Raw genomic sequence first — 72089 nt, 5'->3', positions numbered from 1 at the left:
TAATTATTTCTGTTGAGATGTTAGATACGGTTCATGGTTCATTATCTAATTAATATTATTGTGTGGTTTTTGGTCAATTTTCATTCATCAATTTTGTGGGGAGTTCACGTATGGTTCCATTTTGCATTATTACTAAACATTATTTTTGTTGGGAGGTTACGCTTGGCACCATTTTTATGTTTTTCGTCAAAATAATTGTTGGGAGAGGATACAGTGGCGGTTTACAGTACCTTTCAGTTTGAACAGCACGCCGTCAGACCAGATAACCATCCCTGCAAACCGCTCACGCTGGTGAAGCATGCCTTCAAACCACTCGCGGTACTCCGTCCTTCGATGCGGGTCATCCTCGTTCATACTGTGCAGCGATCTCGGAATGTTCACTTCCCACTTCGCAGCTTCGAGATTTCGTCGTACACTTGATTGGCTTATCCCGCTTTTAACTGCATCCTATTTCACAAATTTCTGAGGTGACATAGTAAAATTTTGTAGCACAGTAACGCTGGAAGCTGGACTTGATGTTTTTCGTTGGTCACACCTTTCCTTAGTCACATCGTAGACAGTAACATCGACTTAAAATTCATCCCGAATACGATACATTGTTGTAAGCGTCGGTGGCTGAGTTCCGTAGACTTTACGCCACTGCCGTTGTACCTTTTAATATACTATTGTTATTATTGGTTAGGTAATTAAAAATATTCTTTATTTATTTATTATTATAAATAAATATTCTTATATGTGCTTGTATTTGAATGATTGGTTTTGTTATTCGTTTTAGTTGGTTTAGCTTAGTTCCTTATTTCCTTTTATCTTTACTCTCCTGAAAACCAGGAACAATAAATATTTTGTTTTAAATACCACAGGAAAGCAAGAGGTGTATTCCGCAGCGGCGATTTCGCGGAAATACCTCGTCGTTATCTGCTCCACCTGAAATCTTTAAAACCTTTCGTTCGGCACAATTGTGTGCTATGTTTTTTGATGAGTCTGGATGATATGTCCCACAATTTAGCAAGTTAAAGTTTATTAATTCGGTGATAATCTGTTCACGAATTCAGACCGTGCAAAATGTAGCTTCGCACTATCGTCCCAAACTTCACCTCCGAGCAATCTACGTTCATATGGTTCAAATGGCTCTGAGCACTACGCGACTTAAATTCTGAGGTCATCAGTCCCATAGAACTTAGAACTACTTAAACCTAACTAACCTAAGGACATCACACACATCGATGCCCGAGGCGGCATTCGAACCTGCGACCGTAGCGGTCGCGCGGTTCCAGACTGAAGCGCCTAGAACCGCTCGGCCACACGGGCCGGCAGCAATCTACGTCTCGTAATATCTGTACCGCGATAATTAACTAATTTCGGTATGGAGATATACACACATTGATGTTAATTATTGGATTTCATTTCGTACAAAAACTATTTGAATATTTACTATATACCGTAATGGCATGTCACAATAATACAATCTCTCTCCTCCTCTCACGTGTCCCCATTTTCTTCACAAAGAGTACCTACAACAAAATCTTTTGTTCGGTAAGACATAGAGATGCGGTCGTAGCACGGAACGTCCGGTTCTCGCAGTCTTTAGATGCCGGTAATTACAGTACCAATTCGTCGCACGCATTTGCAGTGCGGTGTTGCGTTTCTAAATGGATAATGTTACGTCATTCACTTCTTTGATCACGTTGAACATAGCGTCTCAAATCCGTAGCTTTCAGAAGTGATTCTTCCTTTGCGTGTTCTACATCTGAGACCCTCGGAACATAGGTGCCTATCTTGATCAATCGACCTCTCAAAGCATAACTGTCTTTGACAAACTCAGTAAGAGTATGATGTAAGGAAACACTGACGAGTAGTTACGGCGACCAATCCGGAGCCGGTGCACCATGTGAATCACTGAGTACCATACAGTTTAAACACACAAAAGGAGTTTTAGTTCGACAGTCTCCGTCTAGGGGTTCCATTCAACATGTGTTGGTGTGCAGAGACGCTGCTATGGTTGAGCAATATATTAAGTCGAATTGAAATTAGTTTCTGTTGTTCAATGTTAGATCTTGTTTTATAAACATTTTCTGACGATCCAGCTTCTACTGTAAGCCTTGGTGTAGTCGTATTTACAGAATCTACACATCTCTAATGATCCCTTATCTACGTTCAAACGAAATATTAATAGTTGTTTAGTGTCCATTGTTAGATCTTGTTTTATTAACATTTTCTGACGTTCGGCTTGTACTGCAAGCCTTGGTGTAGTCGTATTTACAGCATCAGCACATCTCCAATGAGCCCTTCTCTATGTTCAAAAGAAAAATTAGTAGTTGTTTGGTGAGATGGTCAGTTTTCGAAGCACAGTACGCAGTTAGGTTTACATCGTTCGATCCGAATAGTACCGGTACGGCAGTCGGATTCACCACATCCTCTCTTAGTGGATCTTTTCCAAACCCTCGTGATGGATATCGAATACTTTTTGCTCTGTGGTGGTTTATTATACCACGTGTTCCACACTCTGATTTTGTGTGCCATTGTGGGCATAATTAGGCGTTAAATAGAATTGTTTTTTCTTCATCAATGATTGTGAGGTTTATTCCTGATCCCCTGTCTATGATTTAAGATTCTAACGTCTCTATGATTAAGTATGCACTTTCGAATCTTGCTGTTTCGTAATTATAATGTTGTAGTTTTTCTGTATTCAGCAAGGATACTAATTTTCCTTCGCGTACTTATTTCCCTGTTTTCCAAGCCAGAAGGTAAGCCAGTAGTTGGAGCTGCAGAAAGAGATGGCAGTGCACTACGTTGTATGTGAAGTAATTTCTTTGTCTTCAAATTTCAGATTTCGAAATACAAAAGATGACGTTAACAAATGGTTCAAAAGGCTCTGAGCACTATAGGACTTAACTTCTGAGGTCATCAGTCCCCTAGAACTTAGAACTACTTAAACCTAACTAACCTAAGGACATACACACATCCATGCCCAAGGCAGGATTCGAACCTACGACCGTAGCAGTCGCGGGGTTACGGACTGAAGCGCCTAGAACAGCACGGCCACCGCGGCCGGCTGACGTTAACAGATTGAGTAAAGCATGATAGTGAGGTTATAATATCTGTTACTTACGTATTGTCGATGCCAGGCAATAAGCTTATCATAAAATAGTCCACTCGTAGAATTGAGTCAAGGGTTCATTTATACCCATTATTGTTACGTTGTACAAAGTAAACTATTCCTGTCTTTCTCTTGTTCTTCAATTAAGTAATTGATAGTCGAATAGCGTTATCATATTATTTAGTGAGTCTAAACTGTATATTGGCATATTCAGTGCACGCTTAGGTATACATATTTGCACGTAATCAGAATTTTTAAAAGAGTGTAGGAGAGTGACCGCATTCAGATTGTATACCGATAGCATTTTCCTACTGTCCCGTTAGTTACTCGAAGTCTGACACCCACGAATGACTACATGTGAACACTTCATTTCATGTCCCCACAAATTATCGTAGCCGCGCGGAATTAGCAGAGAGGTCTAGGGCGCTGCAGTCATGGACTGTGCGGCTGGTCACGGCGGAGGTTCGAGTCCTCCCTCAGGCATGGGTGTGTGTGTGTTTGTCCTTGGGATAATTTAGGTTAAGTAGTGTGTAAACTTAGGGACTGATGACCTTAGTAGTTAAATCCCTAAGATTCCACACACATAAATTATCGTACTGAGGTTGTAACTTTACCGATGCATTTTGTGCCCCATAAATGTCGCAAACTTTCATATTCGCCTGTCTGCTATCAAGGATTATGAGGTGTCTTAAACAGTCGATAATAATACTGCAGAGTGCGCTTCAACACACTATGGTCAGCTTATTTCCACTTGTAACGCCGGAAATGCATATCCTCCTATTTCCATCTATTGTACTATAATTTTTTTCCTTATTTTGTTACCTGAAGATATGACACTTCTGTGTCTTTGTATATTGTAATTGTTTTACTATTTGTATATATATATATATTTATGCATTTATGTCGATGTATAAGTGGTTTGTTTTGTAAATACTATTTGTATTGTTACGCTGGGTCTTGCCTAGGGAAAACTATGCTATCGAACGAATACATCGATAGGACGTGTGGAGAACCAAAGTGTTTAGGATCTTTGGTAGGGAACTCTGTCGCGTGGAGCGCGGACAGAGCAGAGAGAGTATGGCTGGGGTAGGACGGTGGAGCAGGTGTGTTGTGTGACGCCCCCGCGAGTTGCCGCGCTTTCGGGGTTTGGCAGCATGTAATTGCGCTCTACTTGCTATGATAGTTTCTGACACGGTGTCGCGGACGGGAAACATTAGCTGGCGCACATCAAGAGCTCGTTTCGCCTGGTGAACGTGTCGAGAAGAAGGCGCGCCAACATCCAGCTTCTGCAACAGCGACGGCCGACAATGAGTGACTGTCGCCACCTCCTCGATCGACGACTGCAAACCATCAATCAACCAACAAGGAAGACTAAAAGCACGTAAAGGTTTAGAACTGTATGGCAGACCTCAGCTTTTCAAACTATTCCATTAGCAAAATACAGCAACTTAGCATGAACCTTTGCTGCTCATTGTTCCAATTGCATTACCAAGCTGGGCCCCTTCCTTTTCCGGAATGAACCCGAGTGTCGTTGAAATTCAAACGCCAGCATTAAAGTAATATCATTCCATTTCACAGCTTTAATTTGAAAGTTCGGTTAAAGTATTCATAGCTGGCTACAATATTTAGATTACACAAGCACAGATTAAGAGTGCGAGTTTTTTTACCATATTTTAGGTTGCCTGTGACTGCAGCTCAGCTTGGTACGTACTAAATTTTACTATTGTTAATTGTTCAGAGTCATTTAATTCAAGTTCAAAGTTAAATCTCTTATTTCTAAATTGCGTAGATTCAAGTAGCTTCTGAGATGATTGTTGAGGTAGCCCAAGAATAACCTTATTTTATTGAATTTCGTAGTGCTTTAGAAACAAAGGTCACTATTAATTTCAGTCACTAAATTAAATTTCAATTTTCTGGTTATATTAATTCTTTTGCTAAATTAAGTCAGTGTGTAGCGAAATTTATTACTTCTGGCAAACATTCAGTTTTCACACAACACGTGTCAAACTTCAGTTGCCACGCTTTTAGTGCTAATTATATGTGCATTAATCTTTCATGTTCAGTTATTATAGTAGTTGTCCATAGGACTGGCGACCGTAATTTTCCACGAATCTCAAATATCTAATTAACACCAGTTAATTGTTAACGTAACGACCGCACATTTACTTTCTTTATTAACTTTACCCTTTTTCTAAATTAATTTCCACCAATTTCATTTGCATTTTTCCTTTCATTTAGATGTAACCCTTTCCTCCCTCTTTATCGACAAATTACCTTCGGCGAAGATTGCCTTTCCCAATTTCTCATTAGGTGCAAGCGGTTTAATTTTTCACTGCCATTAAGGTCGATAAGTGAGGGGGGATTACACACTATATTATACGAATTTGACTACATAAATCTGTAGGCTACGCAGATGAAGACTAATCTAAGAAAAGTTGACAGGTGGTCTTTTATAACGACAGAGTCACTGACTAGACGGCAAGTTCATGATGTCAGACTCTACGCAAACAGAAGTAAGTTACTCTGACAAACAGGTTCACTGTTCTCTGTGGGTACTGACTACTGACGACTGGCTTTGTGTGCGACGGTTATTTAAAGATTCGCTTAGGGTATAAATTACAATCCATTAAAATATAAGGCTACTACATTTTTCTATTTACATAAAAGACAGAAAAGGAATAGAACATAAATTCACGTTAGGTACAGGCATTATTGTAGTTAACAAATGGATGAATGTCCTGAGGTGGGAATTTAAGGAGATGGGACCTGGATAAACTGACTAAACCAGAGGTTGTACAGAGTTTCAGGGAGAGCGTAAGGGAATAAATGGCAGGAATGGGGGAAAGAAATACAGTAGAAGAAGAATGGGTAGCTTTGAGGGATGAAGTAGTGATAGCAGCAGAGGATCAAGTAGGTAAAAGGACAAGGGCTAGTAGAAATCCTTGGGTAACAGAAGACATATTGAATTTAATTGATGAAAGGAGAAAATATAAAAATGCAGAAAAATGAAGCAGGCAAAAAGGAAGTGCAAAATGGATAAGCAGGGATGGCTAGAGGATATATGTAAGGATGTAGAGGCTTATCTCACTAGGGGTAAGATAGATACTGCCTACAGGAAAATTAAAGAGACCTTTGGAGAAAAGAGAACCACTTGTATGAATATCAAGAGCTCAGATGGAAACCCAGTTCTAAGCAAAGAAGGGAAGGCGGAAAGGTGGAAGGAGTATATACAGGGTCTATACAAGGACGATGTACTTGAGGACAATTTTATGGAAATGGAAGAGGATGTAGATAAAGATGAAATGGGAAATATGATACTGCGTGAAGAGTTTGGGTCAAATGGTTCAAATGGCTCTGAGGTCATTAGTCCCCTAGAACTTAGAACTAGTTAAACCTAACTAACCTAAGGACATCACAAACATCCATGTCCGAGGTAGGATTCGAACCTGCGACCGTAGCGGTCTTGCGGTTCCAGACTGCAGCGCCTTTAACCGCACGGCCACTTCGGCCGGCCGTGAAGAGTTTGACAGAGCACTGAAAGACCTGAGTCTAAACAAGGCCCCGGGAGTAGACAACATTCCATTAGAACTACTGATGGCCTTGGGAGAGCCAGTCATGACAAAACTCTACCATCTGGTGAGCAAGATGTATGAGACAGGCGAAATACCCTCAGACGTCAAGTAGAATATAATAATTCCAATTCCAAACAAAGCAGGTGTTGACAAGTGTGAAAATTACCGAACTATAAGTTTAATAAGTCACGGCTGCAAAATACTAACGCGAATTCTGTACAGACGAATGGAAAAACTAGTAGAAGCCAATCTTGGGGAAGATCAGTTTGGATTCCGTAGAAATATTGGAACACGTGAGGCAATACTGACCCTACGACTTATCTTAGAAGCTGGATTTAGGAAAGGCAAACCTACGTTTCTAGCATTTGTAGACTTAGAGAAAGCTTTTGACAATGTTGACTGGAATACTCTCTTTCAAAATCTGAAGGTGGCAGGGGTAAAATACAGAGTTGAGGGGCATGAAAGGGAAGCCGAGGTTGTGAAGGGCGTGAGACAGGTTCGTAGCCTCTCCCCTATGTCATTAAATCTGTTTATTGAGCAAGCAGTAAAGGAAACAAAAGAAAAATTTGGAGTAGGTATTAAAATCCATGAAGAAGAAATAAAAACTTAGAGGTTCGTCGATGACGTTGTAATTCTGTCAGACACAGCAAAGGACTTGGAAGAGCAGTTGAACGGAATGGATAGTGTCTCGAAAGGAGAATATAAGATGAACATCAACAAAAGCAAAACGAGAATAATGGAATGTAGTTGAATTAAGTCGGGTGATGCTGAGGGTATTAGATTAGGAAATGAGACACTTAAAGTAGTAAAGGAGTTTTGCTATTTGGAGAACAAAATAACCGATGATAGTCGAAGTAGAGAGGATATAAAATGTAGACTGGCAATGGGAAGGAAAGCGTTTCTGAAGAAGAGAAAGTTGTTAACATCGAGTATAGATTTAAGTGTCAGGAAGTAGTTTCTGAAAGTATTTGTATGGAGTGTAGCCATGTATGTAAGTGAAACATGGACGATAAATAGTTTGGACAAGAAGAGAATAGAAGCTTTAGAAATGTGGTGATAGAGAAGAATGCTGAAGATTGGATGGGTAGATCACATAACTAATGAAGAGGTGTTGAATAGGATTGGGGAGAAGAGAAGTTTGTGGCACAACTTGACTAGAAGAAGGGATCGGTTGGTAGGACATGTACTGAGGCATCAAGGGATCACCAATTTAGTATTGGAGGGCTGCGTAGAGGGTAAAAATCGTAGAGGGAGACCGAGAGATGAATACACCAAGCAGATTCAGAAGGATGTAGGTTGCAGTAGGTACTGGGAGATGAAGAAGCTTGCACTGGATAGAGTAGCATTGAGAGCTGCATGAAACCAGACTGAAGACCACAACAACAACAATGAATGTCCTGAAATTGATGAAAAGACGATTGCGTTTTATGGGACGGAAGTTATACGACACACTTAGACCTACAAAAGTCCACAAACAGTTTTCTGATATCTTAAATTTTCTGAATTATTTCGTTATTCCGGAATAAGTACACATTTCTGAATCAGAAAAATTTGGGCTCTAAAACTTAACCTTGGATTTTGGAAATTGTTACTTTTTAACACTAGAACATTCCAGTAATCGACAGTTTTGAATAGGAATAACTTTTGAAATAACGTTTTTGGAAAAAAGTAGAACGTTTAGTCGAAAGAGGAGAATGAGGACTTTCAAATAATGTGTGATAATCTTTTCTTTAAAAAAAGAATTAGTGAGGTCGAATCTAGTGCTTGGGTTTTACATGGTTCTAAAAATGTTAATATTTTATTAAATAAAGTGTTCCAGTATAAATTAATTTTACTGCTGACAGTAGTCTGAAAACTATAGCGTGAATAATAAAGATTAATGAAATACAGCATGGACAAGGATTTAGCAATTTCAAGTTTTTGTAGTGTGTGCCTAACGAATGAAAACAGATCAGGAAAAAGAAGAAAATAATATTTTCAACACAAGTGGTACAAGAACAAGTTTTAATTTGTTTATTCATTTGGTTTTAGATGTTATCCATCACGTCACTAGCTACATTTTGTTTATACGTCTACATAAGATTCCGTTTTAACGTTACATGTTACATAAACATAAATATGCATCGTTACATACAGATACTCAAACATTCGAAATAAAAAGGACATTAAAATTTGATGTCTGAGTGTCTTAAGTAGATTATCATGATGTGATAAACACACGAGGGCGTGCTGAAGACTAATGCTTCCGTATTTATTATTTGTTCTCAATCTCGGTTGAGGTATTATATCACATAAATTACTCGTTCGACTTAACCGCTCCGTCCTCTTATGGGTCCTCATCCTCCATCAGCTCCTTTCCCGGTTCCCCCCTTCGCTTTTACTCTCCTTTCCCCCCTTTTTTGTTTTCCCATCATCTGTCCAGTTTCCCCCCACCTGCTCTCGGCTGTGGTATGTCACATTTGCCAACTTTTTAGTGCAGTGTTCCAGTGACTATTCAGTGTTGTTCGTCTTTCTCGTGTTGCGAACAGAAACCATGCTGTCGCTAGGTGTGAATTTTATGTCTTTTGCGAACAGAATCCAGACTGTCGCCGTATTTTTAATTGGCTGTCTATTGTTTTACCTGTCTGCTTCGTATATATTTTATTAGCATCATCATCCCTCTGTTCTTTGTTTTAAGTTCCACGATTTCTTTTCGCCATGTTACTCTTTAAGTCTCCGATTTTATCGCCTGTTTTTATTATTTATTCTCTTCATCTTTCTCACAAAGTCTGTAGGCTGAAGAGCGGCATACTAAGCTGCTGCCAGCCCGCCCCCTTCGGGGGGAATTGAAATTCAATAAAGAAAAAAAATAACCTTTCCGTTGGTGCAAGTTTCTGCTCTCTTCCGCTAGAGGGCTCCGAACTGTTGCGTGGAACGTGGTGGCGTCTAAAGCAGGGGTCTCCAAACGTTTTAGTCTGCGGGCCACATTGATTCCTCCACGAAGTCATAAGGGCCAAGATTCAACTAGTGGGATTAAAGAACCCTAGCACTCCATGATCACCGTAATGTAAGGCTAAAGGAAAGATGAAATTGCTAAAATCTAAGGTTGTGCGAATAGCTATCACTGAAACGAACTACGATTTTTATTTAATTACATAATTTTGATTGGTGGACGTAACTGACCAAATTTCTGGTATATTTTATTCTGGCGAATTCCACCGACAAAAAAGTATGTCACTGCACATTATTCACGAAAGCGTCCTGCAAAGTTAACGAAATCTCAAAATCATTGTTAGCAACACTATTACTACAAAACGTAACAGAGGTAGAGTATGTCAACGCATTGTTATTTCAAGCAGCGTAACAATAAGTTTAGTTATGTAGTCTTGTAGCGAGTAGCAGAGCCAGTTCTGTTGCGTGATTGTGTCTATGTTGATAGTGTCTCACGAGTTTTTTTAGTGTTTTATGCGCTGTACTAATAGGTGTGGGACAATTCAAAGTTTGAATTCGAAGAGACAAGGAAAATCTGAAAATCGAAATGCGTAAAGAAAGTGAAACCTTGCTTAAGAAGCATCTTCCATAATGACTGATTACTAAGGCTAGTCGCCGAAATGGCGTCCATTTGAGACTTGCACCAGACTCGTGAGTAGAATAAAATGCAAAGAATTTTTTTACTTAAAATGTTTTCGCCAAACTAGTGTCTTAACCGATTTTTTTTCACTATCGCACGGAGAATGGTCTGTCTGTTTATTGTGGATACCACAAGTTTAACCATGACATTCCGCTTTGTAAAGATAGAGCTCCGACAATGTCGCGGTGTATTGCTCACGATAGGCCTCGAAACTCAAGTATTGGCAGTATAGGCACCACCTCAAATATTTGGCGGGCCGGTTACCAGGGATATCCGGCCAGCTAATGCTGGCCGGTTTGCCGCCCTCGCGGGGCGGTTTCGGCCCGCGGGCCGTAGTTTGGAGACCCCTGGTCTAAAGTAACAATGTCGGTGCGTGAGAGACCTTCACAAAACTGAAAGAGCTAATTCGAAGAGTTCGTCCACATATGGAGCATACCGCCCTTCAGCATGAAAATGGCGGATATCACAGGGTACGTTGAGAAATAAGTGTGTAGACATGAAGAATACAGATGTGGAATGTTAATAAAGTTCGTTTTATTTAAAAAGCTTTAAGAGCTTTCACACAAAATTTGTAGATATAACGTTTCAGCTCTCCCTCATATGTACAGGGGTACATATACAGATGTAAACGGAACAAAATTACATCTACATGGATACTCTGCAAATCACATTTAAGTGCCTGGCAGAGGGTTCATCGAACCACCTTCACAATTCTCTATTATTCCAATCTCGTATAGCGCGCGGAAAGAATGAATACCTATATCTTTCCGTACGAGCTCGGATTTCCCTTATTTTATCTTGGTTCAAATGGCTCTGAGCACTATGGGACTTAACATCTTAGGTCATCAGCCCCCTAGAACTACTTAAACCTAACTAACCTAAGGAAATCACACACATCCATGCCCGAGGCAGGATTCGAACCTGCGACCGTATCAGTCCCGCGGTTCCGGACTGCAGCGCCTAGAACCGCACGGCCACCGCGGCCGGCTTTTTTATCTTGGTGATCGATCGTTCCTCCCTATGTAAGTCGGTGTCAACAAAATATTTTCGCATTCGGAGGAGAAAGTTGGTGATTGGAGTTTCCTGAGAAAATTCCGTCGCAACGAAACAAGCCTTTATATCAATGATCCTGTATCATTTCTGTGACACTCTCCCCCATATTTCGCGATAATACCAAACGTGCTGCCTTTCTTTGAACTTTTTCGATGTACTCCGTCAGCCCTATGTGGTAAGGATCCCACACCGCGCAGCAGTATTCTAAAAGAGGACGCACAAGCGAAGTTTAAACAGTCTCCTTATTAGGTCTTTCATTTTCTAAGTGCCCTGCCAATAAAACGCAGTCTTTGGTTAGCCTTCCCCACAACATTTTCTATGTGTTCCTTATAATTTAAGTTGTTCGCAATTGTAATAACTAGGTATTTAGTTGAATTTACGGCTTTTAGATTAGACTGATTTATCGTGTAACCGAAATTTAAATTAAATAGTAGTGTCTGAGTCTTTTAGGTAGAAACCTAGTATGTCATAGGTACTTCCACCATTTGCGCTTAAGAGGACAGTAATGTATGTACTAATGGAACCTTCAGCTGCTACAGTTTACGGTATAATTTAGTTTACAGTGTTCGGCATTAGTGTACACTAATGCTATGTGATTTTAATCGGCTTCTTACTCGCTGTCCTGATTGCACTTTGGGGATTATATGACTTTAATTTTATAAGTAGGATGATCCCACATTGATCTGTTACAAAATGTTTGCATGAATTCATTATTCAGCTGCTAAAGAGTGACGAGAATGTCAAATTTTTAAACGAATTATCTTTTTAAGCTGAATTATAACGCCATGACCATATAATTCGTCTGAAATTTTTATGCCATCTCCAGTGTCCTACGAGCTAGTGGTCACTCGGCTGCCGAATCTGACGACCGCAGCGCACGGCGGTCGAAACGCCCGCTGCTAACAGGAAAACTCTGTTTGACAGGTGAATAATGCCCCACAATGGCGCGCCATTATGGCTGGGAAGCGTATTTCGTTAAGAACGGCCTGCAGCTGATGGTTCGTTACGTCAACTTCACCGCCAATAAGCAGGATTGGAAAGCGCGTGGAGCTAAAGCGGCAGCTATGTGTGGGAGCGCAGTGCACAGTGCTTGTTACGGGCAGCTGGACAACTCGCCAACACGTGACCGCACGACACGTGAGCGCACGTGCACGCGGACACGAGGCAAGTGGGGGCGGGGGGCGCGTTCACACCTGCTGCTGGCAAAACAATGCTCTCTCTCGACAGCAGACTCCCGCTGATAGCTGCAAGTGGTGTTTTGTTCACGGCGTGGGGCCAGTCCGTGAGATCGAAATTATCAACTAGCCACTCTTTCCTCGTGAGTCACTTACATTTGCTTATATCAGTTTACTGAAACGGTGTTATCGCAAATACAATTCGAAAGAGCCTTTTGACATTTAAAGTTATTTACGCTCTTGGATCTACTCAACTATTTATTCAAAGCAGCCACATAACTACACTGGTTCCAAAAATTAAAGCCACAAACGGAAGTTTTGCACGGTAGCATTTATTTTGCCACAAAAAAGTATAAACAGGTGATACTAAAGCACAAACAATGTAAAGAACACAGAACGTAAACAGCTGCAACATGCATGGCGGTAGACTAGAATATTCTTCCTTATTTCCAACAACGCATTTGCACACACATTACGACGACTAGTTAATGTGTTCAGTATGGGGTGCAGCCACCCCTGGCAGCAGTACAGGCCTGAATGACGTCATCAACCTCATGTTGACGCAATAACGCCCATTCTTCCTGCAGAGTTGCCTTGGAGACTGGTAGCGGGATGCTGATGTGATGTAAGCCGTCTCCCTACTGCATCCCAGACATTACGTATGGGATTCAAAACGGAAGAGAGAGGATGCCACTCCATGCGTGCAGTATCCCCTGTTTCCAAGACAACGTCAACCATCCGTGCTGTATAAGGTCGAGCATTATCGTCCATCAGTACGAAATCTGGGCCACAGCACCTCGCAACAACCGCAGATGAGGTCCCAAGATCTCGTAAAGATACCTGACAGCAAGTAAAAATTTCCGATTCAGCCGTACAGTTTCACGAATCGAAACGTATTATCAGGGATCTTTTCGAGCGGTCAACGTAATCCCTGCCCACGCCATCAGGGATCCTCCTCGATATCGGTCTCTTTCATAACGTTCGCTTGTCCAAATCATGTTCGACGTTCCCTCCAGATATGAATCCGTTGAGAATCACTCTGCAGACCAGATCGGGACTCATTTGTGAAACGAATATTGGTCCAATGTTCGATCGTCCAGGTGGCATATTGATTACTCTAGACGTTCCATCTGTGAAGATGCGTCAGAGGTAGATATACAGCTGGTCTCCGACAGTAAAGGCGACTCTGCGGAAGACTTGTGTATACCATTTGCCTCGATACAACGTCCAGTGGATGCTACGACGTCAGAGGCCACAGTTTCTAAGGCGGTACCTTTGTGCCCTGATTTCACACGTAGTCGGCCATGTCCTTGTCTTTGGGATACAGTCTCGGTCTCTATAAACTGTCGCCACATTCGAGAAACAACAGAACGATTCACGTTGAGCCATGGGGCCACATCAGGTTGAGACTGCCCTGCTTCCATTCTTCCTGTGGCTCTCTACTGCAGAGAGCCTGGTAGGCGTCTTCTCTGTGCCATACTACACCGTCTGTGGCTGTGTACACAGCGACTATGGATGTGAAACTACCGGCAAACACTACCCCGTTTGATAGGTGCCCTGACGTCATCGTCGTCGTGGTTGTCTGTTCATCAGAATGCCATCTCTCCGTGCAGAACACGACTGTGCAGACATCTGGTTGACAGTTTGTATGATTATATCGTTAATTAAACACAAGATGTGGAAATAGCGGTTTGTTCCTTTAATTTTGGACACCAGTGTGAATTGAAACTGAATCTGTGCACTAATGGATTCGAGGTTTTGGTTGTTAAAATCAATGTTAAAATGTATGCCAGCATTTACTAAAATAGTTTCGTTTTCGTGCACTACTGTCAAGCAGAGTCCCGAACTGCCCAGGGTGTTGTATGGAGGAAAAGGAAGGAAGGTTTTAATGTCCCATCGACATCGAGCTCATAGCGGGTGGAACACAAACTAGAACTGTTTCAATGATACAGAAGGAAATCGGGCATGCCCTATCAAAGAGACCATCCCAGCATTACCTGGGAGTGATTAAGGAAATCACAGAAAATCTAAATCTGGTTGGCCGGACGCAGACCTGAGCCGTCGTCCTCCCGAATGAGAGTCCATTGTGCTAACCACCGTACCACCTCGCTCGGTGGTCGGAGTTAGATGAACTCGTGTACACGATCCAAAAGGAGGGATGTTGTTCAGAACTCGTCACATCTCATGTTAGGGGTTAGTCTGGAGGCAAAGTTCGACAAACTGTTGATTTCGTGGGTTCATTGAGCCCTTTATGTTCCATGCAGTTTTCCTGAAACGTGTGGACGATTTGCCCGACATGTACTTTTCCATACTACTGTAGGACATCCAATTTCAAAGTCGTCGAACACTGTCACCCAGTCGAGGAGAAAAAGACTGTCGACATTTCTGTTAAGGGAACAACAGAATCGATGAATAATACATGAAAAAACTTGCAAGATACTAAGATCTGAAAACCCAAGTTCCATGGTTTTCCTATAGACCAGTGATGTTTAGCGCACTAGAAGCAGTGTCGAAAGTTCAGTGAGCACATGAAAACGATTGGCATCGGTAAAGTATCCGTCAGCTACTTACAAAACGACACTTTAGTTCGACATATGCACTGATGAGCCAAAACATGGTGACCACCGGCTAAATACCTTGCTTGTTCGTCTCTGGAGCGAAATACATTACCGATTCTGAGTATCAGAGATGCGACAGGTTTTGGCAGGTTTGTGGAGATAAGGGGCATTCGATGTCTACGCACAGGTCTTGTAATTCGCATAAATAACGGGCCGCTTATCTGCGTAGGCGGCGATGCACTCTATAGTGACCCACATGGGTTCCATAGGATTTATGTCAGCCGAATCAGGTGGGCGAGGCATCAACGTAAGTTCACTACAATACTCGTCAGACCACTGTAGCACGGCGCTGGCTCCGAGACACAGATAATTACACTGCTAAAAGATGACATATCCGCCAGGAAAGACATCAAGAATGAAGGGATGTTCGCAGCTGTCAGCATGTCTTCGATTACTGCAACGGTCCCCATGCAAGTGCAGGAGAATATCTCCCATAACATAATACTGCTCCCACCAGCCAGCGTCCGCGGCGCGCTGCACTTTTCGAGCAGCCGTTCACTTCAGTGACGGCGTTTGTGGAGACGACCATCGATCTAGTGTAGCAAAAATGTGATACACCCGAAGCGCCAATGCGTTTCCATTGATAGGTGGTCGATTACCGATGGTCCGGTGCCCACTGCAATCGCAACTAACGATGTCGTTGGGTCAAGATGTAAACACGTAGGGATTGTCTGCTGCGGAGCTCCATGTTCAAGATGTACGTTGAATGGTGGGTTCCGAAATACTTGTGCGTGCACCAGCATTGCGCTCTTTCGTCAAAGATCTATCTATCTATCTATCTATCTATCCTACTTTAGAGAGCAGGAAAGCCTCCGAAACGCACCTTCTGTGAACACTTGTAGACGTCCAACCATTTAGCGTGTAGTGGTAGTTTCAGTGTCGTTCTTCCTCTTTCCGCAGAAACTCACGACAGTCGCATGTGAACATTCGACCAGCTTCGCCGTTTTCGAGATACTCGTTCACAGGCTTTACTTTATAATAATCTGCCCTTTGTCTAAGCTCCTTATCTCAATGGATTTTCCTATTTGCATCCCATACTTTCGCTAGAGTGATCCCAGACTGTGTCTGCACCGCTTACATGCTTATCTTGCCAGGTCACGTGCCTTCAGCGCCACCAGGCGGCATCCTACGTCATGGTGGGGGGTTGTCATAATGGTTTTCGTTATAAGTGTATATATACAGGCTGAAGCCCCGAATGAAAATTCGTACCAAGGTCGGGATTCGAACCCGGCTCTCCCGCTGACTAGGCAGATGCCCTGACTTTTGTATACCGCCTGGAAGGCGGCGCGTGGGTCTGCTCCTGTGAACTGAAATATAGGCCGAATGAAGGAAGCGAGCAGTAGCAGGTGAGGTAAAGCACATCGGTACTGCAAGTAAAGAGGTTTACTATAGTCCAAAACAAAGTACACAACTGAATACGAAACTTGGTACAGATGAGCACGTAGGTGCAACGCCTTAGACCCGTCGTAACTGATACAAAGTCTCTATAGCAATCTAAATTGAAGCGATGTTTCCCGGTAGTCTGCATTTGATCCGCTGGGCAGAAAGTAGTCCGCTCTCGTAGTGCCAACCTATGAGCTTGCACCTATGCTGTGGCATCGGAACTATCGATACCACACTGACCACTACGCCACCGTGCCACATTGGCTTTGTATTACTACATGGAATACTCCAATACACCTCCCTCCTCAGTCCAAATTCCAATTCACGGCTCAACCTGCCTGGTATTTCCCTCAACTCGAAACGCATTGCTGAGGCTCTCCAACTCTACTGGAATAGTAAGTCAGCATCAAACGAACTAGGGGTCGTGTCTAGCGAGCAGGTGGCCCGGGTTCGAATCCCAGCCTTGGTAGAAATTTTCATTCGTCACTTCAGTCTGCACATATATGTCACAGATGTTTCATGGTTGGAAAGTTCTCTACAATCGTCTACTTTCATTTGTCTTTAAAAAGGATACTTACACATTATCTGCAGAGACGTGATGCATTTCGGGGTTGCGAACATTCCGGCTGGTGATAAACGAAAATCCTCCTCGTTTGTTGTGTCTTACGTCGTCTTTTAAGTCAAGAATGTGTTATGTCAATAACCAAATCAGCACACGCTCCGCTGCAGAGTGAAAATTTATTTTGGCAACATCCCCCAGGCTGTGTGTAAGCCACGTCTCCGTAATATCGTTTTCCTAGGAGTTCTCGTAATGCAACGCATGCATGAGAACTTTTGTGAAGTTTGAAATGTAGAAGATGAACAAGCAGTGGAAGTACAGCTGCTAGAGCGGATCGAGACGCGTGACTTGGATAGCTCAGCAGGCAGAGCCCACTCTGCTGCAGAGTGAAAATTCGTTCTGGAATAACAATAATAATAATACTGATAGTAATATAGGTAAATTATTTCAAGTTTCTCTGCGCGGCCATCATCTGCAGCAAGCACAGAAATATTTTTTTTTGTAAGTAAAAAACGCCATGTTCTTGCTGGGATGTATTTTATTCGTTCCAGATGCGTTTGGCCTTTTACTTTAAAGCATCTTCAGTGGAATCTACAATAACAGAGTTTTGTTTTCTGGTGCAATATTCGTACGTTATAAAAGATTTCGCGTCTTATTTTTTACTAAACAAAGGATAAATTGCAGTTATTCGAGTTTTTGGCTGGCACAGATTTTCCTGTCATTAGCTCGCTTGCTGGAGGTCGAGCTATAACCAGATGCCAGCCAAAACTTGAATAGCTGTAAGTTGTCATTTACGTAGTAAAAAATAAGACACGAACTATTTTATAACCTGTGAAAATAGCACCAGAAAACAAAACTGTACCATTCTAGATTTCACTGAAGATTTATTACAGTAAAAGGCGAAACGCGTCTGGAACAAATAAAATTCATTGCAGCAATAAAATGACTATTTTTATTTACAAAACGTATGTAAATTACACGGGTTGGATAAAAAGTACTGATAAAAAAAATAAACTCCGTCCGAACAGGCCATGAAGGCCCAAAGATACCGATCGGCCGCCTTCTCATTCTCAGCCCACAGGCGTCACTGGATGCGGATATGGAGACATGTGTGACAGCACACCGCTCTCCCGGCTGTATGTCAGTATACGTGACCGGAGCCGCTACTTCTCAATCAAGTAGCTCCTCAGTTTGTTCACAACTGCCAAAAGCCGCTTGCCAACAGCGCTCGGCAGACTCGATGGTCACCCATCCAAGTGCTAGCCCACCCCAAAGGTGTTTAACTTCGGTGATCTGACGGGATTGGGTGTTACCACTGCGACAAGGCCGTTGGCCAAAAAAGTAGTGATAACACTGGCGTAACATGAACTATGTGCGTCACATGGCATGTCCGCTATCTGCAGCTGACAGCAGAAAGTCAGCTGCAGTAGTGCAGTGAGCGGTGAAGGCTGTGTTCCAATCAGACGCAGTGTTTATTGACCGAAAGTGTGGGAGGCCAGTTCTAGTGCCGTACGTAACAGTATGTTTAGGGAACGTGAAGAGCGTGCGTGGATCAAGACTGAAGAGGCACGTGGCCGGAGCACACAACAATGTTTCCTTCTGCCACTGGACCCTCACCCTGGATGACAAAATGCGGTTCCACTTGGCGAGCCCCGCTCAGGAGACCCTGCGTACCTGAGGGTGGGACACACCGTATTCCCTCTATATGAGTCCGTGCGACTACGAGCAATTCGCTAAAATGGAGAAACCTCTTCGTGGAAAGCGCGACAACACTAGAAAAAAGACAGTCCGTGCCACAGGGCGGTCCTTGACAGACATCGACAGAGATGTACGCGCCGACTGTGTGCGACGCGTTCCATTTGTGCGGGGGAAGGTGGTCGAGATGCGAAGCCATTATACTGAGGGTATGTAACACGGTGAACGTCTGTCAACAAAGTCTGGTATGAATTCTAATCGTGATGTCACTTCTTTTTATCCAATCATTGTGTTTCTGTTCTTGTGAATCTATGATTGCCTTTGAAATACTCTCTGTATTTGGAAAACCCCGAGAATATCCCTCTAATTGTGCTTCACATAACATCAAGTACAGGGCTATTACAAATGATTGAAGCGATTTCATAAATTCACTGTAGCTCCATTCATTGACATATGGTCACGACACACTACAGATACGTAGAAAAACTCATAAAGTTTTGTTCGGCTGAAGCCGCACTTCAGATTTCTGCCGCCAGAGCGCTCGAGAGCGCAGTGAGACAAAATGGCGACAGGAGCCGAGAAAGCGTATGTCGTGCTTGAAATGCACTCACATCAGTCAGTCATAACAGTGCAACGACACTTCAGGACGAAGTTCAACAAAGATCCACCAACTGCTAACTTCATTCGGCGACGGTATGCGCAGTTTAAAGCTTCTGGATGCCTCTGTAAGGGGAAATCAACAGGTCGGCCTGCAGTGAGCGAAAACCGGTTGAACGCGTGCGGGCAAGTTTCACGCGTAGCCCGCGGAAGCCGACGAATAAAGCAAGCAGGGAGCTAAACGTACCACAGCCGACGGTTTGGAAAATCTTACGGAAAAGGCTAAAGCAGAAGCCTTACCGTTTACAATTGCTGCAAGCCCTGACACCCGATGACAAAGTCAAACGCTTTGAATTTTCGGCGCGGTTGCAACAGCTCATGGAAGAGGAAGCGTTCAGTGCGAAACTTGTTTTCAGTGATGAAGCAACATTTTTTCTTAATGGTGAAGTGAACAGACACAATGTGCGAATCTGGACGGTAGAGAATCCTCACGCATTCGTGCAGCAAATTCGCAATTCACCAAAAGTTAACGTGTTTTGTGCAATCTCACGGTTTAAAGTTTACGGCCCCTTTTTCTTCTGCGAAAAGAAGTTATAGGACACGTGTATCCGGACATGCTGGAAAATTGGCTCATGCCACAACTGGAGACCGACAGCGCCGACTTCATCTTTCAACAGGATGGTGCTCCACCGCACTTCCATCATGATGTTCGGCATTTCTTAAACAGGAGATTGGAAAACCGATGGATCGGTCGTGGTGGAGATCATGATCAGCAATTCATGTCATGGCCTCCACGCTCTCCCGACTTAACCCCATGCGATTTCTTTCTGTGGGGTTATGTGAAAGATTCAGTGTTTAAACCTCCTCTACCAAGAAACGTGCCAGAACTGCGAGCTCGCATCAACGATGCTTTCGAACTCATTGATGGGGACATGCTGCGCCGAGTGTGGGAGGAACTTGATTATCGGCTTGATGTCTGCCGAATCACTAAAGGGGCACATATCGAACATTTGTGAATGCCTAAAAACACTTTTTGAGTTTTTGTATGTGTGTGCAAAGCATTGTGAAAATATCTCAAATAATAAAGTTATTGTAGAACTGTGAAATCGCTTCAATCTTTTGTAATAACCCTGTATATTTAAGCATGGATATAGTAGTGTTATGTGGAAGATTAATGAAGGTGAAACCCGGTTGTGCGTCTGTTAGCTTCAAGACATTAAACATCATGAACCGTCAATTTACTTTCAAAACCTTTTCTTAAGAATTTATTTTATTAACTAGCGATTCATCAAGAGCATTAACACATTTAATCACACTATGTGAGCGTGGAAGTAGTTGCCAGTGGGTAACTGATGAAAACAAATCAAATTTCTTTCAACAAATGGAAATTTTATTCCTAAAAATCCCTTTTTTTTAAAATACAGATTTAAAATTATAAAGCATCCTCTAAATATTCAGAAAATTATTCAGAGGCAGAAAGAACAAATTTTTGACAGTATGAGCTTTCGGACTGAGAACCTTGCCGCTCCCTTTTGACACACGGCCATAGTCACGAGCGCTCACAACATCTGGACTACACTGGTGCAAATCTGCAGCACACCAGATTACTTTAAACAAAAAATTTTAACAACTCACACAAGCACATAAACTATGCACCCCGTAGGAGGGATGCAAATGGTACAAAACACTAACATTAAAAGATTAACTTGCCACCGAAGGTGCAACTTGATTTAAAGAAAAATAAAAATGAAAAAAAAAAAACTCTTACGGTGGAAGGGTGGCAACTTTATATACTAGAATAACCATTTAAATAAAAACCCATGAAATGCCGTCTTACATAAAATATACAAGGTTAGCCAACCATGCTCTACATTAAACATATACCGCCTCTCAAGATGATAGGCAAGATAAAAACATATTTCAGGAATTCGGCCGTTACACTTCAAGCAATAAATTCCTTAACACCGAATCCGACAAACATGACAGAGGCAGCTATTAACGAATGGAAGATTGGCAGGGACGTTACTGAACAAACCTAACCACAGGGCTCTAACCCGCCCCTACTCCACAAGGGAAAAACGCACCACCCAATTCATAAGTAACCACCTTCCCGCGGGTGGGCAAACGGAGAAGAATGGTGTGACGACCCCAAAACAAAGCGGCTGGTGACCTCACCAAGAAAACAAGTAGAATTTAACAAGAGTAAATCAAACAACATATCACCAATCACTTAACTTCTAATAAACTGCGATTTCTGGAGAAGACCTGGCGCAGCACCCCCAAATCGTTCTCCCGAACCGTCCGCTGCCAGCCGCTTCAATGGACGCAGGAAGGCGCGCCGATCTCCCGTCTCACGGCGTCGCAGCTCGCACCGGCCAGACCGATGTCGTGGATTGACTCCTGTTGCTCACGTGTCGGCCGCGAAGCCACTATCCCTCGCTTTACGGCGTGGCCCACTGGACTCACGTGGCGACCTCACATGCACCGACGCTCAAGGCGGACAAGTCATCTTGTGTCAGTGCGCGACCGACCAACCGATCGATCCAACCGCCAATGACCGTTGCCCGAGCAACTCGAGCAGACTGGCGTCCTAACGTGCAGACTCAGATGCAGGAACTCAGTCTCGAACGGGCGACCACTAGCTGAGTTCTGTTACCGGCGGAGTGACTAGACTTTCATTTTGCCGGCTTCAGAGTTTGATCCAAACGACAGACATACTAGCACTCCGAACGATAGACGGACACTAACTGCCGCACAAATGCGAACGAGAGACAGATCAGCAACTGGTGACGAGTGACTGACCCAGACTCACTCCGACTGACCAACTGCCCCTTTTCCCCCAGAGGGAGACACCAAAGCTGCGACTGCCACAGCGGCACCACCGCCAGAAACGATGGGCGACTGCTTCACACAACGCGCTGTGGCGCGCTCTTCAAAACAGCAATTTTTTTCATGGCTCACATCATACACTGGACGTCAAATTTAGATGCCACCTACAGGGCTACAGTTGAGGGGCAGCTTGTGGTCGTTACCACAGGCTATCACATAGCAGCGTCGCCTGCTGCACCTCACTGTTCAAAATGGCTCTGAGCACTATGGGACTTAACTTCTGAGGTCATCAGTCCCCTAGAACATAGAACTACTTAAACCTAACTAACCTAAGGCCATCACACACATCCATGCCCGAAGCAGGATTCGAACCTGCGACCGTAGCAGTCGCGCGGTTCCGGACTGCGCGCCTAGAACCGCTAGACAACCGCGGCCGGCGCACCTCACTGTATGTTACGACAATGGAGCGCAGTGGAGTCGATGAAGTTGATGGTCATGAGAGTAAGGCGGTTCGCAGCCGTAACATGGGGTGGACGTGCTCTGCGTTCTGGGCAGTGGTCCATGGAAGTGTTTTTGTTTACTCATTAGCGGTGCTATGTCGCTATATTCCTTCAATTTCTGACGTGCTATGGCGTTACCTTAACGCCTGCGACTATAAAGATCACCTTCAAAGTGGAATACATACGACCTCGAAGCAGAACACTTTATAAAAGATGAAATGCATCTCGCACCTGTAGCTGCTGTAGAAATTCACTTCTTCATCACAAGCAGCGTTGTGTGGATCAAACTCAGGGCTGAAGAACTTTGCACTGATGTTGTGCAACATTTCACTCAGGGACTGAAATTCAAACACCGTGATGGCCACATCGGAGCTATTTCGGTTGATGACACAGGGTTCAGTTTCCAGACCTGTGTATTATAATATTTTCTTTTGAGGTATTCCAAGACATGGTCGTGACTGTCTTTCGACCTTACGGAAATGTCGTCAGCCACGTCGTGGAAAATGGCAGACGTTCGAGACATACCACGTCTTAAATGGCATGTGTCGGATAAAAATTGAACAGACGAAGCACATGCCTTCTTATTTGATAACTGGTGGCGTGAGGGCGGTCGTGATGAACGATGGTCAACCACAAACTTGGGTGGGTTTTAGGCAGGAGAGCCATGGTAGGTCGGACTGCTTATGCAGATGGCTGATTCAGACACCAGCAGAGGATGTCACATCATCCGTGACACATACTATGCCGCTGTTGAGAAAATCTAGGATGCACCGGCCAAGATTCATTCCGATCTGCCATCGTTACCAGACTCTGATGGGGATTCAAGTCTTTAGATTCCCTCTCCATCACCCCCAGCAAACACGACGCCCTGGGTTGCCCATCAGAACCAGAGACGCGGCATTACAGTAGCGATCGACAACGACTAGGGCGTCGTACCAACCTCCTCTTTCCTTCCAGTTGGGCGGCGTCGGATGATAGCAGCTCCCACTCTTAAAAGAAACAACACATTAATAGGCAGAAGTCATTGAGGAAGCCAAGAAACATCTGATGTCTCCTCAGGATGGGTATCTGGGGCAAAAACCCGACACTGAAGAACGCATCTATCTCAGAAGGCCAGCTGTTGAGCTTGCCTCCTCCCCTACCCACCTTAGCCGTTTCTCCTTGACAGCCTGTGATGCCTTCCACACTGCTGCCTAGACCATCTGCTGACAAGCCGTCTCCAGAGGTCGCCGACATAGCATCCTGATGATTCTACTCCTGACAACACACTGGTTCTGCCTCTCGGATGACACAGAGAAGGAATCAGGATGGCCTGTCAATACCGTAGGTGGGCGCGTTCCACCGGTTGTGTCCCGTGCTACCTCATCACAGTGAACGCCACGGCTTCGACTGTCTCGTGCAGTCTGCCCCAGCCAAATACCACTGGTAGATCCCACATCCCGACAGCAGGCGCGCCAGAACAGAGGTACTGCCTAGCTACAATCAATGTCTCCACTATCCATGTCCCACATACACTGGGGATGTACTATGATGCTCTTCGTGTGGCGGACTTACAAGAAGTGCATTTCGATAATTTTCTTAACCTGTTTGGGTAAATCCCTTGCGTCTCTCACACGTCGGATACCAGCAACCATGTGACGATCCTCATCCATGAAGGGGTACCCATAGACAACGATCAGTATCTACCAGATGCTAGAGGCGTGGACCTCACAATCTTTGGTGACGGATTTATTAACGTTTATACTCCTTCAGAATCGAGTGAAGGGAAAGCTCTGCCTTCATTGTGGAGGTGTTCTTACATATTTTCGTGGGAAGGCAAGATGCGTTAGTGCTGGGTGGTGTTTTTTATTCCACCGTCCACTGCATAGATCAGCTGCCGCGTTTTTCACCTTGTGCAGAGTTTGCCCACAATCGTCGACCGTCTCCACCTTGTGCATAATTAGGAACAAGTTCGAGACGACACCACAGTTTCGGGCACTAGACTGCACATTCTTCCAGCCGCCTTAAACGCTTATATACCTCACAATTGCTGTTGGGAGGAGCACGACTAGCTGAGATCGGGCATGTCGCTTTTCCTGGCCATGCTGTGTATGTCTACACCCTCACGCTCAATCGCCAGAGAGTGTGGAGTGGAAGCATTGTTTGGAAGCTGAATGTGGCCATACTGGCGTTCCCTGACCGTCGTAAGCTTCTAAAAGTGACGTGGGATCCATGCCGCCGTCGCCGTGACACCCATCTATGTTGTCTTGGTGGCTGTTCTGTGCAAAACCTGCCCTCTATTGGGCTACGATGGCATATGACAGAGACTCGGCAGCTCGGAGGAGGCAATGCCTGAACTTTTATTACCAAATGTTGGAGGACTACTCTAAGATGCCATTTATGCACGAATACTGTGCAAAGCACAGATCACAGCCCTCATGTGGCACCAACGCCACCTTGAAGTAAGGTGGTGAGGGACCGCACTTGTGGCCGTATGTTTCTGGAAGCTCCATCAATTTACAACCGTGTAGCAAGTAGGCAGCGACAGTGTCGGTCCCTGACTCGAACCATCACTGATGACAGAGGCAGGCAACATGAAACCCAATGCAGCACTGGACGCACCCTTCACAGCCATTATGCTAAATAGTATGCCCACCACTCCCAGTCACCAGCTGTCTCTGAAAAAGTCTCTCAGCTCCCGTTTAGGACAATAACAGAGGATACAGAATGGGAATGGTAGACACCAGTAACAGAATACGATGACCTCGATGCTGTCCAAGCATAAGCTGCTAACAAATCAGAGGGCCTTGATGTCAGCCTCCTTGAATTTTATCGCTCTTTCCGACCTCTCTTAGCGCCCACGTTGATTTTTATCTGTGGAAATGTCCCCCCACGGTGAGGGTCTCTGATGCCTTTGTAGAGGGCTCATTGTCCCGATTCACAAACCCCACGGGAGTCCACACAACAGTGATTGTCGCCCATTCACTATTGTAAATGGCGATATGAAGACAACATATGGACAGCGCTCTGACGCTACAGACAACTGATTGCCTGCGCTAGAGCTCTACATTTTTCCATGGCTTTGATGTCCTTAGACTTCAGCCAGACGTTTGATCTGCTCTATTATTCTTTCCTTATGGCTGTCCTCCATCATATGGGATACTACGAGACTATTGTCGAGGTGACGATACGTTTTCTGAGTGGCACGACATAATGGGTGCTGTTGAGTGGTAGTCTCACACAATCGATACTGATCAGGCGCTTTGTCTCACAGGGATGGCTCCTGTCACCGCTACTGTTCGCCTAGAACAGTGGTTCCCAACTTTCCTTAGACCATCACTCCTGAGTACAATCAGGCATTACCTGATACACCCGCCCTCCCCCCCCCCCCCTCACCCCCCTACCAACTGTTGCTCCGCCCTCCCCCCACATTATGAGAAACTTTAGCACCTAACTAAACAGTAGAACGAGAGACTTTTCGTGGAAAAATTTTATTTTTAAAAGGATTTAAGATGAATGATATTCAATTTGTGTGTATGTGTGTGTGTGTGTGTGTGTGTGTGTGTGTGTGTGTTAGAATGAAAGACAGGGGAATATGTGATGCATCGCAAGTGCTACCTACATGTCCTCAGATAAGAAAGCTAACTATCCACTGTAAGCGTAGACACTTGTCACAAAACATACTTCCCTGCATCGTTCCTCTTCATTGCGGCACTTGCTTGACCTGCACACTGCAACCCCATTTAAAATCAACCAAGTTAAAATATACTTACTGTTCGTATATCACTTGATTGATGTACTCCTTACATCTGAACTGGCAGAAATTGGAAGACTTCAGACTGTTAATGCCTTGTGTCTGACCAGTCTGAAATAATAATAATAATGATAATAATGTTTTCAGCACAACAGTATTCCTCTCTGTGTCATGCCGATAATTAGTTCATTTATCTGTTTCGAAGCAGTCTCTGCACTGCTGCAGGTACTATCTACAACTTGGAGAAGACATTTTCGTGAAATATTCAGCGTTTGTTACGTATATGTCTCACTTTTATCGTCAGCAATGTACGGGACAAAGCACAATATATCTGTGTAATGGGTGGACTATGTGAGGGTTATGCAACCTCCATCGTATTAATGCTATTAATTGAGAAAAAGTAATTATTGACGATTATATAATCAGTATTAGAGTCTTATAAAATTGTGATACTAGCAATGATATTTTGAAAACAGTTTAGTTTTGTGACTGAAACAGAATCGAATCTTTTAGCTTTCACAACTCAGAAAATTTTAATTTACCCTTCAGGGGGTAATTAACACCAGGTTGGGAACCACTGGCCTAGAACATCGTTGCGTGGCGTGCGACAACGACTGACGGGGATGTGGCAGGGTGGACACCGGTTTTGCTCCACAATCTATGCAGACGATTTGGTCCTCTGCCCTCGAAGTGCCTACGGTACCTGGGCGTTGCTTGCGTGGGTGCGTCAGGCAGGTAACTTAATGTACGTAAATCGCCCTTTGACCAGCAGTAGGAAACCACCGTTTTATTCATATGTGCGTGGTATTTTGAGTGCTGCATGTTCAGGCTGACTCTAAGATGTAACCAAAGGATAATTTGGTGTCTAAAATGTATAGTACACTGTGAAACATAAATTTTCAGATACAAACTTTTTTCTTCTTTTGAATTTTACAGCAGAAATTCCAGAGTCTTTCATCAATCATCATTAAAAAAAAAAAAAAAAAAAAAAGCTCCGTCTTTAGGCCACAAGTGGCCCTTCCGGGACCGTCCGGCCGCCGTGTCATCTTCCGAGGAGGATGCGGAGAAGGAGGGGCGTGTGGTCAGCACACCGCACTCCCGACCGTTAGGACGGTATTCTTTGACCGAAGCCGCTACTAATCGGTCGAGTAGCTCCTCAATTGGCATCACGAGGCTGAGTGCACCCCGAAAAATGGCAACAGCACATGGCGGCAGGATGGTGACCCATCCAAGCGCCGGCCACGCCCGACAGCGCTTAACTTCGGTGATCTCACGGGAACCGGTGTAGCCACTGCGGCAAGGCCGTTGCCTTCAATCATCATTAAAACAAGTAAGTAAAACAATATTACAATGTCTTTCTTTATAAAAAGGATGAAACACAATCAAAACATATTGCGTATGTGCGCACTAACAGTATTTTTACTTTTACAGGCAAATTAAGTACCAAGTATTTGTTAAAAATTCTAAAACACAGTAGGTGACTAAAATGATGTGCGTGTTTTCTTTTTTATTTTAATTGAGGAACTAAAACATAAGACCAAAAGACATCAGTGTATAATTATAAATATTTTGAAATATATAGGAACATTGACATCACAGCTGTCTAATCTGGGATGTGCTCACAGTTCAGACATTCGACAAGTGTTTTTGCTTGGCAGCTTTTGCACACATATTAGTTGCACTTTGGGAGCTAACATCACAAGGTGTTCGGGCTCACATGCGGTTCCTCTTCATAAAAATGTCTTGGCTCAAACTCGTCTAGGGGTTGAACCACACGTGTCACATTACACGCCCTAATTAGACACTAGTGACCCTTTGGTTAAATTGTCTGTCTGATGGCAAGTTTACGCAATGAAACATGCAACGTTAATATAACATATAATAATAGTAATAATAATATCGGGAAGTAAATTAACGACCCATAAATAATGTAGGGCACAGAGTTGCGATTTGGTTAGAATAATGTTTATTCAGAAAGCAAACTAATAGCGACAGTGCTCGTATTTAGAGTTAATGTTAAACTCGACCGCATCCATTTGCCACAGTTCGATCATGCACAAATTCATAGCGAAAACACAAGCCCAATACTCCACTTCGGCTGGCCGTTGTGACCGAGCAGTTGTAAGCGCTTCAGTCTGGAACTGCGTGACCACTACGGTAGCAGGTTCGAATCATGCCTCGGACATGGATGTGTATGATGTCCTTAGGTTAGGTAGGTTTAAGTAGTTCTAAGTTCTAGGGGACTGCTGACCTCAGATGTTAAGTCCCATAGTGCTCAGAGCCATTTGAACCATTTGAACTCCACCTCGATATTTACACGAAAAGTTAAGAGTTCACACCAGGCGCGCAGTTGCTTACCGCTCACAGACTAAGTTCCGCGATACAACGTGAAATTTTCGAAGTCGTTTCCTAGCTGCCTAAAGACCGACCGTCCACTTTCGCGTCTCCACCAGCACTGGCCCTCTGTCCGTCCCCGGCCGCGTTCCCCACGCGCCGAACCTCCTCCCTCTCCCGACTAGTCAGTTCCCTTTCCTGAAGCCGTCCATCTGATTGGCTACAGCTTATTCTACATTATTTTACATTTTAACGTATTTAAATAGCCAATGCTTGACCATATTCAAATTCTAAATAAAGTAAAATAACATCCATTACATAATATACCTTAAATTCTTTTACATAAAAGCAATAAAATTTCCTCCTTAGATTTGAATGCGACGGCCAGTAGCCTTGTAAAAATGTGCTTTTTGATAAATAAATAAAGAACAAAAGTAACTATTATGCACTAAACTTTACAACAAATATTCTGTTACCTAATGATTCAAAAGGTGCCATGCTGTCATCGTTCAAGTGTTTTGTGTGGAGGAAATGATGATATGATGCTTAACTGAAAATACCGATAGTTTAAATTTACTATGTCTTTTAAATAAATAAAATTACAGACGCGATATTTACAACATCTGGTATTCTAATGATGCGCCCCTATACGAACTGTCGATCGTCAGGATCAACGAAATCGTACAGATTTTAGTATTCAGGTCATTGTTACAAAACTTGTTAATTTCACTTTAACATCAAATCCTAAACTATTATAGATATGATCAATATTCATATATTATTGGGATCGCCATGAAAATTTATGAAGTGTGGTAGGTTAAAATTACTGTGGCTTCATTCCCTGAATTACTACAGAATTAAATAGTTTCCATAAATGTTTCTCTTTTGGACGATCTTAGGCCCGCCATATTTAACACTGGTACGTCTCCCAGGGCACAAAAAGCTTCTACGGTGTTTTCCTATGGCGTAGGTTCTCATCTGTCTCACTCTAACTCTACAGCGCTTATGCCTCATCCAGCACAATAGACGCCTGTGAATTTCCCCATCTTGTGGCGAATCTGCACTCTTTGTGGCACACGGTCCTGAACGACAGGGTTCGTTTCACAATTCCTGAAGGCTGACTCATTCGGCCATGTACTTTGATGAGAGCGAAATGCTCGTTAACTCACAACTTGAAGCACGATGTCTTATTCCACGTTGTTGTTTCGTTGTTTTCAGGAAAACTGAAGTTGACAACACCTTTTATTTCCATATTAGCTAGCGCCAGTATCGAGTGCGGTCAAGGGGAAAATGCGCCTTTGTGCAGTTTGTAGAGGGAAGCGAGCTCATATGCTACTCTTAGGGCAAAGTTTCGGTGAGAAATCTTCGAGCTAAGTAGTTTAAAAATTGTGTGAGCGTTGATCATGGCATGGTCAAAAATATTATAATATACATGCACAGGCCACAGTAGTATCTAGCCATTTGGTCAACTATATCTACTCCACCCTTAATTTCTTTATAAAACTTCACCATTTCTGGAAGTTTCTTCTCAGTATTTTCACTCATCTGATATCCAGCATGCATGTTACTCAGAATAAGGATATTTTTTTCTTTTTCCCTGGGTATGCTGTGTGATGTTTGTCGTCTGACTAGCTAGTATGTAGCATGTAATGTGTTGTCTCCACTTCGCGCCGCATGAGGAACCTCGTTGAGTGATCTGCGAAGAGTGCTAGCTAAGCTTGTTCCTTCTTGTTTCAGTTCACCTGCCAGTTTTACATAGTTGAAGAAGATGTCAATCATGATGTTACGTGAGGGCGATGCGCCTGACATCTGCTGGCATCTAAGAGAACTATTAGTCATGCCCAGTCAGCAGTGTAGGAGGGGGGAGGTGTGAGAGGGCGAGTGGGGGAGACGGCTATCCCACTCTATAATGTGCTTTCTTTTTATAGCTTACTGGTGTCACTCCGTAGTTCTGCATGTCGTCAGTCCATATAAAACGGAAATCTGCGCTGCTGTAAAGTATCGCCTGACCTCCGAATTCTTCGTATTTTGCTTTCTTTTTGGCACAAAGTGTTGTAATATAGTTTAACATTTCTTGAATAATGTCGAAACATGCTCAGAAACTATTTAGTGTCCGAAAATTGGTGTTACTGGTATCAAATTGCGTTAAAAAGTGTTCGGGTCAGATATGAGCCACATGGTACTACTGGAGTAACAGGTGAATTTTTCATACTTCTAGATGGGATAGGAGGATGAAATTTTGGTGAGTTGTACAATCCCGTACATGATGAAAATTCAAGGGAGCTTTTCGTCCTGCAATGATTATGGAGGGGGGTAGGGCCCTCGAAAAACCCTCGCGGGTCAAAAATGACCCACGTGATACTTTTAGTGTTAAACTGCCTTGGCACGGATTTTACGGGTGACCCGCGGCGCTCAACAACTCTCAACTGCAGACACCTGGTGCAACGGAACAGATTTCTACATCTACATCTACATGGATACACTGCAAATCACATTCAAGTACCTGGCGGAGGGTTCATCGAATCACCTTTACAATTCTCTATTATTCCAATCTCGTATAGCGCGCGGAAAGTATGAACACCTATAAGTCTCCGTACGAGCTCTGATTTCCCTTATTTTATCGTGGTGATCGTTCCTCCCTATGTAGGTCGGTGTCAACAAAATATTTTCGTATTCGGAAGAGAAAGTTGGTGATTGGAATTTCGTGAGAAGATTCCGTCCCAACGAAAAACGCCTTTCCTTTAATGGTTTCCAGCCCAAATCCTCTATCATTTCTGTGACACTCTCTCCCATATTTCGCGATAATACAAAAGGTGCTGCCTTTCTTTGAACTTTTTCGATGTACTCCGTCAATCCTATCTGCTAAGGATCCCACACCACGCAGCAGTATTCTCAAAGAGAACGAACAAGCGTAGTATAGGCAGTCTCATTAGTAGGTCAGTTATATTTTCTAAGTGTCCTGCCAATACAACGCAGTCTTTGGTTAGCATTCCCCACAACATTTTTTATGTGTTCCTTGCAATTTAAGTTGTTCGTAATTGTAATATCTAGGTATTTAGTTGAATTTACGGCTTTTAAATTAGACTGATTTATCATGTAACTGAAGTTTAACGAATTTCTTTTAGCACTCATGTGTATGGCCTCACACTTTTAGTTACTTAGGGTCAACTGCCACTTTTCACACTATTCGGATATCTATTCTAAATCGTTTTGCAGTTTGTTTTGAACTTTTGATAACTTTATTAGTCAATAAACGACAACGTCATCTGCAAACTACCTAAGACGGCTGCTCAGATTATCTCCAAAATCGTTTATATAGATAAGGAACAGCAAAGGGCCTATAACACTACCTTGGACTTTTATGAAGATCGCCTCCGCTCCCGTGACCTGCTGCAACCTACGCACTTGTCATCACCCACACTGGGTAGCGGATCTCTCACGTGGTGTAAACTCTTTCAGTGATGTACACACTGGCTTGCCGCATATTAGCAGCGATGGATCCATTTGTTAACCAGAGGATGATCTTCAAAGTAAGCTTGCCTCCTTCACACTTCCCCAGGCTCGAGAGATGTGGGTCTTTACGATGTTCCAGACAGCGCTCGAGTCCTCTTTGTCAGCTCACAGTCGAAGATTTGTTGGCTTTGCCCAAAGCGTCGTACCAGCTTACTCCTTGATGCATATACCCCGGCGTCGTAGGCCCCTCCGGTGACAGTTTTAAGCTACCAGGAAGTTTCAAATCAGCACACACTCTGCTGCAGAGTGAAAATTCATTCTGTAAGTGATAATAATAATAATAATAATAATAATAGTAATAGTAGTAGTAATAACCCACCCCGTGGAGGCCCGGGAAAAGAATAGGCCTCCGGTGTGTTCTGCCAGTCGTAAAAGGCGACGAAAAGAACAAACCACTAATAGGGCTAACCCCCCTTTTACTGTGATTAGTTGGTTGAGGACAGAACCAATGAAGCCTCGGACAAGCGCTGTCATGGTCGGGGACGACGTTTGAACCCTATGCCCGTCCACAATGGTAACGACACTGCTAGCCACACGGAAAATGATTTAAATCCAAATAGAGGTGCTTTGCAGGATATTCTTCCTGCAACCACTCTAGAAGGAAATCAAAGACGTTGAGATGGTCAGATGAAGTTAACTGACACCTCATGTTCTGTTATTACCAAGCAACAAACTTATGAACCAACACAACTGAATACAGATCACAAGTACACACAAAATTTATTACCAGATACCCAGAATTAAAATTTTTAACAGAACAACGACTAGCTGATCAGATTCGTGTAATAATCAAAAATAACAGGAAACCCCAATCAGAATCAGAAAACATCAAACAAAAAGTACAAAAAATACTGGAACAAAATAATGTGCAATCAGAAGAAGAAGAAAATACAGTAATGGACTCAAACATTCCAGAGCAAACAAACAAAGAACACCACGCATCAATTAAACAATCAGAGGAAAACGAAATCTTAAGACGGCCACCAGAACAAGCACAAATAGAACATGAAGTGACACACATGTTAGATATAGAAGAAAAATTTCAGCTAACATATATAGAATACAAATACACAAATACAGACATTAGACCATTCTTGCATAGACCACCAAGTAACCCACAAGTCGAAACAACAATAACAACTATCGACAAATCATACACAACAAAATAAATGAAAATACAACTATGGAAGAGTTACAACTACTGGTTTATATACGAGCACTCACTACACTAAATTTACATACTAGGCAGAGATCAGAACAAACCAACACACAGAAGAAACCCACAACAACCAGCATGGCAACACAGGCTACAGATCAGAATAGGACAGCTAACACAATTTATAAGAAATGAATATCAGACAAAAAACGAAAAAGTTAGGTAAAATCTCACAGCAAGAAGCGAAAGAGCAATTAGACGAAAAGAAGCAGAAATTACAAGCATTGGTTAAACGACTTAGAAGATACAAAAAAAAGTGGAAATACACTCCTGGAAATTGAAATAAGAACACCGTGAATTCATTGTCCCAGGAAGGGGAAACTTTATTGACACATTCCTGGGGTCAGATACATCACATGATCACACTGACAGAACCACAGGCACATAGACACAGGCAACAGAGCATGCACAATGTCGGCACTAGTACAGTGTATATCCACCTTTCGCAGCAATGCAGGCTGCTATTCTCCCATGGAGACGATCGTAGAGATGCTGGATGTAGTCCTGTGGAACGGCTTGCCATGCCATTTCCACCTGGCGCCTCAGTTGGACCAGCGTTCGTGCTGGACGTGCAGACCGCGTGAGACGACGCTTCATCCAGTCCCAAACATGCTCAATGGGGGACAGATCCGAAGATCTTGCTGGCCAGGGTAGTTGACTTACACCTTCTAGAGCACGTTGGGTGGCACGGGATACATGCGGACGTGCATTGTCCTGTTGGAACAGCAAGTTCCCTTGCCGGTCTAGGAATGGTAGAACGATGGGTTCGATGACGGTTTGGATGTACCGTGCACTATTCAGTGTCCCCTCGACGATCACCAGTGGTGTACGGCCAGTGTAGGATATCGCTCCCCACACCATGATGCCGGGTGTTGGCCCTGTGTGCCTCGGTCGTATGCAGTCCTGATTGTGGCGCTCACCTGCACGGCGCCAAACACGCATACGACCATCATTGGCACCAAGGCAGAAGCGACTCTCATCGCTGAAGACGACACGTCTCCATTCGTCCCTCCATTCACGCCTGTCGCGACACCACTGGAGGCGGGCTGCACGATGTTGGGGCGTGAGCGGAAGACGGCCTAACGGTGTGCGGGACCGTAGCCCAGCTTCATGGAGACGGTTGCGAATGGTCCTCGCCGATACCCCAGGAGCAACAGTGTCCCTAATTTGCTGGGAAGTGGCGGTGCGGTCCCCTACGGCACTGCGTAGGATCCTACGGTCTTGGCGTGCATCCGTGCGTCGCTGCGGTCCGGTCCCAGGTCGACGGGCACGTGCACCTTCCGCCGACCACTGGCGACAAATCGATGTACTGTGGAGACCTCACGCCCCACGTGTTGAGCAATTCGGCGGTACGTCCACCCGGCCTCCCGCATGCCCACTATACGCCCTCGCTCAAAGTCCGTCAACTGCACATACGGTTCACGTCCACGCTGTCGCGGCATGCTACCAGTGTTAACGACTGCGATGGAGCTCCGTATGGCACGGCAAACTGGCTGACACTGACGGCGGCGGTGCACAAATGCTGCGCAGCTAGCGCCATTCGACGGCCAACACCGCGGTTCCTGGTGTGTCCGCTGTGCCGTGCGTGTGATCATTGCTTGTACAGCCCTCTCGCAGTGTCCGGAGCAAGTATGGTGGGTCTGACACACCGGTGTCAATGTGTTCTTTTTTCCATTTCCAGGAGTGTAGATGGAAACAAAACCAAACATTTAACTCAGACCAAAAGAAATTTTATCAGACAATAGATAACACACATTGAAATAGACAACCCACCAAACATAACAGACATGGAACACTTCTGGAGCAACATATGGTCAAGCCCGGTACAACATAACAGGCATGCACGGTGCATACAAGCAGAAACAGACACATACAAGATGATACCACAAATGCCTGAAGTGATAGTTTTGCAACATGAAGTCACCCGAGCAATTAATTCTACGCACCATTGGAAAGCCCCTGGAAAAGATAAAGTAGCAAATTTCTGGCTAAACAAGTTCACCTCAACACATTCACATCTAACTAAATTATTTAACAGTTACATTGCAGACCCATACACATTCCCTGATACACTCAAACATGGAATAAGTTATCTGAAACCTAAATATCAACCAGACACAGGAAACCCAGCAAAATATCGCCCCATAACACGCCTACCAACAATATACAATATATTAACTTCAGTGATTACACAGAAATTAATGACACATACAACATAGAACAAAATTATAAATGAAGAACAAAAAGGCTGTTGCAAAGGATCACAAGGATGTAAAGAGCAAGTGATAATAAATGCAGAGATGACATATCAAGCTAAAACTAAACAAAGGTCCCTACACTACGCATACATTGATTACTGAAAAGCTTTTGATAGTGTACCCCACTCATGGTTACTACAAATATTGGAAATATACAAAGTAGAAGCTAAATTGATACAGTTCGTAAACATAGTAATGAAAAATTGGCAAACCACACTTAATATCCAAAGAAATTCAAATAATATCACATCACAGCCAATCCAGATTAAGCGTGGAATATATCAAGGAGACTCATTAAGTCCGTCCTGGTTCTGCATTGCTCTGAACCCACTATCCAACATGCTAAATAATACAAATTACGGATACAATATTACTGGAACATACCAACACAAAATCACACATTTGCTATACATGGATGATCTATAACTACTGGCAGCAACAAATCAACAACTCAACCAATTACTAAAGATAACAGAAGTATTCAGCAATGATATAAATATGGCTTTTGGAAGAAACAAATGTAAGAAAAAAAGCATAGTCACGGGAAAACACACTAAACAAGAAGATTACATATTGGATAACCACAGCGACAGCATAGAAGCGATGGAAAAAACAGATGCCTATAAATATCTAGGATACAGACAAAAAATAGGAATACATAATACGAGTACAAATATTAAAGAAGAACTAAAAGAAAAATATAGACAAAGACTAATAAAAATACTGAAAACAGAATTGACAGCAAGAAACAAGACAAAAGCTATAAATACCTATGCTATACCAATATTGACCTACTCACTTGGAGTAGTGAAATGGAGTAACACAGACCTAGAAATACTCAATTCACTTACACGATCGCAATGCCACAAATACAGAATACATCACATACATTCAGAAAAAGAAAGATTCGCATCAAGCAGAAAGGAAGGAGGAAGCGGATTTATCGACATAAAAAGCCTACATAATGGACAGGTAGACAGTTTAAGAAAATTCTTTATAGAACGAGCAGACACTAGCAAAATACACAAAGCAATCACTCATATAAATACATCGGCTACACCATTGCAATTTTATAACCACTTCTACAACCCTTTAGATCACATAACATCAACAGATACGAAGAAAGTAAATTGGAAAAAGAAAACACTATATGGCATGCACCCATATCATCTAACACAGCCACACATTGATCAAGACGCATCCAACACATGGCTAAGAAGAGGAAATATATACAGTGAGACGGAAGGATTCATGATTGCAATACAGGATCAAACAATAAACCCCAGATATTACAGCAAGCATATTATTAAAGATCCCAATACCACAACAGATAAATGCAGACTTTGCAAACAACAAATACAAACAGTAGATCACATCACAAGTGGATGTACAATACTAGCAAATACAGAATACCCCAGAAGACATGACAATGTAGCAAAAATAATACAACAACAACTTACCATACAACATAAACTAATAAAACAACACGTTCCCACATACAAGAATGCACCACAAAATGTACTGGAGAATGATGAATACAAATTATACTGGAACAGAACCATTATAACAGATAAAACAACATCACATAAAAACCTGACATTATACTCACCAATAAAAAGAAGAAATTAACACAACTAATCGAAATATCCATACCCAATACTACAAATATACAGAAGAAAACAAAAAAAAAGTTGAAAAATCCATCCAACTGGCTGAGGAAGTCAAAGACATGTGGCATCAGGATAAAGTTGACTTCATACCAATTATACTATCAACTACTGGAGTCATACCAAACAATATCCACCAGTACATCAACGCAATACAGCTTCATCCAAACGTATACATCCAACTACAGAAATCTGTAATTATTGATACATGTTCAATTACCCAAAAGTTCTTAAATGCAATGTAACATAAACCGTACAGTTAAAAGGAAGTCACGCTTGATGAAGGTCCGCGTCACTATCCATTTTTAACCAGACATAACGTCTGAGACAGGAAAGAATAACAATAATAAATTATTTCAAGTTTCTTTGCATGGCCAATATCCGCAGCAAGCACAGAAATACGTTTTGTAAATAAACAACGCCTGTTTCTTGCTGCAGTGTACTTTATTCTTTCCAGATACGTTTCGCCTTTTACTTAATGTTCAATGCAATCTAGAAAGATACTTTTTCATTTTGATATGCAATATTCGTGTATTATAAAACAGTCCGCACCCTATTATTTACTAAAAAGTGATTACATACAGTTATTCGAGTTTCTGGGTGGCATCTGCGTTTCCTCACGTTCTGGAGGCCGCAATATGACGAAACTTCATAATGCTACCTCCACCACCACATTTCAAAACCAATCTGTATCGTTCTAGATTTCACTGAAGGTGCCTTAAAGTAATTGGCGAAACGCGTCTGGTACAAATAAAATAAATTACAGCAAGAAAATGGTGTTTTCTATTTACAAAACGAATATAAATTATTTTCCTTCTTCTCAGTTTAGGACCTGTACGGAAAAAATCGAGAATACCCCACAACACATCAGGCGACACACACGGGGGTATATTTCAGCATGGGTATAACAACGATATTAGTTGCACGTGGGAGCTTAAAGAGGGTGAAACCCAATCATTGGTCTGTTAGCTTCAAGACATTAAACATTATACTCTAGACATTAAGTTTAGACACCACCTACAAGGCTTCAGCAGGGCTACAGATGAGAGGCGGCAAGTGGTCGTTACCACAGGGAATCACACACCGCCGTCGTCTGCTGCAACACACCGTGTGTTACGACAACGAAGGGCGTTGAGTAGGGGACGAACATCGTCGTTACAGTGTCGGCTGGAGATAGTAACGAGACGACGGAATACTCTTGCAGTCTCAGCGCAAAAACGGAATACTGCAAGAACAAATATTAAACAATATAATAATCTGCCAGTGATATGGTCCAAATGATTTATCTCGTTATAAACGTACTGCATTAACGCTGCTTTTAATTCACTGAAACTAAAACAACAGTGAGAACAGCCAAAGATAACACTAAGACCGTCGAAATTCTAGTACTGTAAATAGTACCGTGTAAAATAGGTCTTCGCACAGGTCAGGTCTGAGACTCAGTGCGTATCACTTTAGATGAAGTTGCATTTTGTGTGCCGCCGAGTTGTTCAGTACTTGAAACACTGAATACAGACTTAAGGGTATACGGAATGAGTTTTTCGATGAAAAAATCGGTTTTTGCGTAAATGTATTTTCGAAAAATTTAGACTCACCCTTTTAATACCATGTATAAAATATTTGGATGACGTGAATAGAACTATTTTAAATAATTTTTTAAAATAATTTCGACACACGATGTTCCGCACCTTGTATATGAGACGTGAAATATACCTGATATAGACAACCTTACCAGAGATATAATTGAGCACAAGAGAGTTAGCTTTTCTGTTGGCTACACTGCTAGACAGTTGACAATAGGTTCTGCACCATTTGTATTGTTTCCTTTGTGAGTACATCCATGTCATTGTTGTGAAAGTCGTATGTGGAGAAGTCATTGAGTTTTCTTTCCTTCAACATGCCAAGACATAGTCTGAAGGTATTTAGAAAGCGTGTACATTGGCGCAAGAAAGTAAAGTGTACTAAAAATTCGTCTGATTCATCTTCATCAGTATCTGATGTCCCAGTAGCGACTAACCTCAACACTGTGATACATTGAGTGATGCTGCTGCCACTACACTGGAAAGTGCTTCAAGAAGAAAACTAGCTGGAATTGAAGAAGAATACAAGAAACTAAATTCTGGGACTACAAAATATGAGGTAATTAACGTCTCTTTATTATCCGACGTTTTGGAGAACAATGTGTGCTGCAAACAATGTGGAAAATGTGGTGTTTCATTGAAACAAACTTACATGTAGGACTTGCTTGTGAATTAGAGTTGATTTGCAGTTATTGCAAACGGTGTTACTTTCTTCAATTCCTCACATGTTACTGCAGATACAGGTAAACTATACGATATAAACATTAAACTGGTTTATGGATTACGGTGTATAGGAAAGGGCAAGGCTCCAGGTGACATGTTGTGTGGTGTGATGAACCTCCCTCCTCCACCTTCAAAATTTAACAAACACATAATTGCAATAGGCTCTGCTGTAGAAGATGTGGCACAGGAAAACATGATGCTGTTGAGGAAGCAGTTGTTGAAAATAATAATAGCAGAGACTTGTCCATAGCTTTTGATGGAAGCTGGCAGAAGAGAGGCCACACATCTCTGAATGGTGTAGTAACAGCTACAAGTGTGGACACTGGTAAGGTAGTTGATGCGGCAATACTTTCCAAGCATTGCAGATGCAAGGAGAAAATGAAAACTAAACATGAAGAGGAGTGCATGGCAAATTACTATGGGTCAAGTGGTGGTATGGAAGTTGCTGGTGTAAGAAGTATTTATCAACACTCAGTAAAATGGTACGACGTTGGATACATAAATTATCTTGGTGACTCAAAGGCTTTCAAAGAAATTGAGGAACTGAGACCCAATGGTAACGATGTGAAAATTTCCAAACTGGAGTGTGTTGGCCATGTTCAGAAAAGGATGGGATCAAGACTTCGACGGCTCAAGGCTAGCACGAAAGGCAAGAAATTGAGCGATGGAAAAACTTTAGATGGGAAAAATAGACTGAAAGATGCTACAATAGATCATATTCAGAAGTGCTATGGTCTAGCAATAAGACAGAATACAGCAGATGCAGAATTAATGAAAAGAGCAGCCTGGGCTCTGTTTTTTCATACAGCTTCAAACAATGAGAATCCCCAACATGGGCTATGTCCAAAAGGAGACGATAGTTGGTGGAAGTACAACAGAGGCAAGGTAACTAAGGAACAATAGAATCACCTTCATCACCTGCCACCTGCCATAATGGACGAAATAAAACCAATATTCCGAGACCTCGCAGATATTAGTCTACTAAAGAAATGTCTTCATGGCGAGACTCAAAATCAATGAGCGTGTGAACCATGTGATATGGAATAGACTACCTAAAACTGTGTTTGTGGGTATAAACACACTTCACTTTGGCGTTTATGATGCTGTTTCATCATTCAATCAGGGCAATATAACAAAGTGCAAAGTTCTGCAGAAGTTGGGGCTCTGTGTAGGACTACGAACTGCCGCCGCTATGCTTTGTTTGGACAAGGAACGGCTCAGGTCTTCAGATAATGCCATAAAAGTATATTCAGAGAGGGCTATACAGCATAGCAGAGCCATCAAGAGGAAGCTGTTGGACGATTCAAGCTATGGAGCAGGCTTGTACTGAAGTAAAAACTTTGAAGCTAATTTCCCGTAACTTTAGTTTTTTGTGTATAAGATACATTTTCTCAGGGCCTATTTATAGTAGAAAGATGAAATTTTATGTTGTTGTTCCTTAAGACCTTCTAATATATCTGAATTAAAAGATATGTGGAATCATTTTGTATTAATGAATGTAAATTTTAAAATACTTGTTAAAATGTATAACTTTAACATTTACAAAAAATTAAATATCTGAAAAACTATACATTATTTTTTTCAAAATTAATAATTCAGCATAAAAGCAGAACATATCTCTGCGTTCTGTGAAAAAATCAAGAGTATCGTCCAAATAACAAATGAGAAAATGTTCCTAACTTTTAGCTCAATTTAACATTGTAAGCATAGGGCGTTCCGTATACCCTTAAGATTTATGCCACATCACGAGTGAGTTTGTGTAATACGTATGGCATGACAGTCGTGTTTGAAATAATGATAGTTTCTACAAGTTTCTCATTCCAATGTAACATCGGATTTACCTGCATGTCACATTATCGTATGTGATAAAATATTATTTTCACAAATGCGAGATTCGTTGCGACCGCTCGACTCACCTATACAATCGATGGCTTCAGATCCCAAATCCTTTTTAACGTGCAACAGAAAATTTTGCATAATAGAAGTAGATTCTGCTATAACAGCTACAACTACCCATACTAGTCACTATATTTATATCTACTATATCAGTCTGCAGAGAACTGGCAAAACAGGAAGAAGCGGAACTCGGGAAAGAGAAATTTGGATTCCGGAGAAATGCAGGAAAATGCGAGGCAATACTGACCCTATGTCTTATCTTACTTGCGTAAGACTTCTTAAGGAAAGGTAAACCTACGTTTATAGCTTTTGTAGATTTGGAGAAAGTTTTTGCCTATGTCAACTGCAATAACCCTCTGCAATTCTGAAGAGAGCAAGCGTAAAGTTCAGAGAGCGTAGGGCTACACACAGCTTGTACAGAAACCAGATGGCAGTTACAAGAGTCGAGGGGCTTTAAAGGAAAGCAGTGGTTCAGAAGGAACTGAGATAGGGTTATGGCCTGTTTGCGATGTTATTCAATCTGGACAGTGAGCAAGCAACAAAGGAAACGAAAGAAATTTTCGGAGTAGTAGTAGTAGTCCAGGGAGAAGAAATAAAAACTTTGAGGTTTCCCAGTGACATTGTAATACCGGCAAAGACAGCAAAGGATTTAAAAGAGCAGTTGAATTAAATGGATAGATTCTTAAAAGAAGGATATGATATGAACACCAAGAAAAGAAAAATAAGGGTAATGAAGTGTAACTGGATTAATTCAGTCTATGTCGAGGGAATTAGATTACAGGTGAGACACTAAGTGTAGTAGATGAGGTTTGCCATTTTTGTTGTAAAATAACTAATGATGGCCGAAATAGAGATGACAATGGCAAGAAAAGAATTCTTGAAGAAGAAAAATTATAAAGATCGAATGTAGGTTTAAGCTTTAGGAAGTCTACTCTGAAGGTATGTGTCTGACGTGTAGCCTTATATGGAAGTGAAAAGCGGACGATAAACAGTTCAGAAATGGAGAATATGAGCTTTTGAAATATGGCGCTACAGAAGAATACTGAAGATTAGATAGGTAGATCATGTAACCAATGCAGGGGTACCGAACACAACTGGGGAGGAAAGAAATTTGTGGCTTAATTTCGCTGATAGGGGCGGTCGGTTGGTAGGACACATTCTGAGACATAAAGGAGTCGCCAGCTTTTTCAAAGTGGGAACAGTGCTGGTTGCGAAATTATTTAATGTCAATGACGCGTTTCACCATATTGAGGCATCATCAGACTGTGTGAAAGTAGCTGGATATGAAATCCACCCGTCATGTAACCATATGAAATGGAAAATGCACGCAAAAATATCTGGGTACGTCAATTTTCCCATTTATGTGTCTATATGACGAATTGGTTTCATATCACGCTAAGGTCGCCCCGAAAGGGTGAAACGCATAATTGAAATTGAATAATTCAGCAACCGAGACGGTTTTCACTCTGAAATATTTCGAAGCGAGTTGCTGCAATACCCTGATACAATCGAGTGGAATAATTTTTAATCGCCAGTTTATCACTGGCGGGTAGTGTGAGGACTAATAATTGTAAAGCGAAACCAGAAGAAGGATACAGTAAGCAGGTTCAAAAAGCGACAGGTAGCAGTAGTTGTTCGGAAATGCTGAGTCTTGCTCAGCACTGAGTAGCACGGAGAGCTGCATCTAACCACTCTTCGGACAGAAGGCAACCATAATAACATTGGCTCTCATTGTGTATTTGAAATGTTTAAATTTGGAAACGGGGTGGCGACAGAAAGGACAATTAACCTTGCCAGTTCCAAAAAATTAACGCTATGTAGATGCGGAGCAATGGGAACAGTAAAAGTTACGCTGCCTAGATTAAATCCAATTTTTGTTTCGTAATCCCCTCATTAAACTGAGTCCTCTGATATACACTCCTGGAAATTGAAGTAAGAACACCGTGAATTCATTGTCCCAGGAAGGGGAAACTTTATTGACACATTCCTGGGGTCAGATACATCACATGAGCACACTGACAGAACCACAGGCACATAGACACAGGCAACAGAGCATGCACAATGTCGGCACTAGTACAGTGTATATCCACCTTTCGCAGCAATGCAGGCTGCTATTCTCCCATGGAGACGATCGTAGAGATGCTGGATGTAGTCCTGTGGAACGGCTTGCCATGCCATTTCCACCTGGCGCCTCAGTTGGACCAGCGTTCGTGCTGGACGTGCAGACCGCGTGAGACGACGCTTCATCCAGTCCCAAACATGCTCAATGGGGGACAGATCCGAAGATCTTGCTGGCCAGGGTAGTTGACTTACACCCTCTAGAGCACGTTGGGTGGCACGGGATACATGCGGACGTGCATTGTCCTGTTGGAACAGCAAGTTCCCTTGCCGGTCTAGGAATGGTAGAACGATGGGTTCGATGACGGTTTGGATGTACCGTGCACTATTCAGTGTCCCCTCGACGATCACCAGTGGTGTACGGCCAGTGTAGGAGATCGCTCCCCACACCATGATGACGGGTGTTGGCCCTGTGTGCCTCGGTCGTATGCAGTCCTGATTGTGGCGCTCACCTGCACGGCGCCAAACACGCATACGACCATCATTGGCACCAAGGCAGAAGCGACTCTCATCGCTGAAGACGACACGTCTCCATTCGTCCCTCCATTCACGCCTGTCGCGACACCACTGGAGGCGGGCTGCACGATGTTGGGGCGTGAGCGGAAGACGGCCTAACGGTGTGCGGGACCGTAGCCCAGCTTCATGGAGACGGTTGCGAATGGTCCTCGCCGATACCCCAGGAGCAACAGTGTCCCTAATTTGCTGGGAAGTGGCGGTGCGGTCCCCTACGGCACTGTGTAGGATCCTACGGTCTTGGCGTGCATCCGTGCGTCGCTGCGGTCCGGTCCCAGGTCGACGGGCACGTGCACCTTCCGCCGACCACTGGCGACAACTTCGATGTACTGTGGAGACCTCACGCCCCACGTGTTGAGCAATTCGGCGGTACGTCCACCCGGCCTCCCGCATGCCCACTATACGCCCTCGCTCAAAGTCCGTCAACTGCACATACGGTTCACGTCCACGCTGTCGCGGCATGCTACCAGTGTTAAAGACTGCGATGGAGCTTCGTATGCCACGGCAAACTGGCTGACACTGACGGCGGCGGTGCACAAATGCTGCGCAGGTAGCGCCATTCGACGGCCAACACCGCGGTTCCTGGTGTGTCCGCTGTGCCGTGCGTGTGATCATTGCTTGTACAGCCCTCTCGCAGTGTCCGGAGAAAGTATGGTGGGTCTGACACACCGGTGTCAATGTGTTCTTTTTTCCATTTCCAGGAGTGTAGATGTTGTTGTTGTGGTCTTCATCCCAGAGACTGGTTTGATGCAGCTCTCCATGCTACTCTATTCTGGGCAAACTTCTTCATCTCTGACTAACCACTGCAACCTACATACTACTGAATCTGTTTAGTGTATTCGTGCCTTTGTCTCTCTGTACGATTTTTATCTTCCGCGCTTTCCTCCGATACTAAATTGATGATCCCTTGATGCCTGAGAACGTGTCCTACCAACCTATCCCTTCTTCTAGTCAAGTTGTGGCACGAATTCCTCTTCTCCCGAATTCTGTTCAGTACCTCCTCGTTAGTTACGTCATACACCCATCTACTCTTCAGCATTCCTCTGTAGCGCCACATTTCGAAAGCTTCCATTCTCTTTTGTCTAAACTATTTATCGTCCATGTTTCACTTCCATACATGGCTAAACTCCATACAAATACTTTCAGAAAAGACTTCCTGACACTTAAATCTATACTCGATGTTAACAAATTTCTCTTCTTCAGAAACTGTTTCCTGCTCATTGCCAGTCTACATTTTATATCCTCTCTACTTTGGCCATCACCAGTTATTTTGCTCCCCAAATAGCAAAACTCATTTACTACTTTAAGTAGTAAATGAGCATCACCTGATTTTACTTGACTGCATTGAATTAACCTCGTTTTGCTTTTGATTATGTTCATCTTATATCGTCCTTTCAAGACGCTGCCCATTCCGCTTAACTGCTCTTCCAGGTCCTTGTTAGTCCCCACTCATTTGGCTACAAAGCCGTGTTTTTCAGCATAATTTCCATTCAGTGCGACGACCTTACGCCACCTAACTGGAAGGGCCAGTGCGCCCGCAGGCTACCACTCTACTGATCGACGTCAGAGCCAATGCCACCAGAAACCTCCCCAGCATTCACGTACTGCTTCCCGCGGATGGAAGTCGGAAGGTGAGAATTCGAGGCTGTAGGGTGGATGAGGGCGAACAGTCCTGTGAAGTATCGTGAGTTCCTCTAGGGTGCGCAGACATGTCTGAGGGCTTGCGTTTTCATGGAGAAGCAGAAGTTTGTTTGAATTTTTGTGGCGCCGAACAGGCTGAAGCCGTTTCTTCAGTTTCCTGAAGGTAGCACAATACATTCCAGAGTTGCACCGTGAGGGAGGACATATTGCAAAATAACCCCACAGATTCCCAGGAGACAGTTGCTATGACTAACGGATGAGGAAGAGGCTTTGAACATTTTTTTCGGAGGCGAGGTGGTGTGGTGACACTCCAGGGATTGTCGTTTTGTTTCCGGTTCGAAGTGATGAGCTGTGAACATATTCGACGAAATACTGGCACGATTGTAACGGTGAAGCAACACCACACAGATTGTCCTTCGTTGCTCTTTATGGTCTTTTGTCAGGCAGTGAAGAACCCTGCGCACACAATCCTTTCAGTACCCTAACTGGTTTACGAGTATGTCTGCACTACCAACAGAGACGTTCTGTTGAGCAGCGAAGTGTTTGATTGTGGTCCTACATTGCCATGAATAAGAGTGTCCACATGTTCCAATATTGCAGTAGTCTCAGGTGTTTGCGGCCGGCCAGGAGAGAGGACAGGTTTGCGCGACCTTATTGCGATAATGGCAGTTGCCTTGCCCAACGACTCGTCGTGCTTTTCTTCACTGCCTGGTCTCCGTAAACATTGTGCAAGCACCTATGTATATCTGCGCACACAATCCTTTCAGTACCCTAACTGGTTTACGAGTATATCTGCACTACCAACAGAGACGTTCAGTTGAGCAGGGAAGTGTTTGATTGTGGTCCTACATTGCCATGAATAAGAGTGTCCACATGTTCCAATATTGCAGTAGTCTCAGGTATTTGCGGCCGGCCAGGAGAGAGGACAGGTTTGCGCGACCTTATTGCGATAATGGCAGTTGCCTTGCCCAACGACTCATCGTGCTTTTCTTCACTGCCTGGTCTCCGTAAACATTGTGCAAGCACCTATGTATATCTGCTAAGCTCTGTTTTACCGCCAAAAGGAACCCATTGTGAGCTTTTGCTTGGAACGCACCTACGTCACAGGCGCCATTTCAAACTCTACGTATGGCGCCGCCACCTATACAGGGTGTTACAAAAAGGTACGGCCAAACTTTCAGGAAACATTCCTCACACACAAAGAAAGAAAATATGTTATGTGGACATGTGTCCGGAAACACATACTTTCCATGTTAGAGCTCATTTTATTACTTCTCTTCAAATCACATTAATCATGGAATGGAAACACACAACAACTCAACGTACCAGCGTGACTTCAAAAACTTTGTTACAGGAAATGTTCAAAACGTCCTCCGTTAGTGAGGATACATGCATCCAACCTCCGTCGAATGGAATCCCTGATGCGCTGATGCAGCCCAGGAAAATGGCGTATTGTATCACAGCCGTCCACAATACGAGCACGAAGAGTCTCTACATTTGGCACCGGGGTTGTGTAGACAATTGCTTTCAAATGCCCCCATAAACGAAATTCAAGAGGGTTGAGGTCAGGAGAGAGTGGAGGCCATGGAATTGGTCCGCCTCTACCAATCCATCGGTCACCGAATCTGTTGTTGAGAAGCGCACGAACACTTCGACTGAAATGTGCAGGAGCTCCATCGTGCATGGACCACATGTTGTGTCGTACTTGTAAAGGCACATGTTCTAGCAGCACAGGTAGAGTATCCCGTATGAAATAATGATAACGTGCTCCATTGAGCGTAGGTGGACGAAACTAAAATGAGCTCTAACATGGAAATTAAGCGTTTCCGGACACATGTCCACATAACATCTTTTCTTTATTTGTGTGTGAGGAATGTTTCCTGAAAGTTTGGCCGTACCTTTTTGTAACACCCTGTAAAAGGGGTGAAGTGGGAATAGTATGCGACGTTCCACAACAAATTTCGAATTTATTGTAACGAAGTTGGCCGAGGAAAAAAATGTGTTGCATTACTTACTGTATGCACGTAGTACATACAACTTAAAACTTTATAAACTGAAGTTGATTCCCAAGACACGTTTCCGAACCTATCGTTATTGGAACTTTCCTTCAAGTTTTTACCAGTATTAACTCCTGTAAAAATATGTAACATTTCTAAAACACACTATATAAATGTAGTAAATACCAGTGAAGTTTCAAAGTGGTCTGCGCGTAGTTTATCGTATTTCTGGCCACTATTCAGACTTTATAAGCGAAGAAACATTATTTTAAACGAACGTGTGTCCTTATGCAGAGTCGAGTTTTTATGAAACCTACTAGCAGCAATATTACACGATGATGTGATAGATTACAATCTTCTGTTGCAGGCCAAACATGGTCTATAAAATTGTTAGCATTAAATTCCGGGGAGACTCTGTGTTGACACTTTTATTGATCATGATCGGCCTGCAACAACATTCTGTAAATGATTACGTCATGGTACAACATTTCAGCCATTTATACCTGCTAAGCTTGGAAATGTTCTAGCACCTAAACTAGCAGCACTGTGCAAAATATACTGAAGCGCCTGAGAAACTGGCATAGGCATCCGTATTCAAATACAGTGAAATGTAAGTACAGGGTGTTTAAAAAATGACCGGTATATTTGAAACGGCAATAAAAACTAAACGAGCAGCGATAGAAATACACCGTTTGTTGCAATATGCTTGGGACAACAGTACATTTTCAGGCAGACAAACTTTCGAAATTACAGTAGTTACAATTTTCAACAACAGATGGCGCTGCGGTCTGGGAAACTCTATAGTACGATATTTTCCACATATCCACCATGCGTAGCAATAATATGGCGTAGTCTCTGAATGAAATTACCCGAAACCTTTGACAACGTGTCTGGCGGAATGGCTTCACATGCAGATGAGATGTACTGCTTCAGCTGTTCAATTGTTTCTGGATTCTGGCGGTACACCTGGTCTTTCAAGTGTCCCCACAGAAAGAAGTCACAGGGGTTCATGTCTGGCGAATAGGGAGGCCAATCCACGCCGCCTCCTGTATGTTTCGGATAGTCCAAAGCAATCACACGATCATCGGAATATTCATTCAGGAAATTAAAGACGTCGGCCGTGCGATGTGGCCGGGCACCATCTTGCATAAACCACGAGGTGTTCGCAGTGTCGTCTAAGGCAGTTTGTACCACCACAAATTCACGAAGAATGTCCAGATAGCGTGATGCAGTAATCGTTTAGGATCTGAACAATGGGCCAATGATTCCTTTGGAAGAAATGGCGGCCCAGACCAGTACTTTTTGAGGATGCAGGGACGATGGGACTGCAACATGGGGCTTTTCGGTTCCCCATATGCGCCAGTTCTGTTTATTGACGAAGCCGTCCAGGTAAAAATAAGCTTCGTCAGTAAACCAAATGCTGCCCACATGCATATCGCCGTCATCAATCCTGTGCACTATATCGTTAGCGAATGTCTCTCGTGCAGCAATGGTAGCGGCGCTGAGGGGTTGCCGCGTTTGAATTTTGTATGGATAGAGGTGTAAACTCTGGCGCATGAGACGATACGTGGACGTTGGCGTCATTTGGACCGCAGCTGCAACACGGCGAACGGAAACCCGAGGCCGCTGTTGGATCACCTGCTGCACTAGCTGCGCGTTGCCCTCTGTGGTTGCCGTAAGCGGTCGCCCTACCTTTCCAGCACGTTCATCCGTCACTTTCCCAGTCCGTTGAAATTTTTCAAACAGATCCTTTATTGTATCGCTTTTCGGTCCTTTGGTTACATTAAACCTCCGTTGAAAACTTCGTCTTGTTGCAACAACACTGTGTTCTAGGCGGTGGAATTCCAACACCAGAAAAATCCTCTGTTCTAAGGAATAAACCGTGTTGTCTACAGCACACTTGCACGTTATGAACAGCACACGCTTACAGCAGAAAGACGACGTACAGAATGGCGCACCCACAGACTGCGTTGTCTTCTATATCTTTCATATCACTTGCAGCGCCATCTGTTGTTGAAAATTGTAACTACCGTAATTTCGAAAGTTTGTCCGCCTGAAAATGTACTGTTGTCCCAAGCATATTGCAACAAACGGTGTATTTCTATCGCTGCTCGTTTAGTTTTTATTCCCGTTTCAAATATACCGGTCATTTTTGAAACACCCTGTAGGTAGGATACGGCGCTGCATTCGGCAACGCCTATACAAGACAACGTCTGGCGCAGTCGTTAGATCGGTTACTGCTGCTCCAGTGGTAGGTTATCAAGATCTGAGTGAGTTTTAACGCGGTTTTATAGTCGGCGTACGAGCTATGGGACAGAGCATCTCCGAGTTAGGGATGGAGTGGGGATTTTCCCGTATGACTATTTCACAAGTGTACCGTGAATATCAGCAATGGTGTAAAACAACAAATCTCCGACATCGCTGCGGCCGCAAAAAGTTCTTGCAAGAACGGGACCAAGGACGACCGAAGAGAATCGTTGGGCTTTCGGAGCCGAAGGCTTATTCGTGTACCGTTGATGACTGCACGACACTAAGCTTTACGCCCCGCCTGGGCCCGTCGACACCGACAATGCACTGTTGATGACTGGAAGCATGTTGCCAGGTCGAACGAGTCTCGTTTCAAATTGTATCGAGCGGATGGACGTGTACGGGATGGAGACAAGCTCATGAATCCATGGACCCTGCATATCAGCAGGGAACTGTTCAAGCTGGCGGAGGCAATGTTAAGGTGTGGGACGTGTGCAATGGGTGTGATACGGGATCCCTGATATGTTTAGATGCGACTCTGACAGGTGACACGTACGTTGTCACCCTCTGTGGTCACCTGCATCCATTCATGTCTATTGTGCAAGTCGACGGACTTGGGCAATTCCAGCAGGATAATGCTACCCCCACACGTCCAGAATTTCACAGAGTGGCTCCAGGAATGCTCTTCTGGCTTTAAACACTTCCGCTGGCCACCAAATTCCCCAGCCACGAACATTATTGAACATATCCAGGAAGTCTTGCACCGTACTGTTCGGAGGAGATCTCCACCTCCTCGAGCTCTTACAGATTTATGGGCAGCCCTGCAGGATTCATGGTGTTAATTCCCTCCAGCACTAAACCACACATTAGTCGAGTCCTTGCCACGTCGTGTTGCGCCGCTTATGCGTGCTCGCGGGGGGGTCTACACGCTATTAGGCAGGTGTACCAGATTCTTTGCCTTTCAGTGTTAAAGGCAGCTGATGATTTTCACCATGAATTTGAACGATTAGGTAGGTGCTGATTTTGACCACCCATATGCATATATAGAACTACGGTAATTTACATGTAAAATGGGAGCGATGGAAGACACCTTTCGTCATTAATTACTGCCCTTAGAATCGCGAAGTGAAGTTGCATCGTCTACACTCGCCTGTTGGGAGGAGCACCGAGTCAACACTATAACGTCACAGCGGGTCCAGTGGACTGCCGCTGAGTTTTGCACGGTTTGAACATGTAGCTGGAGTAAGCATACGCTTCGTTAACTGATTTTGTTCAAATTACTCTTGTTCTTCAAATCTAAGAATTGTCACTACGGAATGGAGAATGTAACAGCATCAGGTATTTATTCGTTGACGGATAAGCTACTAAAATTGACGAAATTTATTGGTCCTCAGCTTGAAAAAACTGCAATGTAGCAGCGGGTCAGTAAAGACGGAGGGGGGGGGGGGGGGCAGAGACAGCTACCTGCGGAGCTGCGGACATCTTCCCTCTTTGGTCCTTCAGCAGTCATGATGGCAAAGACGCAGATGCAGGTAACGAAGCGTAAACACGGTTGAATTAAAATTAAACTTTTTGTCCGGGGCCGGCGGCCGTTAAAACGGGTCGCGTCGCGCGGGCGTGAATATTCATGGCGCTTCGTTAGCGGCCGATGGCGGTCCGCTGCCCCGTTAACTGGCTGCCTCTTTCTGCACGTGGCCCACGCAGAGGTGTAGCACCAACTGGCTCAGCTCCCGCCACTACCAAAGCCGGCATGGCTGTGAAAAAAAAAAAAAAAAAAGAAAAAACTGGCAACCCAAATCCGTCAGTGGCTGATCGGCCTTTTGACAGGCGAATAAATTGTTGTCTAGGCGAATAAACTGTTGTCTTTATCAGTTAAGTGATGAACTCCGCTATGCCCTAGACAGCACCAAAGTTATCACAGATCCGTGCAATGACGACGGAACAAATCGCAGCTTTATTTCTAAATGTATATAATTACGACTAACATATTATAATATATCAGATCAAGCGCCCGTCACAGGCCGGGTGACCAAACGTCATGGGAGGCGTTGTCCCATTTGAGGATGTTGCAAGCGGCATACTGTTATACACTATGTGATAAAAATTATCCGGACACCCCCAAAAACATGAATTTTTCATATTAGGTGTACTGTGCTGCCATCTAATGCCAGGTAATCAGCGATCTCAGTAGTCATTAGACGAGAGAGCAGAATGGAGCGCTCCGCGTAACTCACGGACCTCAAACGTGATCAGGTGATTGGGTGTCACTTGTGTCATACGTCTGTATGTGAGATTTCCACACTCCTAAACATCCCTAGGTCCACTGCCTCCGATGTGATAGTGTAGTGGAAACGTGAAGGGACACGTACAGCACAAAAGTGGACAGGCTGACCTCATCTGTTAACTGACTGAGAAGCCAATAATTGAAGAGAGTCGTAATGTGTAGTAAACAGACATCTATCCAGAACGTCACACAGCAATTCCAAACTGCATCAGGATCCACTGCAAGAATTAGGACAGTTACGCAGCAGGAAAGAAAACTTGGATTCCATGGTCGAGCGGCTGCTCTAAGCTGGTCGTAGAAAGAACATGGAGACAGAAGTGATGACACTTTCTGCAGGACTTGACCATCATTTTGCAAGACAATGCTCAAGCACGTACTGTGCAAGCAGTTACTGATTTGTTTTACTTATGGGGCTGCTAAGTGCTATACCACCACAGCACGCCCCTGACTTAAGCCCTCGTAACTTCAACTCGATGTCTAAACTGAAGGAAACACCTCACGGCTTTCGATTCAGAATTGCTACAAATTCGTCGGGCAATAGACCGCGCCGCTCGAACTATCAACACAACTGGCACTGCTAAGACTATCCTACGACTTCCACATCGCTCGCAACGGGTTATACAAAATGCTGGTGACTACACTGAAGGTCAGTAAAAATTTGAAACACGTATCTACACTCCTGGAAATTGAAATAAGAACACCGTGAATTCATTGTCCCAGGAAGGGGAAACTTTATTGACACATTCCTGGGGTCAGATACATCACATGATCACACTGACAGAACCACAGGCACATAGACACAGGCAACAGAGCATGCACAATGTCGGCACTAGTACAGTGTATATCCACCTTTCGCAGCAATGCAGGCTGCTATTCTCCCATGGAGACGATCGTAGAGATGCTGGTTGTAGTCCTGTGGAACGGGTTGCCATGCCATTTCCACCTGGCGCCTCAGTTGGACCAGCGTTCGTGCTGGACGTGCAGACCGCGTGAGACGACGCTTCATCCAGTCCCAAACATGCTCAATGGGGGACAGATCCGGAGATCTTGCTGGGCAGGGTAGTTGACTTACACCTTCTAGAGCACGTTGGGTGGCACGGGATACATGCGGACGTGCATTGTCCTGTTGGAACAGCAAGTTCCCATGCCGGTCTAGGAATGGTAGAACGATGGGTTCGATGACGGTTTGGATGTACCGTGCACTATTCAGTGTCCACTCGACGATCACCAGTGGTGTACGGCCAGTGTAGGAGATCGCTCTCCACACCATGATGCCGGGTGTTGGCCCTGTGTGCCTCGGTCGTATGCAGTCCTGATTGTGGCGCTCACCTGCACGGCGCCAAACACGCATACGACCATCATTGGCACCAAGGCAGAAGCGACTCTCATCGCTGAAGACGACACGTCTCCATTCGTCCCTCCATTCACGCCTGTCGCGACACCACTGGAGGCGGGCTGCACGATGTTGGGGCGTGAGCGGAAGACGGCCTAACGGTGTGCGGGACCGTAGCCCAGCTTCATGGAGACGGTTGCGAATGGTCCTCGCCGATACCCCAGGAGCAACAATGTCCCTAATTTGCTGGGAAGTGGCGGTGCGGTCCCCTACGGCACTGCGTAGGATCCTACGGTCTTGGCGTGCATCCGTGCGTCGCTGCGGTCCGGTCCCAGGTCGACGGGCACGTGCACCTTCCGCCGACCACTGGCGACAACATCGATGTACTGTGGAGACCTCACGCGCCACGTGTTGAGCAATTCGGCGGTACGTCCACCCGGCCTCCCGCATGCCCACTATACGCCCTCGCTCAAAGTCCGTCAACTGCACATACGGTTCACGTCCACGCTGTCGCGGCATGCTACCAGTGTTAAAGACTGCGATGGAGCTCCGTATGCCACGGCAAACTGGCTGACACTGACGGCGGCGGTGCACAAATGCTGCGCAGCTAGCGCCATTCGACGGCCAACACCGCGGTTCCTGGTGTGTCCGCTGTGCCGTGCGTGTGATCATTGCTTGTACAGCCCTCTCGCAGTGTCCGGAGCAAGTATGGTGGGTCTGACACACCGGTGTCAATGTGTTCTTTTTTCCATTTCCAGGAGTGTATTTTGTAAGAGCTATGAATAAATAGTTGCCACTATTCACGTTCCAACCCTCGTATGTCTGAATTACAGTGAGGTGAGAAAAGTCATTGGATAGCGATACACTGACGACGGTAGTGTCGTGTACACCAGGTATCAACAAGGTATTGCGTTAGCGGAGCTGTCACTTGTAGTCAGGTGATTCATGTGAAATTGTTTCTGACATCATTGTGGAGATGCACGATGGAAATCGACAGGATTCGAACGCGGAATGATGCTTGGAGTTAGACGCATGGGGCACTGCATTTCGGAAATAATTAGAGAATTCAGTATTCTGAGCTCCACAATGTCAAGAGTATGCTAAGAATACCGAATTTCAGGCATTACCACTACCATGCACAACGTAGCGGCCGACGGCCTTTACTTAATGACCGAAAACAGCGGCGTTTGCGTAGAGCTGTCAGAGCAAACAGACAAGCTACTCTGTGTGAAACAAGCGCAGAGATCAGTGTGGGACGTACGATGGACGTATCTCTTACGAATGTGCTGCGAAATTTGGCATTATTGTGCTATGGCAGCAGACGACCGACACGAGTGCCTTTTGCTAACAGCACGACATCGCCTACAGTGCCTCTCCTGGGCTCGAGACCACATCGATTGGACACTAGACGACTGGCCTGGTCCGATGACACAGTTTGTTTGCGGAGGACACTGTGGTGTACGGAAAGGTGTCGTCGTTAGTGACTGTGGGAGGCTGGAAGATAACTTGGATAGAATTTCAACACACATCAAGAAAGTTTTGCATCACCCCGGTTCCCAGAACTCCTGATGATAGACGTTGACTGTGGATGTTGTATCACAGACACAGTCCCTTTGACTGTTCAGAGATGTCACAAAACCCGCACGAAGATATAAACAACCAAGCACGAGCAGCGCCTATTAGACGGAGGGGGTCCGACAGCCGATCTGTTCTAGTCATTTCACCAGGAAGGAAGTACACGGCTCGTGTTGTCAGTAGTTGAATCATGCCCATACAGTCAATACCGCGGTTCGCTCATGTCCGCATTGTTACTCTGTGCCAGGAAGGGCTCTCAAGAAGGGAAGGGTCTAGGCGTGTCGGAGTGAACCAAAGCGATGTTGTTCGGACATGGAGGACATGCAGAGAGACAGGAATTGTCGATGACATGCCTCGCTCAGGTCACCCATGGGCTACTACTGCAGTGGATGATCGCTACCTACGGATTATGGCTCCGAGGAACCATGACACCAACGCCACCATGTTGAATAATGCTTTCCGTGCAGCCACAGGACGTCTTGTTTCGACTCAAACTGTGACCAATAGGCTGCATGATGAGCAACTTCACTCCCGACGGCCATGGCAGGGTCCATCTTTGCAACCATGACACCATACAGCGCTGTACAGATGGGCCCAACAACAAACCGAATGGACCGCTCAGGATTGGCATCACGTTCTCTTCACCGATGAGTGTCATATATGTCTTCAACGAGACAATCGTCGGAGACGTGTTTGGAGACAACCCGGTCAGGCTGAACGCCTTAGACACACCGTCCAGCGAGTGCAGAAAGGTGGAGGTTCCTGCTGTTTTGGGGTGGCATTATGTGGAGCCGATGTTCGCCGCTGGTGGTCATGGAAAGCCCCGTAATGGCTATACGATACGTGAATGCCATCCTCCGACCGATAGTGCAATCACATCGGCAGCATATTGCCGAGGCGTTCGTCTTCATGGACGACAATTCGCGGCACCATCGTGCACATCTTGTGATGGACTTCCTTCAGGATAACGACATCGCTCGACTAGAGTGGCCAGCATGTTTTCCAGACATGAACCCTATCGAACATGTCAGGAATAGAAGTAATAGAACCCCGTACGTTGTCCTCGATGGTGAGTGTTCATTGGAGGTGAGGGTATCATCTGGAGTGCCCCAGGGAAGTGTGGGAGGTCCGCTGTTGTTTTCTATCTACACAAATGAACTTTTGGATAGGGTGGATAGCAATGTGCGGCTGTTTGCTGATGATGCTGTGGTGTACGGGAAGGTGTCGTCGTTGAGTGGCTGTAGGAGGATACAAGATGACTTGGACAGGATTTGTGATTGGTGTAAAGAATGACAGCTAACTCTAAATATAGATAAATGTAAATTAATGCAGATGAATAGGAGAAAGAATCCCGTAATGGTTGAATGCTCCATTAGTAGTGTAACGCTTGACGCAGTCACGTCGATTAAATGTTTGGGCGTAGCATTGCAGAGCGATATGAAGTGGGACAAGCATGTAATGGCAGTTGTGGGGAAGGCGGATAGTCGTCTTCGGTTCATTGGTAGAATATTGGGAGAAGTGGTTCATCTGTAAAGGAGGCTGCTTATGAAACACTAATACGACCTATTCTTGAGTACTGCTCGAGCGTTTGGGATCCCTATCAGGTCGGATTGAGGGAGGACATAGAAGCAATTCAGAGGCGGGCTGCTAGATTTGTTAATGGTAGGTTTGATCACCACGCGATTGTTATGGAAATGCTTCAGGAACTCGGGTGGGAGTCTCTAGAGGAAAGGAGGCGTTCTTTTCGTGAATCGCTACTGAGGAAATTTAGAGAACCAGCAACTGCCGCCAACTTACATTTCGCGGAAAGACCACAAAGATAAGATAAGAGAGATTAGGGTTCGTACAGAGGCATATAGGCAGTCATTTTTCCCTCTTTCTGTTTGAGAGTGGAACAGGGAGAGAAGATGCTAGTTGTGATACGAGGTACCCAGCGCCATGCACCGTATGGTGGATTGCGGAGTATGTATGTAGATGTAGATGTAGGAATAATTGAAAAGTGGTGTTTATGGACGAAGTAACCCACCAACCACCCTGAAGGATTTACGCCGAATCGCCGTTGAGAAGTGGTCAATCTGCCTTGATAAACTTGTGAATAGTATGCCACGACGAATCCAGGCATGCACAAATGCAAGAAGAAGTGCTACTGGGTATTAGAAGTACCGGTGTGTACAGCAATCTGGACCACCACCTCCGAAGGTCTCACTATATGGTGGTACAACAAACAATGTGTGGTTTTCATGAGCAGTGAAAAGGGCGGAAATGATGTTTATGTTGATCTCTATTACAGTTTTCAGTACAGGTTCCGGAACTCTCGGAACCGAGGTGATGCAAAACTTTTTTTGATGTGTGTACTTTATGTGATGAATGGCAGCTTGTTCTAAATGTAAAAAAAAGTAAGTTAATGCTGATTAGTATGAGTAACAATCCTGTAAAGTTCGAATTCGACATTAGTAATGTGCTGACTGACGCGGTCCCATCGATTAAATATCTAGGAGTAATATTGCCAAGCGATATGAAACGGAATGAGCACGTCAGATTAATAGCAGGGAAGGCGAATTTTCGACTGCGTTTTATTGGGAGAATGTTGGGGAAGTGTAGTTAATCCACAGAAGAGACGGCATATGGAACGATAGTGCTACCCATCCAAGAGTACTCCTCTGGGGTTTGGGATCCGTATCAGTTCGGTTTAAAGGAAGACATCGAAGCAATTCAGAGGCGTGCTGGTAGATTTATTTCCTGTAGGTTGGATCAGCAGGAAGTATTACGGAGCTGCTTCGCGAACTCAAACGGGAATCCCTGGAGGCAAGACGACTATTTCCTCACGAGGCGCTATTGCAAAAATTTAGAGAACCGACATTTGATGCCGACTGCAGATCGATTCTGCTGCTGCTAGCGTACATTTTGCGAAAGGATCACGATGACACGATGGGAGAAACTGGCACTCGTGTGGAGTACTTTTTGGCCTCGTTATGGAGCAGGAAAGGATGTGAGTACCAGTGGTGCAGGGTACCGTCCACCACGCTATGTAAGTTAGATTGTGGACTAGCGATGTAGGTGTATCCAGTTTTTGTGCCTGAGGACCGTTGCTGCTCGAGCAAAGGATGTTTATAAAATTCGTATTTATGAACGACCTCTTAATGAAGATACTAGGGACCCAAATAATGCCAAGTGTTTTCATGTACAGCATCAACCTTTTGAGAGAGAAACGTTTGTTCATTGACGATGCAATCAGTATTTGCAATAATTTTGTGTACTATTAACGAGCTAGTCCCCTTCAAGGGCGCCGTGGTGGCGATAGGAGGTTTACAAACGTCTTATTCATTGATAATGTCCTTTAATCTCTGGTAGTTGTTGAGTGTCATTTGATTTGAAAAGGCACAGCAATTCAAAACATGAAGTGTCTACCTGTAGTTTGTGAAGCAATTGTTCCTACGTCTCGACTTCAGACTGAATTGATGTCATTACACAGTGGACGTCTTCCTCGTTGTAACTTTCTCTACTCTGCAAGAACATGAAATTTGACGGGACATAGAAGAGCAGAATTTCTTTTATGGAAATTTTCTAAAACTGTTAAGTAATTTGGTCTTCTAACGAGTAATTAGTTATCACTAAATGTGTAAAAACTAAACAGACTGTGTTATACCAATAAACACTCAAAATCAGACACTGAAACCTTGCGGCTCCCTACAAGAGATTGGAGTTGTTACCTGCGGGAAAATTTCGCTCGCCATCTGCATGTTACTGGTCTCTTACCTTCTCAGATTCTCGATTCTTGGTTGGGGATTAAGTTCTAAACGGCCAGATCATCAGTCCTAGCAAGAGACAGCACATCTGAGGTTACTAACGTTAGCCACAAATTTGGTCGAATTATTAAAGTATGTAAAAAAAAATGAAATGATCGTACGGCATAGTTTGCTGGGAGACCCCAAGCGGGGTGTTCGGCCGCCGAAATTGCAAGTCCTTTTTAGCTGACTTGCGAGTCAATGCTGATGAAACGATGATGAAAGACACACAACACCCAGTCATCTCGAGGCAGGAAAGATCCCTGACCCTGCCGGGAATCTAACCCGGGACCCAGTGCGCGGGAAGCGATAACGCTACCGCAAGACCACGAGCTGCGGACTAAAGTACGTAAAAGTGTCTAGATGGAGGTCTTGTAAGAAATATTGATGACAGCTGAGAAATAATTTAAAGTGAGGTATAATTATAACCCCAGATTCTCGTTAGTACCAGTGGTACCCACTGGTGATATGTCTTGGTACACTCCCCATGGAATACCTGGCTTAGCCTACACCGCAGTGATATCTCGTTAATTATCAAATTAATTCACTTCTATATCAATGTTTGCTAAAGTATGATGGTATAGTAGTGTTCAACTGCAAAATATACGGTCTCGGTCGTCATAGTGGGACGAATTTTCAGTACCGGTATCCGTCCAGCATGGGAAAAAGGTGTGGTCGCATTAAGTTCCTGATCACCAGACCAATCGCCAGTGTCGCGGTCTACATTACAAGCTCTTCACAACCTCTCATGGAGTGAGGTTATGAGACGCCAAGTGGTCATCCACCCGACAATGCCTTATTAGAACGATATGGTAGCCAAGTGAGACAGTGGAGTGGGAAGGCCTCAATCAGTAGTTCTCAGCTGTTGCCATTTACAATAGTTTCGTGATGCTTAACACCACAGTCTTCGATTGAACCCATTTCTCCCTACGTATTGGATCCTTTGATTTAAAATTATGATGTCGTAAGGAAAACACGAAGAAATCGAAAAGGAAATAGATGTTATAAGTTCATATTCAGCCTATAAGGAAGTCAAAATACTAATCTTCAGTCATGGTAGGCCAACCATCAAGACAGCACGAAGAGTGTGCAAGTCGTAGACAGCATGGAAGAAAACGAAACGAGACAGAAACCACGAAAGTATTTCTGCCTGAAGATGAGTAGTACTCGAAATCGAGTGTAAATGAACAAAAAATTAAATAATTTTCGTGACAGTGATAAGAGGGTGGGTAGATAACATTCTTTCAGAGTTCTAAAGCAATTAATAAAAGGGGGAACCAGATGATTAAATATCTTCAACATTTCGAGGCCCTGTCAGCAACTGAATAAATATTAAATTTAATTTTAATAGTCAACAGCCTCAGTTGCACCGTTTGCCTAGAATTTACCTAGGTTTCAGTCGGGATAACCCAACCTTCTGCAGAATAACAGTAACTATCCTTTGTTCATAGTGGACATCGTCAAGCTACAAATCCATAAATTATCGTCAGACTATAAAAACTTATTTGAAACTGTCTCGGCCCCACTTCGCGACCCCGATGTGGCAACCACGAGTGCTGGGTCGGCTGGGTCGGAGATTTTCTCCGCTCAGGGAGTGGGTGTTGTGATGTCTACATCATCATTTCATCCTCATCCAGCGCGCAGGTCGCCCAATGTGGCGTCGAATCTAATAAGACCTGCACCTAGGCGGCCGGACCTGCCCCGCAAGGGGCCTCCCGGCCAATGACGCCAAACGCCCATTTCCATTTTCTATACATAGTTTTGTGGTGCTATAAGGTGCGTTGCCCAAAGGCCACCAGGATAAATTTACCGTATTCCCCTGGCTAACAAACTCCCCCAAATTCAAACCCAGTCGGGAATTTATGGGACCACATCGATCGAACACCTTTCACCATGGAACCTGAACCGAGAAACGTAGCACAGCCGGCCATAGCACTGAAGTCAACATATCTCACATTACTGTCGCTGACTTTCAGGACAACATCTCCTATCCTCCTACAAATCTCTCAGAGGTCCGCGATGCTCAAGATGATTATTATGGATTTTGATATTGGGTCACATTGATGTGAAAAAAAAATCTGACTTCTGAAAGGCATCGTGTTCTGTAATATTTTCTCCAAGGTTCTGTCACCACGGGCTGTGCTTTGCCCACTTTGTTGTAATGGCTGTACTGCGTCCGTATTCAGGGAGGCACTTGCATGCGCTTTACCTGCGTCTGTCTGACCAAACGTGGCACAAAAGTGGAGACGTGATTTTCAGCACAACGAGTCCATTACAGTGAATCTAATTTTCAAATTAGTTCAGATAGCACGTTCGGAATGTATCACGACAAAGAATGACTCGATTCTGAAGCAGAAGTTATTTGTCATCGGATGTGACTACTGTTGTCAATTAAGGCCTGAATACCGCAAATGTCAGACCTATGACCAGAGTTTTTGCATTCGTGAAAGAAACTAGTGACCCCGTATTGTAGTTAGAGCTTAACAGTGCGCTGTATACTCTAAGCTCAACCAAGTCACCTGGGATCAAAGTTATGACTTCCGAGTAATAGCTGTATCTTCGGAGTTGTAGAAATAAGTGCCAGTTGTAGGAATTACGTTATTTGAATTGGTATAAAAAGTAAATAAAATGGGTTGGTTCCCATCAGATTTATAGGGACTCATTCATTATTTATTTATTTATTTACTAAAAGATCAATAAATAGGAAATCTTTAGCATCTGTTTATCAGATAAGGCAGGTGCGGATGTACGTGACAGCTACTGCAAGATTAGTCTGACAAGTGTCACTTATAAATTGGTTACCATAATAATACGAAGTAGAAGAGAAAAACGGATATTTGTATATGTACTGGACCTCGATCGGTTGATCTTAGGAAGGAAGTAGGCACCAGAATAGAATTTCTGACTCTGTACTCGATAGTGAAAGGCGGTCTAAAGAAATATCAGGATATCTTTTAACATTTATGGACGTGGAGACATCCTGCGAATGTAACTTTCACCATTGTTACGATATTGATACCAAAGTATAGCGTATACGATATCCGTTATTTGCAGATAATAGTGCACCTTAGTTTAATTCCAGCTTTGCTTTTTCACACAGGTGAAGTGAATGTATCAGCGCTGCAGTAAGTATGGAGTAAGGAGCAATTGGTAGGTTCCCGCTCTCGCTAGCGGAGGTGGTTGTCCATCTGGCGCCTTCAGAGCCAGTGGGATGAGGTGCCGATGCAGAAATCACTCGTCACGTCAGCAAAGAGACATATAGGGGAAATACGTTTGTTCTGGCTTGTATCAAGTAACTCTTATTAATAAATATTTGCTAACAAAAATTGCCTTTTGCCGCTCAGATATTAGGAGGAGTCTACCAGTCATAAATACTATCTTTCAGTAATTTTACAATTCCAGGAAACGCCGATATTAATAAATGAGTGAATAACTTTGGCATAACCGAGGATGTACGATCTTATATGAATTATATGGGTTATACGCTCAAGTTACAGACTGTGCGCTATAGTTGAATAACTATAATGTATAAGCTGCACGGCAACAGACTCCAGTGTACAATACGGGACAAAATACAGACATTTCGAAACGAACAATGGGGATAGAAACTCGCAGGGCTAGATACCACACGTCCTGGCATGTGGAAACTAGCCAGACACTTCACCAGGGAGAAACATTACATTTCCACTCTACAATGTCCAGACGGCCCAGCTTACTCCGCGACGGAGAAGGCAGAGCTTGTGGCCACAACACTTGCAACGTCTTTCATGCCGAATCTGGCTCCTTCAGATCCAGTATTCACACTTGAAACGGCCCAGGAGGCTACTCGACTTGTGGCACAGCCGAAGCGCGACGAAATTAGACGCACTAGCACAAATGAAATTCCATAGGTTATCAAGTATACCAACGCTAGGAAATCCACTGGGCCTGATGGCATTCGAAACCGTATCGTCCAGGAGTGTACTGATAGAACTGTAGAATACCTGCACACATAACGAATGCCATCATAAGACACCTGACTTTTGGAAGGCGGTCATGGTCCTGATGTTCAGGAAGCCAGGGAAAGACCTCTCCCTCCCACAAAATTACCGATCCGTCAGTGCTGTGCTCGCTCAGCAAGATTGTTGAGAAGGTAATATTAAAACGCATCACTAAGCACTGCATCGCCAATGACACCCTAAGATTGGAGCGATTCGGCTTTAGGAATCACCACTCAACAACACAAGTACTCCTCAGCGTAGTCAAACATATACCACACGGTTACAACATGAACAAAGCCACAGGGTCCGTGTTCCTGGACAACGATAAAGCTTTCGACCGTCTTTGGCACAACGGCCTTATACGCAGACTGAGCGAAGCTGGTTTCCCGGACGGACTTGGACGTCTCATACATTCATACACTCACGTCTCACACTAGATGTTTCGAAACGGACGTGCAGGGCAAACAATCGACACAACACGGTATCGAAGCTGAAATACCCCAGGGAAGCATCCTAGGGCCCATCTTGTTCAGTCTGTACATTAACGACTTCCCAGCCATCCACTCGGAAGACACAGCCATCCTTGGGCAAGATTGAAAACCGTCGAACATAAATTCACGAAGACAGACGGCACTCAGAACTGCCGAGTCTTGGTTGGAACGATGGAGTATTAAAGTAAATGTCGATAAGTTCCCAGCAGTTCTGTTTACGGTGTCTAGCTGGACCGGAAACTTACATGGGGGGGCCACACCGAATAATTTAACCACAGAACGCACGCGAGGCTCATACAACTTTACCCAATGCTCAGCAGGGAAAGCACACTGAATAGGAGAGTGACGAGGTCCATGCACATGACACTGGTTAGACCTCTGATGACGTACGCAGCTCCCGTCTGGAGATATGCAGCTCCTGCACTCCTGCGCCGCCTGCAGATCATACAGATCAAAGTGCCATGTATCATTAGCAACGCTCCACGCTATACACGCACCGTGGATATTCATAATGAAAACTGCCTTGAAATAAACCAGGAAGTATTCAAAAAACACGCCACATGACTATACAGGAACTCGAGACACTCGAACAATCCTTTCATCCTCACTCTGGGGAACTATGATCACAACCATAGATGGAAGCATAAGCGTCCAAAGACACTACTAGCTGGCATAACCGCCTATGGCAAGCTAACATACACCAACAGGCGACAAATGTTGGCAGGCCCCTGCATATCAGCAATGTTGACTGGATATACCAGCTGCTATCAAAGCCGACCAACAGGCTACAGCAGGGAAACCGACGAGTTCGCCCAATAACGCACAAACAAACCGCCAGCATCACCCTACACTGTACTTCTGCTATATCACCTATTGGACACCAAACGATGATGAACCTGTTGCAGGTTGCTGACGCTGACCGAGAGATCAACACCGGCACCCAGCGGCAGCCTCCGAGTAACAGCACCGCACAACGTCGAAGGTATCGACCTGCATGATACCCACTACTAACAAAGCCTACCCTTGCGTGACGGGTCGCAGGCAGCAAGACATCCGCTACTGCTCTTACTACCCGACCAAACTATCACAGAGGTTTTCTCCCTTGGCTCTTGCCTTAGCACTTTGTTTCCTCTGCCCTTCGAACCGCTACCCTTCGTTCCACTTTCGACCCCAATTGTCTCCGTATGAGCGTGATTAATGGTTAACCTTAACCAGATGTACACAAACATCACACTGTCCTGCGAGACCTCACATTAATGAAAACTAACCCTTATGCAGAGATGGCAGAGTGAGTTGGCCATCATGCCGGTGTGGGCGTGGAGGTGCTCCACCTCTTGGAAAAAAAAATAGTCGGCAGTCGTCGATAGGATGCCTTTCGATCTAGTCATATGGTAAACCGTGCTCTCGTACCGTTACTATAATCCGTTCATCATAAGATTAAACCTGATGTAAACAAACACAAACGCGATGATTGGCCAGAAGCCGTAGCACATGTTACACTGGTGTTGTTAAGCTCTTGGAAGTAGGTACTCCTTATGTATTAAATATATTGAAATCTGGTTTCGCAGGGCAGAGCGGATCAGGTTGTGGAAAGGGGCCAAGATCAGTTATTGTTAGTTACACAAGAACACACAACATTATTCCTCGAAAACCAGTGCACAGTTTTCTCTTTAAAACAATAAGGACCAATTCACGACAGAGGGCGTAAGTAACTTCTCAATAATAATGTTTAAATAATTCCTTTTAAAGCACAAGGATTTAGAGAAACGACTGAAGGCCTTACTTAAGTAAAATCAAAATATACTTAAATAATTCCTTTTAAGGCACAAGAATTTAGACAAAGGCTGGAGGCCTTACTTAAGTACAACTGAAACATCTTCTCGACTAAAGGCCAAAATAATATTTCAAATCAGCAAAGGAAATTCATTAAAAGGAAAACATTTACAAATTTCGGCTAAAAGACATATTAAGTAAAATTGAAATTAATTCCTCTGCTGAAAGCCCAATAATATTTCAACATAATAAAAGGGAACCTTTAAGACAAGCATTTACACAGTACAACAAAAAACCATCTTAAGAAAACTTGAAGTATCTTGACGGATGAAGGCCCAAACAATTATTCAAAATCGTTAAAGACAAACTTTAAAATAAGCAGTTACACAGTATGTCTGAAGGCCATCCTAAGAATGCAAGATAATTAAAGAGAAACCTTACAGACAGGAATTTATACATTAAGGCTGAAAGCCACAGATTTTAAAACAAAAGCAGCCGGAGGCCTAAATACAGACCAAACAGTAAAACACTGCTGAAGGCCTAATCTTAAAACACTTCATATAAGGTTCGGCAAAAGGGCATATACTGAACATAGAACAGACAAAATTAAAACTCGGCAGAAGGCCTGGCACAGTACTTGAGACAAAAGAAAATCACAATCAACAGAACAGTGATGCTCAGAAGTGTTCCAGGGGTCGGCCTGGGGAGGAAACTCTAATCACAGTTTAGGTGAGACAGGCAGCCTGAAAAGGGAAATGCAAAGGCTCAATGTAGATATAGTAGGGGTCAGTGAAGTGAAGTGGAAGGAAGACAAGGATTTCTGGTCAGATGAGTATCGGGTAATATCAACAGCAGCATAATATGGTATAACAGGTGTAGGATTCGTTATGAATAGGAAGGTAGGGCAGAGGGTGTGTTACTGTGAACGGTTCAGTGACCCGGTTGTTCTAATCAGAATCGACAGCAGACAAACACCGACAACCATAGTTCAGCTATACATGCCGACATCGCAAGCTGAAGATGAACAGATAGAGAAAGTGTATGAGGATATTGAACGGGTAATGCAGTATGTAAAGGGGGACGAAAATCTAATAGTCATGGGCGACTGGAGGGCAGTTGTAGGGGAAGGAGTAGGAAAAAAGGTTACAGGAGAATATGGGCTTGGGACAAGGAATGAAAGAGGAGAAAGAATAATTGAGTTCTGTAACAAGTTTCAGCTAGTAACAGCGAATACCCTGTTCAAGAATCACAAGAGGAGGAGGTATACTTGGAAAATGCCGGGAGATACGGGAAGATTTCAATTAGATTACATCATGGTCAGACAGAGATTCCGAAATCAGATACTGGATTGCAAGGCGTACTCAGGAGCAGATATAGACTCAGATCACAATATAGTAGTGATGAAGAGTAGGCTGAAGTTCAAGACATTAGTCAGGAAGAATCAATACGCAAAGGAGTGGGATACGGAAGTACTAAGGAATGACGAGATACGTTTGAAGTTCTCTAACGCTATAGATACAGCAATAAGGAATAGCGCAGTAGGCAGTACAGTTGAAAAGGAATGGACATCTCTTAAAAGTGCCATCACAAAAGTTGGGATGGAAAACATAGGTACAAAGAAGGTAGCTGCGAAGAAACCATGGGTAACAGAAGAAATACTTCAGTTGATTGATGAAAGGAGGAAGTACAAACATATTCCGGGAAAATCAGGAATACAGAAATACAAGTCGCCGACGAATGAAATAAATAGGAAGTGCAGGGAGGCTAAGACGAAATGGCTGCAGGAAAAACGTGAAGACATCGAAAAAGATATGATTGTCGGAAGGACAGACTCAGCATAGAGGAAAGTCAACCTTTGGTGACATTAAAAGCAACGGTGGTAACATTAAGAGTGCAACGGGAATTCCACTGTTAAATGCAGAGGAGAGAGCAGATAGGTGGAAAGAATACATTGAAAGCCTCTATGAGGGTGAAGATTTGTCTGATGTGGTAGAAGAAGAAACAGGAGTCGATTTAGAAGAAATAGGGGATCCAGTATTAGAATCGGAATTTAAAAGAGCTTTGGTGGACTTACGGTCAAATAAGGCAGAAGGGATAGATAACATTCCATCAGAATTTCTAAAATCATTGGGGGAAGTGGCAACAAAACGACTATTCACGTTGGTGTGTAGAATATATGAGTCTGGCAACATACCATCTGACTTTCGGAAAAGCATCATCCACACAATTCCGAAGACGGCAAGAGCTGACAAGTGGGAGAATTATCGCACAATCAGCTTAACAGCCCATGCATCGAAGCTGCTTACAAGAATAATATACAGAAGAATGGAAAAGAAAATTGAGAATGCGCTAGGTGACGATCAGTTTGGCTTTAGGAAAAATAAAGGGACGAGAGAGGCAATTCTGACGTTACGGCTAATAATGGAAGCAAGGCTAAAGAAAAATCAAGACACTTTCATAGGATTTGTCGACCTGGAAAAAGTGTTCGACAATATAAAATGGTGCAAGCTGTTCGAGATTCTGAAAAAAGTAGGGGTAAGCTATAGGGAGAGACGAGTCGTATACAATATGTACAACAACCAAGAGGGAATAATAAGAGTGGACGATCAAGAACGAAGTGCTCGTATTAAGAAGGGTGTAAGACAAGGCTGTAGCCTTTCGCCCCTAATCTTCAATCTGTACATCGAGGAAGGAATGATGGAGATAAAAGAAAGGTTCAGGAGTGTAATTAAAATACAAGGTGAAAGGATATCAATGATACGATTCGCTGATGACATTGCTATCCTGAGTGAAAGTGAAGAACAATTAAATGATCTGCTGAACGGAATGAACAGTCTAATGAGTACACAGTATGGTTTGAGAGTAAATCGGAGAAAGACGAAGGTAATGAGAAGTAGTAGCAATGAGAACAGCGAGAAACTTAACATCAGGATTGATGGCCACGAAGTCAATGAAGTTAAGGAATTCTGCTACCTAGGCAGTAAAATAACCAATGACGGACGGAGCAAGGAGGACATCAAAAGCAGACTCGCTATGGCAAAAAAGGCATTTCTGGCCAAGAGAAATCTACTAATATCACATACCGGCCTTAATTTGAGGAAGAAATTTCTGAGGATGTACGTCTGGAGTACAGAATTGTATGGTAGTGAAACATGGACTGTGGGGAAACCGGAACAGAAGAGAATCGAAGCATTTGAGATGTGGTGTTATAGACGAATGTTGAAAATTAGGTGGACTGATAAGGTAAGGAATGAGGAGGTTCTACGCAGAATCGGAGAGGAAAGGAATATGTGGAAAAGTTGTTAAGGACCAGTGACAGGATGATAGGACATCTGCTAAGACATGAGGGAATGACTTCCATGGTACCAGAGGGAGCTGTAGAGGGCAAAAACTGTAGAGGAAGACAGAGATTGGAATACGTCAAGCAAATAATTGAGGACGTAGGTTGCAAGTGCTACTCTGAGATGAAGAGGTTAGCACAGGAAAGGATTTCGTGGCGGGCCGTATCGAACCAGTCAGTAGACTGACGACAAAAAAAAAAAAAAAAAAAAAAAGACAAAAAAAAAAAAAACAAGGCAGCCAAGCGTAACACTGAACAATCGGGTTGTGTTACGACGTACGGACGGCTGACGAGCCAACCAACTGCCTAATCAGTTCCCTTGCATCCGACCAACAGCACGAAAACCAAAAGTATCAGTGAAGACGACGATCGTAGTAGTATTATGTTTTAATAATTGGTGTATAAACACAGTCAAGGCACAATAAACACTCAAAGAGAAAAGAGAACAACACCAAGCTGTCGAACTACACGCCATGCTGGACAGCATTAACATGGTGAGGAAAACACACTGCCACAAAACTACACTAATGACCAGAGCACGCAACTGGAACGTTAATGGCCACAAGGCAGAAGATACCGCTGGTGCACTTCACTAATAAATTATAATGATTTCAAAAGTTAAACACCATGCAGAGAGATGCTGCAAAATTTTGCCAACTCCAACACACCATCATGTTGCTGCTTGCGAGGACAGCCCTGGATGCAACAACTAGCAATCAACAAGAGATGTCACAGTGGTTAAGCTTTCATGACAGGTTCACTGACTACTCAACTCCAGTATGCAGGTACGGTGGGCGACGATCTTAGCAGTTCTCGCAGCTAGTGCCGTACACCTCCGACCGCGCGGCGCCGGCGGGCCTGACCTGATCCACGCTGCAGAGACTTCCTCGCTCCTCCGCCGCAACCGACCAACTGCCTACTCCAGTACACAGACAGCATTCATTACTGCTCAGTGCAAATCACAGAAGCTACACACAGTTGCACGTAAACACTTGCACCAAGAACTACAATCCTAAAGCCAATCACTGTGGAACAACAAGGACAAATCACAAGTCGACACACACTTTGCATAAGCACCAGCCGCGGTGGCCCAGCGGTTCTACGCGCTTCAGTCCGGAACCACATGGCTGCTACGGTCCCAGGTTCGAATCCTGCCTCGGGCATGGATGTGTGTGTTGTCCTTATGTTAGGTTTAAGTAGTTCCAAGTCTAGGGGACAGATGACCTCAAATGTTAAGTCCCATTCAGCTTGAGCTGCGTCTAATTGCGTAAGTGTAAAATTAATAGTACACCCACAAAACACTGATGGACCTTGCAAAATAACTTGTGATCCTTTGTTAGCAACTCTCACTTCCAGATCTTCTATGGCCTTGTAAACAGTTTGACGCGCACGTCGATATCTTCTGCTGTAGGCGCCAGAGCAAGATGCCTCGTGATGCGTCACAGCTCAGAGTATATTGCATCACATTGTTCAAACTCTATGGCCCCCGGTTAGTGCAGCGTACCTCCATGTTCAATGTATAAACAGATCAGAATAAATATTAAATATGGTTTTGAAATGAAAAACATTAGTAAAGACAAAAATATTATTTATTTCAATTTCTATAATAATGTGTTACATCTCCAGTCCACTTTACTGGTTTGGAAGCATTCAATGCAAGAGATGTTATTGCTTACCGTACTTTTCATGTTGGAGAAGTGTATAATAGAGATTTGGGACTGTCATACTTTGTATCTAACCAGTCATTTTATTTAAGAACAAGAAATCATCGTAAAATAAGTGAACAAGAGAGTGTGTGTATATGGATGAAAGGTGCTGGAAGATGTGCTAAAGTCCAAGTCACTGGAGATGTAACACATTATTATAGAAATTGAAATAAATAATATTTTTGTCTTTACTAATGTTTTTCATTTCAAAACCATATTTAATATTTATTCTGATCTGTTTATACATTGAACATGGAGGTACGCTGCACTAACCGGGGGCCATAGAGTTTGAACAATGTGATGCAATATACTCTGAGCTGTGACGCATCACGAGGCATCTTGCTCTGGCGCCGTGCCAAAGCTGAATCGCGGCAGCGCGCGGTCTAGAGATCCTACCGCGCGCTGCCGGGATTCGCCGCAGCCGTCGCCGCCGCCGCTCAAGGTCACGAGCTTCGCGTGTATATAAGTAGTTACAGTCAAAGCCGACGTCAGTCGGCCAGCAGCTGCGCGTGCAACTGCATGTTGTGAGATGCCTCGCTACAGCAGAAGATATCGACGTGCGCGTCAAACTGTTTACAAGGCCATAGAAGATCTGGAAGTGAGAGTTGCTAACAAAGGATCACAAGTTATTTTGCAAGGTCCATCAGTGTTTTGTGGGTGTACTATTAATTTTACACTTACGCAATTAGACGCAGCTCAAGCTGGCAATGGTTGGATTACAGTTGCTGTTGTTCGTTTTGATGGTAATAAAGTGAAGAATGTTACTGGTTTGGAAGCATTCAATGCAAGAGATGTTATTGCTTACCGTACTTTTCATGTTGGAGAAGTGTATAATAGATATTTGGGACTGTCACACTTTGTATCTAACCAGTCATTTTATTTAAGAACAAGAAATCATCGTAAAATAAGTGAACAAGAGAGTGTGTGTATATGGATGAAAGGTGCTGGAAGATGTGCTAAAGTCCAAGTGACTGGAGATGTAACACATTATTATAGAAATTGAAATAAATAATATTTTTGTCTTTACTAATGTTTTTTATTTCAAAACCATATTTAATATTTATTCTGATCTGTTTATACATTGAACATGGAGGTACGCTGCACTAACCGGGGGCCATAGAGTTTGAACAATGTGATGCAATATACTCTGAGCTGTGACGCATCACGAGGCATCTTGCTCTGGCGCCGTGCCAAAGCTGAATCGCGGCAGATTAATTAAAGCTGCTCCTGGTGTTGAATCTTATTTGTTCATGATAAACAATAAAGCAACACCGTATGGGCCTACTGATAAAATTGTTTGTGGATCATGGAGGGGTAGTACTTACTTGGGTTCTACTATAACACATAATGTTAAGTCCCATTTTAACCATTTCCATAAGCGGTCGGCGACCAAATACACGTCGAACGACGAGACGACCGACCAAACGACCAACCAACGTCGTCCCCACTCAAGTTATGTGCGTCGGCAGCGGATTGCGAGTCATGACTGTCCGGAGCTAATTGCGGCTCCATCCAGACTCCCTTGATGTCCATTCGGAAATCAGAGACCTGGCGACCTGGGCACACTGGCTCGGACCCAACCTTGCAGAGGGAACACTTCATCATTGGCCACCCCACATCTCTACACAAGGAAGGAACCGACCCATGTCTGGCAAGATGACCAACTGATAAGGCCCAGAAAAGGTCAAAAGACAAAAT

The sequence above is a fragment of the Schistocerca nitens genome, chromosome 7, assembly GCF_023898315.1.
Source record: "Schistocerca nitens isolate TAMUIC-IGC-003100 chromosome 7, iqSchNite1.1, whole genome shotgun sequence".
NCBI classification, from domain to species: domain Eukaryota; kingdom Metazoa; phylum Arthropoda; class Insecta; order Orthoptera; family Acrididae; genus Schistocerca; species Schistocerca nitens.
Note: the sequence above shows the minus strand (reverse complement) of the source record.